General features: G+C 48.1%; 1 protein-coding gene and 1 long non-coding RNA gene across 2 annotated transcripts; one reads left to right on the forward strand and one right to left on the reverse strand.

Moving 5' to 3' along the window:
- On the reverse strand, nucleotides 6,844-50,383 carry IL2RA (interleukin 2 receptor subunit alpha). The gene is made up of 8 exons (XM_018056950.1): nucleotides 50,093-50,383; nucleotides 21,295-21,477; nucleotides 17,164-17,277; nucleotides 14,820-15,041; nucleotides 13,394-13,474; nucleotides 12,994-13,065; nucleotides 11,730-11,796; nucleotides 6,844-8,412 (listed from the first exon to the last, which is right to left on the reverse strand). The coding sequence occupies exons 1-8, from the start codon at nucleotides 50,184-50,186 to the stop codon at nucleotides 8,388-8,390; spliced, it is 858 nt and encodes a 285-aa protein (XP_017912439.1). The 5' UTR covers nucleotides 50,187-50,383; the 3' UTR covers nucleotides 6,844-8,387.
- On the forward strand, nucleotides 11,788-16,248 carry LOC102169883. Its single transcript, XR_001296394.2, has 4 exons — nucleotides 11,788-12,618; nucleotides 13,352-13,509; nucleotides 14,606-14,742; nucleotides 15,750-16,248. It is a non-coding gene; the product is annotated as an uncharacterized LOC102169883 (long non-coding RNA).

The following is a 71,249-nucleotide window of genomic DNA, read 5'->3' on the forward strand; positions in this document are numbered from 1 at the left end:
GAGCCCCCCACCCGCCCCAGCGCGGGGACTGTGGGCTCTGAGCTCGCCCCTCCCCTGCCCTCTCCTCTGCCCCATGGGCTGGGGAGGCGATGGGCATAGGGAAGGAAACCCGCTCTCCCGGTTGTCCCGAGATCCCCCTCCTGTTTTGTCCCACGCCGTTGGTGGAGTTTCCTTGAGCCAGATTAGGATCTGGGGACTTTGTTTTCATGAATCCCAGCATCGGTGCTTGCGGGGTGCAGAACAGTCTAGTCCTTTCATTTCTAACACAGTCAGAACGTCCTCCTTTATGTATGATCCTGTCATACCGGCTGTGAAGCTGTCTGCCTGGTTTTCCCTAAAGAGTGGTGCTCCATATTTGTAAAATGAATACACAGCAAGCTGAAACTCCAGAGGCCCTAGGAGAAGTTTCAGCACCGTGGTCCTGATCTCTGTGGACTGGATGTCCCGCTCCCTTGAGTTCACCAGTGAAATCCACCCCTCTCGGGGCATGCCTGCTGCACCTCCAGGGACAGTAAGCAGGAGTCTATTTGCAGTTTTGGAGGAGTGGGCCCCGGGGACAAGCCCATAGGGGAAGAGAGGACAGGCTAGTGCCTGTCTGAGGTTGTCCTGGTGGTCTGGCCCCCTGGCCGTGGATGAGAACCTGAAAAGCTGTTTAGGTGTGAGCTGAGAACTTGGGGTTCACAGAGACTCCAGGTGATTCCAGGGTGCACGGAACTTGCTTTAGTGCAAACGCAGTCCTGACAGCCAGATCCTGGGGATCCCCAAAGATGCCTAAGGGAGACAGTGTGTGTGTGTGTGTGTGTGCCGTGGGTGTGTGCGCCGTGGGTGTGTGCGGGGCTGAAGTCCAACACCAGCAGGTGGAGCAAGAACAAGGCATTACGGTTTATCCCTAGTAGCCTGGCTTCATCTGAGCCTGCAAGCTGGTGAGGCCAGAAGACATTTCATTCACACACCAGTCTCCCCTCAAACCCCCCAAACCCTGCCACCCCACCAGGAACTTCAAACAGAGGTGAATTTTTCAGAAAGCATGTTATTGGAGGGGGTTAATATTTGAAGCATACGGTCGGGTAGGTTTTGACGTGTCCGCACCTGTAAACCCACAATCACACAAAAGCCCTTTGTAACCCTTACTCTGCTCCTCCCTGCCCATCTTCCATATCTCCACTTAACATATATAATCTTTCCTCTAGCTTTTAAAAAATCTTTTAAAACTAGTTAATTACTTTTGACTGTGCTGGGTGTTTGCTGCTGTGGTTGGGCTTTTCTCTAGTTGCTTGCGGCGAGAGGGAGCTACTCTAGCTGCCGTGCACCGGCTTCTCATTGCGGCTGCTTCTCCTGTTGCCAAGCGCAGGCTCCAGGCACACAGCCTTTCGTTGCTCCACAGCATGTGGAATCTTCCAGATCAGGGATCGAACCCGTGTCCCTGCATTGGCAGGCAGATTCCTAGCCACTGGACCACGAGGGAAGTCCTCCTTTAGCTTTTTTAAACAGATGGAATGCGGTTACTGTTACCGTTTTAATGGGTCACTTGCTTTGGTTTTGATCAATTGACCTTTAATCATTGTGAGTCATGTACTCCCGCTTGCTGGAGTGGCCCGTACACCCTGACTGGTTTGTGGATTTTATCTCGTTGGCTGCTGGATGTTTTCCTGCATTCCTGCAAACAATCTCGAGCTTAGTTCCAGGGTGCAGTGAAATGCGTGGATAGCTTTGATCCCTTTGGATCTCGCTTTTAAGGTGTGTCAGGAAGGATTCACACAGCTTGTAGCCTGGAGGTTGCTGCTCCACAGTGCTGAGGTGCGGCCGCTCGAGCGTTCCTCCCAGCGCCTCGGGAGCTACGGGAAGCTTTAGGCTGGCTGGTGGGAGCGGGCGCTGCCCGTGACCTCCCCTGTGCTGAGTGTTGCCCCCAGGTCCCAGGCTGGTGGGAGCGGGCGCTGCCCGTGACCTCCCCTGTGCTGAGGGTTGCCCCCAGGTCTCAGGCTGGTGGGAGTGGGCGCCGCCCGTGACCTCCCGTGTGCTGAGTGTTGTCCCCCTGCTTCCTCAGGCGGCCCTTTTCCTGGCCTGAGCAGTTCCTCACTCACAGCCGATGGCCGGCACTCTCGTGAGAGGAAGGGCGCTAGTGCCGTCTCTCCAGAACCCGCCGGTCTCCGGGTCCTCTCAGTGCTGCTCTCTCCTGGATCCTCCTCCCTGTGAACCCTGAGGCCTGGCTCTCTCTGGACACTCAGCTGCATCTCGTCCCCACACCTGGCCTGAAATGTAACACGTAAGCTGGGCCAGCGTAGGCTCTCCTGTCTGTTTCTCACCCCTCGGGGATGGGAATCCTTCACTGCAGCACATCCAATGTCTTGAAAACCATTGTTGGGCTTCCCTGGTGGTCAGTGGTTAAGACTTTGCCTTCCAGAGCAGTGGGTGCAGGTCGACCCCTGGTCGGGAAGCTAAGATCCCACATGCCTCAGGGACAAAAAAGATAAACAAGAGACGCGGTATGATAACAAATTCAATAAACACTTTAAAATGATCCACATTAAAAAAAAAGTCTTAAAAAAATCTTGTTATCTCATTTTGTTGTTTCCCATTTTTGTTTGTTTCAGGCATGAGGGTAAATTCAGTTCCTATTTCCCCATCTTGGCCTGAAGTGGAAGCCTAGGCAGAGCTTATTTAATACAAGGATCTGGTTGCATTAAAACTAAAGGAGCAAAATAGGACAGGTTTTTATTTCAGAAAGCAAAGTGTTAGTCACTTAGTCCGTCATGTCCAACTCTTTGCAACCCCATGGACTGCAGCCCACCAGGCTCCTCCGTCCACGGAATTTTCCAGGCAAGAGTACTGGAGTGGGTTGCTATTCCCTTCTCCAGGGGATCTTCCTGACGCAGGTATTGAACCCAGGTCTCCCACATTGCAGGCAGGTTCTTTAAGGTCTGAGGCACTCTGGGGAAGCCATCAGGAAGCAAACCCTGGAGGAACACAGGGAAGAGGTGGGATTACGTAAGCAGACTTTTGGCTGATTCTGAAGGAGACTGTTGTTGCGGTTGAAATAAGTGCTGCTGTAATTGCAAAACTATTTTGGAGCCTGCAATGGCAGTCAACCGCTGCTGTCTCTACCGGGGCTGCCAAAGGCTGTTGGAGCCCACAGCCATCTCTCGCTGATGGAGAGGCCACGAGAAGCTGAAAGGAAGGATTATGGCTTCTCTTTCTTCATCGGCCTTCCAAACTCTTCTTTGGACTTCCCGATGGCCACCTAGCCCACAGCCAAGGCAGGAGCAAGTGGGAAGTTGCAAAGACACAGCCCCCACAGTAGAGACCAGGGCTTGCAAGGACAGGAAGTCATCACCTATCTGCGTCTACATCTTGTACTCCCTTGCTGATCAGTGGTGTTTACCTTCTCAATTAATCATGTGGCTGTGAAGCATCTACTCCACTGAAGATTTCAGGTAGTTTATAACTTCTCATATTGGGGTCTGTTCTTTCAAGGTGATCTAAAGGACTTAAGCCAGATTCTCTCTTCCGACTCTACTAATGGAAATTAGTAGCCGTCCATCTTCCCTGACTGCTTGAAGGTAGTTCTTAGCCTCGTTTTTTCCAGATGGTATTCTCTGTTATCCCACCCTCGTAGCATTAGGATAACTCATGTAAGTAGGATCACTTACTACTGTAGAAAGAAACTGTGGAAAGAAAAAGACGTACGTTTTGCACTGCACTCTTTCACAGGAGGAATGGAGTAATGAGGGGCCTGGCTCTGCACATCTCAGCCCTCCCTCTTCCTGATTCCTAGCTTAGCCGGAAAGGACCGTCCGCCAGGAACATCCCCATGTGAGCCCGCATTTTTGGAAAGCCTTCAGGGACACTGCAGGCTGCAGTCATTCTCTGAAGATGAATAAGCAAGTAGTCAAATGAGCACAGAGTGTCAATGCTGTTTCCTTGGATGTACTTGTTTACCTCCTGGAGGGAGACATTTTTTAGATAATATTTATGAACAGCAAACATGTACTTACTTGAAAGTCTGTTTAAATGTTGCATGATCATTCTTGTCTCATTTTTCCACTGAAAATATTTGGATACTGATAAGATCATATAAGCCAAATCTGGGGGAAGAGGCATGTCTGTCTCTGATATTGGTAGGGGTGGATGTTATGGGGTGTTGATATAGCTGTTCTAACAAGGGCAGACATCACAGTGGCCTAAAAAGGAGAGTATTCCTTTCTTTCTTTTTGGTAGTTATAACTGTTATAAGGGCTGCCCAGGTGGCTCAGTGGTAAAGAATCTCCCTACCAATGCAGAAGACACAAGAGAAACTGTTATAAATGTTACATCTGCATTTTATTTTTCAAAAATTTTATGTTTTCACATAATTGATTAACAATGTTGCATACGTTTCAGGTGTACAGAAAGTAATTCAGTTATACATATACATGTATCTATTCCTTTTCAAACTCTTTTCCCATTTAGGTTGTTACAGAGTATTGTGTCAGAGTATTGTGTCTCTATGCTATGTAGCAGGTCCTTGTTGATCGATTTTATATACAGTAGTGTGAACATGTCCATTCCAAACTCCCAATCTGCCCCCAGGGGAGGTTATTTCTGCCTCACGTCCAGTACAAGTATAAGCAGTCTGGGCATGGCCCCGCCATGTCAGACATCCTGGCTCCTTTGGTTTTATTTCAGTTTTGATCCCACTCCTGGTCTGACTCCCACCACCAAGGCTCACCTGCCGGCCAGCGGAGGAGGTGAAGGAGGGGCAGGACATACCCGTTCTCTTCAAGGGCACGTCCTAGAGACTGCTCGCTTTACTACACTCCCGTCTCCTGGGGCAGGACTCAGTCACGGGACCCACTGAACCCCAAGGGAGGCTGGCAAATGTAATCCTCAGCTGGGAGAGGACTGTGTCCACTAAAACCTGGGGCTAAGGGAAAGATGGGTTTAGGGAGTCGCACAGCACCACCCACTCCAGTGTTCTTGCCTGGAGAATCCCATGGACGGAGGAGCCTGGTGGACTACAGTTCATGGGGTCGCAAAGAGTCGGACACGACTGAGCGACTTAACTAACTTAACTAACTAACTAACAGCAATCTCTGTTAGAACGACTTATTTTCCACAGTGGTTTTAAATTCCCAGCCTGGTCATTCCAGCATCTCCGCCATGTCTGTATTTGGTTCTGATGCTGGCTCTGTCTCTTCAAACTGTACTTTCTGCCTTTTAGCTTGCCTTGTAATTTTTTTTCCCCCCCACTGCTTGTCTTGTGGGATCTTAGTTCCCTGACCAGGGATCGAACCAGGGCCCTTGGCAGTGGGTGAAACTGCCATGGTGTAGTTGTTTTTTCCCCTGATTTTCCCTGGGTTTTCTCTGGGTTTCCCTTCAGATTTTTTCTTAAATAGGATCCGAGACATGCCGGTCTTTGGGCTGTTTTGCTGTTGTTTAATCGCTCAGTCATGTCCGCATGCTGCCTGGAGCCCGCCAGGCTCCTCTGTCCATGGAGATTCTCCAGGCAAGAATGCTGGGGTGGGGAGCCATTCCCTTCTCTAGGGGATCGTCCCTGCAGTCTCTCCAGTCCTGCAGTGGCAGGCGGGTTCTTTAGCGCTGCATCCCCTGGGAAGATGCACTACCCTGCACCCGGCATGTAGCCATTCATGCCAGCCCTGCTGAGCAGTGGTGTGCTTCAGTCTCTTTGGAGCTGCCGCCTCTTCTGCACATTTTGTGTACAGGGAATCATACAGCACGTGGCATTTTATGTCTGGCCTCCTTCACTTAGCATAGTGTTCTTTAGGCTCATCTATGTAGCAGCCTTTTCTGAAGGCCTCATTCCTTTCTGTGACTGGGCTGAACTATTTTTATGGCTGAGTAATATTCCATTGCACACAGGTGTGTGCATGCACCTGTGTAGGTGTGCACATATACACCTGATTTGCCTTGCTGAAATGACCGGTGAGGATGTGCTTGTTAACTGTCTGCTAGGACCTCTGTATGTTATTAAAAGTATTGAGGGCTCCCAAAACTTTTTGTTTGTATAGTTACATCTCGTGATACTTAGCATACTTAGATGCTAAAACGCCAAGAAGTTTAAAAAATATTATTTATTAATTCTTCAATGCTAAGTTGCTTCAGTCGTGTCCAACTCTGTGCGACCCCATAGACAGCAGCCCACCAGGCTCCTCTGTCCCTGGGATTCTCCAGGCAAGAATACTGGAGTGGGTTGCCATTTCCTTCTCCAATGCATGAAAAGTGAAAAGTGAAAGGGAAGTCGCTCAGTCGTGTCTGACTCTTAGCGACCCCATGGACTGCAGCCTACCAGGCTCCTCTGTCCATGGGATGTTCCAGGCAAGAGTACTGGAGTGGGGTGCCCTTGAGTAATAAACTCATTTTATGTTAACACCAGAGCGATGACATCATCATATATCATGTAGCTTCTGGAAAACCCCACCAAGCGCTTGTAAGGGAGTGAGAGAGGAAAAGGCAAATCACATCTTACTCACAGTTGACCCTTGGACAACCTGGGAGTTGGGAGCAATGACCCACTCTGTGCAGTAAAAAACCCCACAAGTTATAGTTGGTTCCTCATACCCATGGTTTCTACACATCCCTGGTTCTGCATCTACAGATTCAACCAACCTCGGATTGAATAACACTGCAGGATTTACTGTTGACGAAAATCCACATGTAAGCGGACCCACGTGGTTCGAACCCATGTTCTTCAAGGGTCACCTGTATTATGAAAATATTTTGATCTCACAGACTCCCCACCCCCCCACCCCCGCACAGTGAATAATGATAATCCAGTTTTACTCAAGTCAGATAAATAAGGTTAAAAACTTTTTTTTTTTTTTCTGGTCTGAAATTCCAGATCCTAACCTTACTTTCCCAGAAAACATACATGTCAGGGAATGCTGACGATGGAGTCTGATTGTACTTGGTTGGTCACAGAAAGGACAGAAAACCACTTTTTAACCTGGATATAGACCTGCTGATACCTGTGCATTTTTTGGTAACACTTTCCTGCCTGCCCTCTCAGAAATGAAAACTGGCTGCTGATTTAAATTTTTCATTAATCTCCTTCATCATGTGATTTTGTTCAGCCAGGACATCTGTCAACTGATTGAGAATTGATATCTTGGGCAAGAGTCTGAACTTGCACTGAAATCTCAGCCCCCAAGGCTGGCTTTTCCACTGGGGGTTGAGGGTCGGCAGGTATGGAGAGGTTTAAACCCGGTGATTCTCAAAATGTGGTCCCCGGACCAGCATTGTCAGCATCCCCTGTAAACTATTAGACGTGGATTCTCGGTTCCTACCCCAGACCTGCTGACTCAGAAACTTTGGAGATGGGCCCAGGCTTCCAGGTCTCACCAAGTTCTCCAGGCAATTTTAATTTCCTCACAGTGTGAGGGTCACTGATGTGACCTCATCTGTAATTACATGCGCTCCCCGCCCCCATCCTTCTTTCTTTCTTTCCTCCCATAAACACTGAATGTACTGCCTCCTTATCAGTGTTTTTATGACACCTCTTTGCAAATGCACACATTTACACACTGTGTGTCTGTCTGTAAACATCAAATTTGTGGCAGCCGAATGCAGAGCATAATTTGTAGCAATCCCAGAGAAAAAGCTGTTAGAACAGCCAGTCACAAACAGCTGAAGCTAAATGTTAAGGATAACCCACTACCTGGGACCCAGCTTCTCCCCCTTCTCCTGTCATTAACTCCGGTGAAATCCTTTCAAACTCTGAAGCTCAACAGTTCCATGGGTATGCTTGCTGTCTTCGGCGGTCACCCAAAGACTAGCCCCGCCCAGGGAATCTGTTCTTTAGAAACTCAAACTGGAAGGTTCAGTAGAGGGCGCTAACTTGGAGGACTGGGCTAGGGTCAAAAGGATTCCTTTGGGGGCATATGAACAGGAGAGTGGGCTGGTCAACCAGAGGCTTGGAAAAGACTTATGTGGATCCGGGGACAAAGTCCACTCACCCGGGCAGAGATCACGTGTGTCTATTTACATCAGTGCTAGGGCTTTCCTTGGGATTTCTAACCTGGGAAGTTGGGATGCTCTTAGCATGAAACTACTCTTCTTTACACTCCACATGGTGTGGAGAGAGCTCCAGGCTACTTGTGGTCTAGTGATCACATATACATAAAAACAGGAGAAAGAGTTCTGGTTGCCTCTCCCTGTTCCTTCAGCGACCTTGGACTTGCTGCCTAGACACGGGTCAGCCTCAAGGGTTGATACTACAGAGCTGGCTTCACGATGGGGCTGCAGTTGCCCAGTGTTCTGTTACGTGACTTCAGAGCTTTCCAGAGCCCACCGGATCAGGAGATGCCTCTTGGATGAGTGTTTAGCTTCTTTGATTTTGATTGTGGTCCGTGACATCTGTGGGCTGTTCTTGACTTCTGCTGGCCCTTGGTTTTCTAGATTGTCCTTCTGTTCTTCTTCCTGTGGTGATACAAGGCATAGTCATGGGGGGAATGCTGCACCAAAACCAATATGATCTCACTAAACGGATGTGGGTTGAGCAGCCCACAAAAGCCCCACTGACCCGCTAGCTTTAAGGATACCCTGACCATCCCACTGATCATCCCTCTAGAGGTCAAGACCGGCAGCCCCGTGGGACTGAAGCCCCAGCTGACTGACTGAGCCCCGGCAGCTCATGGGGACGTGACCCAGTCGTTGCACAGCCTGCGGGGCTGAAGGTGAGCCCGAGGTCCGGCCGGTTACAGGTGGGGGAGCTGGTGGGTCTTGGGGAGGGGCCGAGAGATAGGCTGTGCTCAGGGGCTGCTCCTCACAGGGTGCACATCCTCACTTTGCATCTTGTCCTGTAGGTGGTGATGACAGTCCCTGGGGAGTGGGTACCTGCATCATCTCGAGTCAACCCTCCTCCTTCACACTCACTTCCAGTCAGCCACCAGACTCTGCTAACCTGACTCCTTTATGTGTCTCTCCATTCTTTTCCTCTGGTTTAGCTGATGCCCCCGACCTGGTCCATGCTCTCCTCGTCCCCTGGGTGGATTTATTCCAGCGTAACATATCAAACTGCCACCACTGTTACCACCCTCAATCCAGCCTTTCTGGTGGCCGGACCATTCAAAGGCCGATGCTACCATCTACGCCATACGCCAGCTTCTGTGGCTGCTGCTGCCCTCAGGATGGGGCTGAGTCCCCCAGTCTGGCCTGACCTTCCAGGATGTGGCCTCTGGCCATCACGCATCAGGGCACTGCGACCACTGTCCCGTGCATTGTACCCCTCAGTGCGGAGAACGGCCAGACCCTCGCAGACAGCCTCCTGCCCTTCAGGACGCTCCCCTTCCCCTCCTGTCCCTCTGCCTTGCAGCTGCTCCCGCTGCTCTTCGCCTGTCTGCCGCCACCGGCTCCGAAAGCCTGTTGGGCGCCCCCACGTAGGATGACGCGTGTCATTTGTCTCTTCATTCTCCGTAACACCTCAGTCTTAGGCTTTCACAAACTGCATTTCAAGTCTCTCTCTTTTATTTTCCCTTCTCCTTGACTGGTCTATAAGCTCCTGAGAGCAGGGGCCCTTCTTAATCATCCTGAGGCCCCTACCAAGTGCCTGGTACACAGGAGATAGTCTCTGAGTCCTTTTAAAATCAAGACATATTTGGCAATGAACACTGTGGAAGTTTAAGGTGTAGTGTGTTGATTTGATACAGTTATGTGTTGTGATGTAATAACCACCTTGCTGTTAAGCTAACACTTCCATCACATCGCGTGGTTGTCATTTCTTTTTTGGTGGTGAGAATATTCAAGAGCTAGTCTCTTAGCAACTCTAAAGTGTATAGATACACTGCTGTTGCCTGTAGTCACCTAAGCTGCTGCGTCAGATTCCCCAGAACTTGGCCATCTCCTAACTGCAATTGTGTGCCCTTTGACCCACATCTACACAGGAGCTGGTCTATAAAACTTTGGGGGAGTAGAAGACAATAGCTGCAGAAAAGGAAAAATCATAGCACAGCTAGCTGTGCCAAGGGGATTTCCTGAATTGAAAACTGCTAGTTTCTAGCCAGCACTATGCTGTAAGAACTTTCTGCGAAGATGGGAATGTTTCGTATCTGTGTTGTCCAACAAGGTGGCCACATGTGGCTATCAAACACCTGAAATGTGGCTACTGCCACGTGTAGATCGAACTTTTAATCATATTTCATTTATTTAAGTTTAAGCTGAAGTATCTGCATGTGGCTAGTGACAGCCCTGTCAGACAGCTCTCAGCAGCATCTGGTTACCTCCTACCTGGCTAAGAGCTCCCATGGAGTGAGGCTGCAAGAACTGGCCTGCAGGCAAATGCTTAACAACCAGCTCTCGGAAACAGTCTGCTCACCTCCATGGTGTAAAAACCCCACAACACCCAGTGTCAATATGTCCTTGATACAGAGCTGGGGAGAGAGGCACAGTGTAAAGTCATCATCTAGGCAGTGTTTCCTCAACACAGGTACACGGATGCAAACAACCCTGAGAATAAAGTAGTCAAATGCAATAAAATAATTAGAAAGTGATTAATTTTGAATATTGTCTTTGTACTGCTTAACTTATTTAATTGTAAGCTTAATACTTTAGTTTTTAATAATGACTAAACTTAAAAGCAGATTGCAAAACTCCAGAACACCAAACTTTTGGCTTTCAGGAGCCTTTGTAAGCCAGCTCCATCTCATCACTAGCTCCTAGTTCAGTTCAGTAGCTCAATTGTGTCCGATTCTTTGCAAACCCAAGGACTGCACCACACCAGGCTTCCCTGTCCATCACCAACTCTCAGAGCCTACTCAAACTCGTGTCTATTGCCTCAGTGATGCCATCCAACCATCTCATCCTCTGTCATCCCCTTCTCCTCCCCACCGTCAAACTTTCCCAGCATCAGGGTCTTTTCAAATGAGTCAGTTCTTTGCATCAGGTGGCCAAGGTATTTGAGTTTCAGCTTCAGCATCAGTCCTTACAATGAATATTCAGGACTGATTTCCTTTGGATTGACTGGTTGGATCTCCTTGTGGTCCAAGGGACTCTCAAGAGTCTAACACCACAGTTCAAAAGCATCAATTCTTCCGTGCTCACCTTTCTTTATACTCCAACTCTCACATCCATACATGACTACTGGAAAAACTACAGCCTTGACTAGACAGACCTTTGTTGGCAAAGTAATGTCTCTGCTTTTTAATGTGCTGTCTAGTTTGGTCATAGCTTTCCTTCCAAGGAACAAGCGTCTTTTACTTTCATGGTTGCAGTCACCATCTGCAGTGATTTTGGAGCTCCCCAAAATAAAGTCTGTTACTGTTTGCATTGTTTCCCCATCTATTTGCCATGAAGTGATGGGACTGGCTGCCACGATCTTACTTTTCTTAATGCTAGCAATTGCTTAAAAAAAAAAAAAAAAAAAAGGTAGTATTTCATCTGGCCACAAGAGGGCGCTCTCAGATGACACTGGATTTTAGGAAGGCTTTTGGTGGCTTAGTCGGTAAAGAATCTGACTGAAATGCAGGAGACCGGGGTCTGATCCCTGGGTCAGAAAGATCCCCTGAAGTAGGGAATGGCAACCCACTCCAGTATTCTTGCCTGGAGAATCCCATGGACAGAGGCGCCTGGCATGCTACAGTCCACGGGGTGGCAAAGAGCGGAACGCGACTGAGTGACTAACGCTTGGAACAGCTCTCTGGGCCAGGCTGCGGTGTCTGCTCCCGTCTCCGGAAGACTGCAGTTCTGGGCATCTGGGGGACTCACACGGCGTCAGGCAGTTCTTTTTCACAAGTACTCACCATCTCCGCTGCCACGTGAGGCAGCTCAGGAGGAGGACGCTGGAGAGCAGGAGGATGCAGCCGGCCACTGTGGACAGAGAAGCGGGTCAGGGAGGCGGCCCCGGGGGGCTGAGCGCCCTTTCCCGCGTGTCGGTCCCCCAGCCCTCCACACCCTCTTCCCGCGTGTCGGTCCCCCAGCCCTCCACACCCTCTTCCCTCGTGTCGGTCCCCCAGCCCTCCACACCGGCTCAGTGCTTCCGGGGAGGTGAGCGCAGCGGTCTCCACCGCCCCTTTTCAGAACGCAGCTCCCTCCTGCCCAGGCTCCCTGGAGGCTGCAAGACCAGGACCTGGGGTATGGACCAGAAGGGCCCAGCCTTTCCCAGGGGAGCTCCCCTCCTTCTCGGGGAGCAGCTGACAGGCACCCTCTTCAGAGAGGGTCAGAGGCCCAGCCTCAGTTAAAAAGACCTTGAGTGAGGCCCGCAGGGGGTGAAAGAAATGTTGAAATATCAAGATGAGTATAACAGTAAGTAATAAACACGTGGCGTCTCCTGAAAATATCTCTGTTTCCCACACACTCTTTCCTTTGCCCTGGAGCTGGCGGTCATCCATCCAGCCAGCCGTCTATGGTGCCTCAAAGCCTGTTTTTCTCCCTCCATCCACCCGTAAGATATAATTGACCCGTAACAGGCTGTAATTTTAAGGTGTGCACTTTTATTGCAAAATATATTGTAATTACTATTTCTTTTCTGTGCCAAGAACATTGAAGATTTGCTGTTAGCAGCTTTCAAGTCCGCAACACAGCATCGTTGGTGGTGATCCCCACACCCTGACCGTCCCCAGGCCGACTCCTCTGCTGACGAAGTCCCAGCCCTTTGTCACCGTCTTCTCTTTGCCTCACCCCCAGGCCCTGGTAACCAGCATTCTACTCTAAGAGCTCCGTTTGGTGTTTGAGCTTTTTTGTTTGTTTGTTTCCCTCAAAGCCTGTTTCTGGCTCCCACCAGAAGGCAGCTGGAGTGGTCTTGGCGTGTTTTTTCTCTTCTGCGCTGGGCACGCCACCTCCCTCCACTCACATCCAGGTGCTGGGTGTTTGTCCTCTGGGAGCTGGTTGAGGCTGGGCCTCACTGCTGACTCACCACAGCTGTGCCTGTGACTCTGAGTCAAGTTATGCTATGGATTCGTCTTTGAGTTTTATACACATCGTATAAAGAGTTCATTTAGACTAACTCACCGAGCAGCTCACCACCCACCAAGCAAATGTGTAGGCTTCCATTGGGTCACTACCCACCTGCGATCTGGTACTCAGTGGTAAATATGAACGTATCCAGCGTTGCAACCACGCGTGTGGGCTTCTGGAAATCTGCAAGAGAGGGGGAGGAGCTTGTGGATGCTGGCTGTGGGGCTGCATGGGGCTGCTTGGGGCTGGGAGAGTCCAGGCTTCTGGAGGTGGGGGCCTCGGAGGCTGCTGGAGCCCTGGCCTGACTTCTGAACATCTTCTGCCTCGAGCTGCTGCCCTCCAACTTGCCTAACCTGTGACACCAGTGACACTGCCCATGTCTGAGGCCTGGGAGGTCGTGTGCGGATGTGGACCGTCTCTAGCACCGGGGGCAGCTCCCAAGCCAGCTCTTCCCTCTCCTGCCCCACAGTTTAATAGCCAAGCTTTTATCCTCCAAGAATGCCAGCCGTACCTGTGGTCCCTGCCGTCCTGGTTGTTAAGAAAGTTCCACTCCCAGGTGGAGCTTCCGTGCTCTCCGGAGGCTCTGCTTCATCTGGAGGAGAGAAGAAGGATGTTTGTGGGGCAGAGGTGAGGAGTGGGGGTCTGGGGTCTCCCACCCACCCCCTCCGCCTCCTCAGCTGACCCCAGACATGGTAGCTGAGGTGTGTCTCGGCTCTGCGGTCCCCATCAGAGTCACGGTGAATTGGTCAGTGAGCCCAGTGGAGCGGGAGGGAGGGACCTGTGACCCTGACTCTGGCTCTCCTTGGAGCTCTGAGCAGCTTTCTCCCCAAACTTCCTACTCAGCTCTGGTTGCCGTCTGCAGCTTGGAATTGGGTCACCCTAATACAAATTCCATCAACCATTAAGCAAAGTGTGTGCGTGCTAAGTCACTTCAGTCGTGTCAGACTCTTTGCGACCCTATGGACTGTAGCCCAGCAGGCTCCTCTGTCCATGTGATTCTCCAGGGAAGAATCCTGGAGTGGGTTGCCATTTCCTTCTCCAGGGATCTTCCAATGCAGGGATTGAACCTCTTATATCTCCTGCATTGGCAGGTGGGTTCTTTACCGCTAGGGCCACCTGGGAATCCGATTAAAGTAGAAATGCACAAAAGGAGAGCTTTTCTCTGTGACAGATTCCCCATTGCTCATGGACACGCCTGGTGGGCAGCGTGACTCACGGGGGACGGGCTATGGGAAAGAAACACAGCACCACCCCCAGAAGATCCAAGAGGGAGGTGTGGGGCCTGGGCAATGGGGGCAAGCAAAGAAACCACTGACAGTTAGGGCCCAATGGGGGGCCTTTTGATTGTAGATATGGTAATATGATTTCAGTAGCAGAAGAATTCAATGTGGGTGGCTTGTCCATGTGCGTGAATGAGCATACAAGCGTGTGCATGTGTGTCTGTGCTTGAAAAGTCCCTGCCCTGCACGTCTGCACTTTGGCAAAGCTCAGGTGGGACTCACATAAGAAGGGGGGTGGCTTTCTCCTGGTACAGAAGGAGAATGGACTTAGGTTATGCATCAGCAAGTTGGAGGCGTATGCAAGGCAGGCGGACTTCCCCTTTGCAATGAGGAGGTCTTGGTAGCTTAGAGGCAGAGGGGGAATTTCAGGATCAGCTAGAAACGGGAGCAGCGCCATGTAGGGGTGGGGGGACCCCCGGCAGACACCTGTCTTCCTCTTTCAGATCCTGCTCTGTATCCCCATCAGGAAATGGGGGACCCCAGGGCGTGGAGACCTTCCAGTTCATCTCATCTGTTTTCTAGAGTGAGAACAAACCAAGGCCCCAGGAGAGGAAGGAGCTCGCCCAGGACCACGTGGCAGGTGTGTCAGGGAGCCCAGCTGGGCCTGCCTCAGGGAAGCCGCCAGGCGGCGGGCCCTGGGCTGGGGCACCTCTGTACCTGGAGCCTGACTGTTCGCCCCTTCACTTATGCACTTGAGCCTGGGCCTGGTCCACCTCATCTCCCCGTGGATAATCGTGCAGGTGCTTTCAGCAGGACCGGTGTGTAGGGCCCTGAATCCCTGGGCACACTGGTAGTGAACCGTCTGCCCCAGCGTGAAATGATAGACTCTCTTCAAAGGTTCACGTTCATGTTCCCATGGCGGTGGTTCCTCGCAGTGACCTGGACAAGGGGAAGGGAATTCCAGAGGCAAGTTGAGGAGATGCTGTGAGGCCAGACTGTCTCTTCCTAGAGACCAGACCGCAGTCCTTCTTTTCTTTGGCCCCCTCCTCCACCCCTCTCCCGCTTTCTTCCAATAAGTATTGGTAACATCTATTTGTTAGGGCCTTTGCTAGGCACTTTGTGAAAGGCATGAAGACCCAGTCCCCCTCCCCTGCAGTGAGCAGACAGTGGATCAGGGAGGGGAGCCTCTGCAGGGAGAACGTGGGGAGCATGACACTCGAGACACAGGTGCTCGCTCTGGGGACGCAGAGAAATGAGCTTCTGCTGACCGGGAGAGATTTGCCAAGTGGACAGGCGTGCGAACAGTGGTTTCAGCTAAGGGTTAAGGGCAGGCTCCAGCCAGTCTGGGCCGAGGAGATGTGGAGACCACCTAGATCTCGACGCTAAGTGAGGAAGAACATCCTCAAGTGGTTGTCTCGGAGCCATGGAGAAGTACCTGGGACAAATCCGAAGCTGGGAGGAGGGAAGCACCAAGCCGATCCTAGAGAAATTGGTCCCTGACCAAGCCATGCCTGAAGCTTGCCCTTTTAAGGCCTCTGAAAATTCCCATGTCCAGTAACTTTCCCCTCATCCAACTAAAACCAAAGCCTGGCTGACCTTTAACCCCACAGATCATGTCCTGTCCTGATTTAATCTCTTGCCCCCCAGATCTGGACACATGGAACCACAGATCCTTCTAAGCCCAGAACTGTGAAGCTGTGTGTATGCTCTGACCTTCCACAACCCCAAGGATCCAACATAACCCCTCCCACTGCCCTCATGACCCTTTGCAGCAGGAGGCCTAGCGGTCCCATCCTGAGGGGTCTGCTCAGTACAGCATCTTGCAGTCCATCCTTGAACGTGTATTCAAGTCTCAGAATCAAATTGCCTTTCCAGTCAGTAAAATTCATGACTGTCCAGACCTGTTGGAGTTAGTTTTGCTTCTTTCGAGTGAAAACCTCCAAATTAAGACAGTCTGCATCCCTTAGCCAGAGGCAGCTGGTTATCTCTTGAGTAAGGAGAGTAAACACTGACCTCTTGAGAAAACTTTCAGGAATTGTGGAATATGGGAGGCGAGAAGGAGAGGAAAGCAACTAATGTGTTCTGAATCCTCACTCCAGAACAAAGTCATAGTGACAAGGAGAGGAGACAGCGTATTGCAGCAGGTTCCCCAGATTAGTCGTTGTCTTTTTATTTTTTGTTAATTAATAAAAGCTGAAAATAAATTCAAAGTAGCTTAAATAATCGTACCAAGACCCCTGGTCTAGTTCAGGAGACCTGAGGCCTTATTTCAGTCCCTTTTGTGAGTTGTGCCATGTCTTTACTGGTCTCCGCATCTCAATTCCATCAGTAAATTGAAGAAATATTTCCTGCCCCCTGACTCACTGGCTTCTGAGGTTGGAATGAGATTATATACCAAGTCGTAAAGTTCTTTGTAAGGTTGTACAATCAGCGTAGGGCACAGGGTATTGAAAGGTCAGCTGCGCCCCCCAAAGCTCAGGTTTCCCTAACAGGCTCCTTTCTTCCTGATGTCAAGGCTGACTTCCACTGTATTAATTTTGGGAAGTCGGGGCAGCAGCTGGGTGACACAGCACTGGCTTGTCCACAGCCCATTAGCTCAAGTTCTGTCCGCAGCTTCCAGAAGCCAATGTGGCCCCACCGGCCTCAGAACCCTGTCCTGTTGGAAATAGAGATGTCTGGAAGTCAATTACTTGGCTCACAGTTCAGTGTCTCTTCCTTAAGGGAAACACAGAGCATCTTTTGAGGCCAAGGAGTACTGGCGACTCAGATTGCTATTCTCTGGCCACTGTGCTTGGGGCAGTTGGCCCCCAAATGCTATTTGAATGGAAGTGAGTTGAGTTGAACTGAATTGAGCCCTCTTGGGCCAGTTCCCAAGCCTGGTGGACGCTCAGAGCCCAGGCTGGCTGCTGTAGGAGGGGCTCGAGATGCTGAGCCGATAGCCTGCCACCACCGCACCGCGGCGCCGGTCCCCAGGGCGTCCTCGGGAGAGAGGACCACAGGCCGGACTCTCCTCCTCAGGGGCGCACTGAGCGTGTCTGTGAGAGAGCAGGTCCGCTCCTACCTGGAAGGTCAGCTTGCTCCGGAGGCTGCGTTTGGCTCTGTGCATCTGTGGGTTTTCTCTCCCTCTGTTCTTCGGATCCAGGAGTAACTGGTTTTACTGGGTTCTTAGCAGGGGCTAGAGAGTATGGAGGGAATGAAGAATATAACTTCACAGGTGTTTAAAAGAGAAAACCCTCAGAAAGAACATCTTTCTAGGGCCTGTGACGTGCCAAGCAATATTGGGGGATGCTGACGTTATAAAAATGAGCCCCACACACCCTGTCCTCAGGGGGCTCTCAGTGGGCCTGTTCATGGGCAGCAGAGCACCAGCCCGCCAGGCAGGCTTCCTGTACGTGACGATAGTAGCCTACAGTGTGTTTCCGAAGGACCCAAGCTTTTCTGGCTGAATGGTTTGTGCCTGTGTATCTCCCCAAAAGGGACCCCGTTCTGGCCATCAGCCTGTCAACGCCGTGCATGGAGGCGAGTGTGGCAGGCAGAGGAGTAACCTCAGCCACTCCTGCCTCCCGAAGGCAGGTCGTTTAAGAGTCAGAGGGCATCCTGAAGAGGGGCAATGTGTGCAGTCTCAGAAAAGACAGAATGGTCTCTGCTTCCAAGGCAAACCATTCAATATCACGGTAATCCAAGTCTACGCCCTAACCACTAAAGCTGAAGAAGCTGAAACTGAACGGTTCTATGATGACCTACAAGACCTAGAACTAACACCAAAAAAAAGATGTCCTTTTCATCATAGGGGACTGGAATGCAAAAGTAGGAAGTCAAGAGATACCTGGAGTAACAGTTGGGCAAGTTTGGCCTTGGAGTACAAAATGGAGCAGGGCAAAGGTGAACAGAGTTGTGCCAAGAGAACACACTGGTCATAGTAAACACCTCTTCCAACAACACAAGAGACGACTCTACACGTGGACAGCACCAGATGGTCAATACCAAAATCAGGTTGATTTTATTCTTTGCAGGTGATGATGGAGAAGCTCTATTCTGTCAGCAAAAACAAGACCAGGAGCTGATTGTGGCTCAGATCATGAACTCCTTATTGCAAAACTGAGACTTAAATCGAAGAAACTAGGAAAACCACTAGACCACTCAAGTATGACATAAGTCAAATCCTACTTCCCTGGTGGCTCAGATGGTACAGCGTCTGCCTACAATGTGGGAAACCCAGGTTCAGTCCCTGGGTCGGGAAGATCCTCTGGAGAAGGAAATAGCAACCCACTCCAGTACTCTTGCCTGGAAAATCCCATGGACGCAGGACTGTGGTAGGCTACGGTCCATGGGGTCGCAAAGAGTCGGACAGGACTGAGAGACTTCACTTTCACTTTCTATGATTATACAGTGGAAGTGAGAAATAGATTCAAGGGATTAAATCTCATAGGCAGAGTGCCAACTGTGGACGGAGGTTTGTGACACTGTACAGGAGGCAGTTGTCAAAACCATCCCGAAGAAGAAGAAATGCAAAAAGGCAAAATTGTTGTCTGAGGAGGCTTTACAAATAGCTGAGAAGAGAAGTGAAAGGAAGGGAGAAAAGGAAAGATATACCCATTTGAATGCATAGTTCCAAAGAATAGCAGGGAGAGATAAGAAAGCCTGCCTAAGTGATTAATGCAAAAAAAATAGAGGAAAACCATAGAATGGACATGTTTAGAGATGTCTTCAAGAAAATTAGAGAAACCAAGGGAACATTTCATGCAAAGATGAGCACAATAAAGGACAGAAACAGTATGGACCTAACAGAAGCAAAAGATATTAAGAAGAGGTGGCAAGAAAACACAGAAGAACTATACAGAAAAGATCTTCATGACCCAGACAACCACGATGATGTGATCACTCAACTAGAACAGACATCCTTGAATATGAAGTCAAGTGGGCCTTAGGAAGCATCACTATGAACAAAGCTAGTGGAGGTGATGGAATTCCAGCTGAGCTATTTCAAATCCTAAAAGATGCTGTTGCTAAAGTGCTGCACTCAATATGCTAGCAAATTTGGAAAACTCAGCAGTGGCCACAGGACTGGAAAAGGTCAGCTTTCATTCCAATCCCAAAGAAAAGCAATGCCAAAGAATGTTTAAACTACCACACAATTGCATTCATTTCACACATTAGTAAAATAATGCTCAAAATTCTCCAAGCTAGGCTTCAACAGTGCATGAACCAAGAACTTCCAGATGTTCAAGCTGGATTTAGAAAAGGCAGAGGAACCAGAGATCAAATTGCCAACATCCTATGATATTTGGATCATAGAAAAAGCAAGAGAATTCCAGACAAACATCTACTTCTGCTTTATTGACTACACTAAAACCTTTGACTGTGTGGATCACAACAAACTGGACAATTCTTAAAGAGATGGGAATACCAGACCACCTGACCTGCCTTCTGAGAAATCTGTATGCAGGTCAAGAAGCAACAGTTAGAATTGGACATGGAACAATGGACTGGTTCCAAACTGGGAAAGGAATACGTTAAGACTGTATGTTGTCACCCTGCTTATTTAACTTATATGCAGAGTACATCATGCGAAATGCTGGGCTGCATGAAGCACAAGCTGGAATCAAGATTGCCAGGAGAAATATCAATAACCTCAGATATGCAGATGACACCACCTTTATGGCAGAAAGTGAAGAACTAAAGAGCCTAGTGATGAAAATGAAAGAGGACAGTGAAAAAAATGGCTTAAAGCTCAATATTCAGAAAACTAAGATCATAGTATCCAGTCCCATCATGCATGGCAAATAGATGGGGAAACCATGGAAATAATGGCAGGATTTATTTTGGGGGTTCCAAAATCACTGCAGATGGTGACTGCAGCCATGAAATTAAAAGATGCTTGCTCCTTGGAAGAAAAGCTATGACCAACCTAGACAACCTATTAAAAAGCAGAGACATTACTAACAAAGAACTGTCTAATCAAAGCTATGGTTTTTCCAGGAGTCATGTATGGATGTGAGAGTTGGACTGTGAAGAAAGCTGAGCGCCAAAAAATTGATGCTTTTGAACTGTGGTGTTGGAGAAGACTCTTGAGAGTCCCTTGGACTGCAAGCAGATCCAACAAGTCAACCTTCAAGGAAATCAGTCCTGGGTGTTCATTGGAAAGACTGCTGCTAAAGCTGAAACTTCAATACTTTGGCCACCTGATGTAAAGAGCTGACTCTTTAAAAAAACACCCTGATGCTGGGAAAGATTGAAGGCAGGATGAGAAGGGGACGACAGAGGATGAAGTGGTTGGCTGGCACCACTAACTTGATGGACATGAATTTGAGTAGGCTCCGGGAGCTGGGAAAGGACAGGGAAGCCTGGCGGCTGCAGACCGTGAAGCTGCAAAGAGTTGGACACGACTGAGCAACTGAACTGAGCTGAAGAATGGCAGCTGCTGTGGAGAACAGCTCAGCTGCATGCGCTACGTTCACATCACTATGAACATTTATTTTCAGTTGTTTAGTGATTATTAGTGTAATATCTGCCCCCCCCACGCCCTCTTAAAGTGTGGTTTCCTTGACGGCTTGGTGTGGCAGACTCTAGGTCCACCCAAATCTCTACAAGTGACCCAATTTCATCCCTTTTTATGGCTGAGTAATATTCCCTTGTATATATGTAGCACATCTTCTTTATCCATTCCTCTGCGAATGGACGTTTAGTTTGCTTCCATGTCCTGGCTATTGTAAATAGTGCTGCTGTAAACACTGAGGCGCGTGTGTCTTTCTGAGCCATGGAAAAGCGGTACAGACGATCCTATTTGCAGGGCAGGAATAGAGACGCAGATGCAGAGAACGGGCGTGTGCACACAGCAGGGGAAGGGGAGGGTGGGACAAACTGAAGGAGTAGCAGTTACATATATACACGACTGTGTGTGAAACAGCTAGTGGGGAGCTGCTGTACAGCACACGGAGCTCAGCTCAGTGCCCTGTGGTGACCTGGAGGGGTAGGATGAGGGGTGGAGGGAGGCTCAGGAGGGAGGGGACATATGTATACTTGTAGCTGATTCACTTCCTTATCCAGCAGAAACTAACAACATTGTAAAGGAATTCTACTCCCCCCCGCCCCCCCCCAGCCCCACACCAGCCCCCAAGGAAAGTTGCAGCTCTGCCTCCTTCTTTGCTACAGTTTTTGTCCTTCCCTCAGGGTTACCAGTGGAAGCTCTTACAGGTGCTGTTGCAGAAGCATCTGTTGTTCCAGGCAGAGTGGCTGGAGTCCCCCACGCAGCGCATGACGGCCGACACCCTGCGGAAGCCGGCCTTGCAGTCGCAGTTTATCATGGTGCCCACCTCGTACCTGAGGGCCTTGAACATGGCGTTTCTGAGTCTCGGAGGGTCATCATAACAAGCCTCTGCCAAGACAAAAAGGCACCTTAGTAATCCAGGAGCTTCCAAACATGGGCACAGTCAACCATCAAAACGATCGAATCCCACTTTTCTTCCCTTGATTTAAGGGGTTGTCGTGTACCCCACTTTTTCCTGGAAAGAAACTCAGGCTGTTGAAGGTTCTGTAGAAATCTTTAGATCAGAGATGGTTCAAAATTTAACTTCACCCAAGTTCTTCTCCAAGCTACAGTGTCTTTCAAACTAAATGAATAGAAACAGCTGGGGTTTTATTCTGACGACTCCCACCGAGCAAGCATAGTTTACAAGGAATGTGAGGAAGGGCCTCCCTGGTGGCTCAGCTGGTAAAGAATCCGCCTGCAATGAGAGAGACCTGGGTTCAATTCCAGGGTTGGGAAGATCCCCTGGAGAAGGGAAAGGCTACCCACACTCCAGTAGTCTGGCCTGGAGAATTCCAGGGTATAGTCCATGGGGTCACAAAGCGTTGGACACGACTGAGTGACTTTCACTTCACTAACATGAGGAAAGTCGGGCAGCGGGGAAAGCCACACAGATTTAACTGAGGGATGAAATGTATCTGTTGAGAATTTGTTTCTTGGAGGAGAAATACTTGTTAAGTGTTCACTCAGTGTGTGGTGGGTAGGAAATGTGTTTCTCACCCATCTGCCCACCTCTGAGTTTACCAGATTTCTTCTCAGACCACAAAACCTGATCCACCCTTGGCCCAAAAAACCGTCACTGGTTTCCCACTAAAGACACCTGAAGGAGTGGCTGATCACACAGCTATCATGGGGAGGGAGACGTGCTGGTCTCATCAGAACAGGGATTCCACTGTGTGTCTCTCTAGACACGTTGCCCTGCTTCAAGAGATGAGATTTTTCAGGATAAAGTCATAGGCTGTGTGGAGGAGGTGGACAGGACGGCACAGGAAATGGGAGAAAGTGAGGCGGTCAGGGCTGCCCGCAGCTGGCCTCGCCACCCAGGAGAAGGGCATCGGCTCTGGGCAGGTGGCTGCACCCGCGGCCGCAGAGGCCCGTCTGCCAGTTGTGAGTTAGTCACTCGGCATGGAGTGGAGCTTCTCTGAGCCCTCACGCTCTGCCCAGCCACTCACCGACCTGGAGACCACCCCCTATCCCCATCCAGGATGCAGGACCCTCCTGACACCCCCAAGAGGATGAGGAGAATGTGAACAGCTTGCCCCACCTCTAACCCAGAAGGGACTGAACAACAGCAACTTGAATGGCCGAGTGGGCCAGCAGTTGTAGAGGAACCTGAGACATAACGTGCATGCTGAGTCACTTCAGTCGTGTCTGACTCTTTACGACCCCATGGACGGCAGCCCACCAGGCTCCTCTGTCCATGGGATTCTCCAGGCAAGAATACTGGGGTGGGTTGCCATGCCCTCCTCCAGGGGATCTTCCCGACCCAGGGATCGCACTCGCATCTCCTATCATCTCCTGCTTTGGCAGGCGGGTTCTTTACCATTAGCGCCCCCTGGGAAGCCCGTCACATAATTAAATTCTGGTAATTGTAATAATCATGATAAGGCAAGAAAAGGTGGAAAGGGAAGGGAGCTGGGTCTCTAAATTGTAGCTCCACCAGCTTACTAGCCACAGTGTTATTGTAGCTACTTATCTAAGACGCATCTTCCTTTTCTGTAACATTTGTATAATAATTATTATTTAACTGATTTGTTTTAAATATTATGTGAAATAACACATCAAGGTAACTTGCAGAGCACCCAGCACATAACAGTCATAGAATAGGTGCTAGTTCAGCTCCTTTTTACTCTGTCCAGAAAAAGCAGTCTTAGATGTCCCTCAGTAAGTGAGTGGACAAATAAACCGTGGTAAATTCAGACAATGGAATGTTATTCAGAGCTAAAAGAAACGAGCTATCAAGCCAGAAGAAGACATAGAGGAAACATTAATGAATATCACTAAGTGAAAGAAGAAAATCTTACAGACCACACATTGTATGATTCTGACTATAAGGCATTCTATAAAAGGAAAAACTATAAAGTCATTAAAAAAAAAAAATCAATGGTTGCCAAGGGTTACAGAGAAGGCAGTGGCAACCCACTCCAGTGTTCTTGCCTGGAGAATCCGTGGACCGAGAAGCCTGATAGGCTGTAGTCCATGGGATCGCTAAGAGTCAGACACGACTGAGCGACTTCACTTTCACTTTTCACTTTCCTGAACTGGAGAAGGAAATGGCAACCCACTCCAGTGTTCTTGCCTGGAGAATCCCAGGGATGGGGGAGCCTGGTGGGCTGCCATCTATGGGGTCGCACAGAGTCGGACACGACTGAAGCGACTTAGCTGTAGCAGGGAGGCTGGAGAGATGAATATGTAGAGCACAGAGGATTTTTAGGGAGTGATTTTTAGGGAAATTACTCCGTACGATACCATAGTGATGGATACAGTAAATAAGTGGGCAAAGACTGTTCAAGTCGCTTCTCCAAAGAAGATTTCTGATTATCAGTAATCACTTGAAAAGGTGCTCAAGACCATATTAGACATCATGGAAAAGCAAATCAGAAGCCACTGGTAAAAGAGTCCGTTAGAATGGGTAAAATAGATACAAGACTGATAATACCAAATGTTGGCAGGGAGCGACTGCAACTTGCTGACATTACTGGTGGGAGTGAAAATACCACTGTTACTTTGGAAAATTCAAAGTTTTTAAACATGAAGTTAGATATATAGCTGCCCTACGATCTAACCATCCCACTCCTGGGTATTTATCCAGGAGGAGTGAAATCTTGTGTCTATGAAAACACTTGTAGTAGCTTTAAGAAATCTCAAAAACGTTATGTTGAACAAAAGAAGATAAAGCCACACACACGCACGTTGACTCCACTTATGTAAAGTTTAAGAAAAGACAAACTAGTGTACAGAAAGGAATTAAACCAGGGTTGTGGTGGGCGGGTGACTGCAAGGAGTCGGTGGGGTGATGGAAATGATGGGTCCTTGGGTGTACATCTTCGTCCTGATGACAAATTGAAATTATAATGGACTCATCCCAGTTCAGGCAGACAAAAGTGGAGTCAGCAGCCATAGAAGACCTGCTCTCAGACACCTCCCTGCACCAAGAACTTGAATTTTCTCTGAATTGCACCGAACTTAAGGACACCACCAACCGTTTCCAAGCAATATCTGCCGGCAGCTGCAAACTGATGGCCTCAAGGTCCCCCCTTGAAACTGTGCACGCAGCCTTTTCAGATGTCAACCGATTGGTACTCAACAAGCACCCTTATGCTTGCCAGCTCCAGCTATAATTCTTGGTAAACAAGTCATGTCACTAAATGTAACCTTGTGGGTTTTCCCTTTATAAACCTCCCTTGTTTTATTGTTGGGGGTGGAGTGGGGAGACAATTCACCGGCTTCTTTTCTTAATTTTTATTGGCATCTAATTGCACTACAATACTGTGTCAGTTTCTATTGTACAACATAATGAATCAGGCGTAGATATACGTAGATCCCCTATTTTTTGGACTTCCTTCCCATTTAGGTCACCACGGAGGATGGGGTAGAGCTCCCTGTACAGTAGGTTCTCATTAGTTATCTATTTTATACAGAGTATCAATAGTGTCATTCCCAGTCTCCCAGTTCTCACCACCCTTGCCCTTCCCCCCTTGGTCAAGGGCTTCTCTGGGGTATTCCTACCAAACCCCAAATAAACACCTTTTTATTTCAATCAGGTCTCCATTTCTGACATTTTTGGTTAATGGCCAAAACTCATCAAAATCGTACACTTCAGATCTGTGCATTTCACTGCAAGTAATTTTACTTCCAAAAAATCAGTAAGAAGTATACCGAGCGACTCTCACGATTATCCACTAGCACAAAGAATCAAGGATTGACCTCAGATGCATTCAGAATCTGACAACTCAATCACAAACCAAGAAAGTTTCCAAACACAGAAACTGGAAAAGAACCAGGCAAATTGCCCTTGGGACAACTTTGTGTCCTTAAAAACTATTTACATGGTGATATGCTTTTTTTAATTAGGCCATGGAAATTTCCGGGATCATCATAAATTCGCCTGAGCATCGAGGAGGTCATGCGGGGACAAGGGAGAGTTCCAGAACTTCTTACTCCCACAGACTTGCTTTTTATCAAAGCATCTTTCCTGAAATCTGGAAGCAATGGAACTTCCCTGATCTATACCTAAGAACTAGTAAAGAACTTGACTATAACCCTTTGCCCAGAAACCATGCAAAGACTGATCCAGATGTCATCTAAAGAAGGTGGAATGGGAGGGTGTTCAGCAAAGGCAGACAGAGGGTGGGGTGTTCTTTTTAATAGGATTAAATCTGGGACTTTTTTAAAAGTCCTTCTCAGACTGGTCATAAAAGAAACAGCAGTACAGCATCTTAAAAAAAAAAAAAAAAGAATGGAAAATTCCTCTTCTCTCCTGAAATCTGGCAGAGGAGTGAGTGAGTGAAAGTTGCTCAGTCGTCTCCGACTCTTTGTGAACCCATGGACAGTAACCTGCCAGGCTCCTCTGTCCACGGAATTCTCCAGGCAAGTATACTGGAGTGCGTAGCCATTTTCTTCTCCAGGAGATCTTCCTGACCCAGGGATCAAACCCAGGTCTCCTGCATTGCAGGCGGATTCTTTATCATCTGAGCCACCAGGGAAGCAGAGGAGTATCGAAGGACAATTCTGTTTATGTGACTCAGCAAAATGTCTTTACATCCCCTTTCCTCATATTATCCTTACAAATTTTCTTCTCACACAGCATGGCAGCTGCCCTCATTCCCTAGTTTTACTCTAAAATTCTCTGAGTTCAGCCAAGGGGCTTTTTCCGTCTTTACTCTTGCACCCACATTTCCAAATATATTTCCTGTTTCCACCGGAGGCTCTGCCTTTCTAACAGAAGTCTTTCTCTGCTTTCTACTCTGCCCATTTTCCCAACTCAGGAGGTAAACACAGAAAAAGTTTTTGCAAGTGGGAAGGGAACTGCTTTTCTCTCTGTTGTTTTAAAGCATCAATACATTTCTAAATTGGATGTTATTTTGTCTTCAGAGAGGATTGAAAATGTGTGCTGCTTCTGGAGTGGAGGAGAACTGTGTACATTCCTAGACTGGTGCTGGGACTTGGGGTGAATGCTCAGAGCTTGGACCAGGGGTCCAGGCGGGGTCCTACCAGGGGCTCAGAGGAACACTGATGTGATCTGGCCACCTCCTACCTTTAGTGTGTGCAGAGGCAGAAAGAGAGCCAGTGATTATCACTAATCCTGCAAACCCCAAGAGCTTCCACTCTCACTTGGAGAGTAAAAATTGAGCTCTTCTGATGTCGAAAGTGTTTCCTGTCTCATTTCAGATTTTAGCTAAGACAGGTAACTGGAAAGACGCAGGAGGGACCCCGCACACGTGTCCCTCTGCCCTGCACCCACCCCACCTCCATCCGCACTGGCCCAGGGGCAGCTCCTCTTGGGACATTTGTAGGTTTGTCGCCTCCGGGAATTCCCTGTTCAACTAAAGTGCTGGAATCCGTGCACTTTCGACGTCTCCAGCTGACATTGGCGACAGTCACTGAGCGCTGCCTTGCTCTGGGCTGTGTCACCACGCAGGTCTGGGAGGAAGGTGGATGAGGGCGGGGGCCCCTGGGACACTCACTGCTTTTCATCTCCGTTGTTTTGTTTTCCCTCCAGTGGATCGCTGGAGCCTCACCTCCTCCATCTCACCACGTCCATGCAGGGGGAGAGACAGCTGAGGCATCCACTGGATGTCCAGGGATTCAGACCAGCTATTCTGTCTCCCAGGCGTCTGCTCTCTCCTCTCTTGCCTCTTCTTCTTGTTCTTTTCATTTTTTAGAGATTTATGGATTTGTTTTTGGCCGTGCTGGGTCTTCATTGCTTTGCGTGGACTTTTCTCTAGATGTGGCAAGTTGGGGTGCCCAGGCTGCTCATTGTGGCGTTGCCTAATGCAGAGCGCAGGCTCTAGGCACACAGGCTTCGGTAGCTGTGGCTCACCAGCTCTAGAGCAGGCGCTCCGTAGTTGTGGCGAACAGGCTTGGTTGCCCTGCAGCAGGTGGGATCTTTCTGGACCAGGGGTTGAACCGGTGTCCCTTGTGTTGGCAGATAGATTCTTTTCCACTGGGCCACCAGGGAGGTCCTGCTCTCTCCTTCTGGACGTTAGACCAGACCATCAACCATCTGCTGCTGTTTCCAGAGGACAGCTCCTGCTGCTTGGGTTTCCAATAAAAGGTGAGAAACTTGGTGATGCAGGGCAGTCACTTCCCTTCCTCTAAGTGACCGGCCACCCGGTAGGAGTGACAAGAGATGCAGACCCGGGCTTCCTAATTGGAGGTGGGGTCCTGACACCCTTTCTCTCGCTCTGCATGGGCTTTCAATGCCACTCCCCCCAACATAAAGCCACCCTTTGTGTTTCGCCGTTTTGTTTTTAGAAGAGAATAGAACTAAGATCTGGGCTTCCCCAGTGGCTTGGTAGTAAAGTGCCAATGCAGGAGACCCAGGTTCAATCCCTGGGTCAGGAAGATCCCCTGGAGAAGGAAATGACAGCCCACTCCAGCATTCTTGCCTGGGGAATCCCATGGACAGAGGAGCCTAGGGGGCTGTAGTCCTGGGGGTCACCAAGAGTCGGACACGATTTAGCGACTAAACAATGGCAACTGCAAAGAACTAAGATGAGTTTTGGGCTGAGGTGTTTTCGTGTCCCTCGAGTTACCCAGAAATACCAGCACCTGGAGGGAAGTTGGTCCTTCGAGCGGGAAGTCTGATTCTCTAGAGCCAGAAGGACTCTGCTTCACTTGTGCACAGCAGAGCCTCTCACACTTTGACATGCAGACATGTGGCCTGCGGGAGTGAAATGATAGGGGGAGTGTGAATGCTGGGACGATTTCTCACAAGTGCCTCGAAGCTGCTGGGGGCTGCAGCCGAGTTCAGCATCTAGCAGTGGATGCCCCCTCCCCAGGGGTCCACCTCCCCCAGGGGCCGACCAGCGGGGTCCTTAGGCACCGCTAAACCTGCTTCTGGAACACTTTGTTCCCAGGAAGAGCATCTGAGAGGGTGCACTGAGAACTCCTTTGGCTGGAGGAAAGGTGGATGGGTGAAAGCAGTTGTGGACTAGGTGATTTATTATTATTATTCTTTTCTGATGTTGCTGAAAACAAAAGAGCACTCATACGGCCCCTGTGGCCGGCGTGAGTGACGTGAAAGACAGGGAAAGGGAAGGGGCTTCCAAAGGATGTGGGCAAGGTCTGAGATAAGATTCTTCACTTTGTGAGTGAATCAAGGTCAAGTTGTGTTTGCCCGAACAGCCAGGCCAGCTCTGAGTGCCTGGCTTCATCTTTGTGCCCATCTGCCTGGCCATCCACATGCTCGAGACTGGGGGTAGACATCAGAAGAGCTCACCAAGCGCAGGAACTTCTAGGTGACGGTTCACTGAGCTTTACACAAGGGGGGTAGGAGCCATGAAAGTTTGGGGCAGCGGATAAGGAAATGCTGTGGTTCTTGACCTCAAAACACTCTCTGTGTCAAATCTAAGAAGAACCCCGAGATTTTCTGTTGTTGTTCAGTCGCCAAGTTGTCTCCAACTTTGTGACTCCGTGGACTGCAGCACGCCAGGCTTCCCTGGCCTTCACTGTCTCTCAGAGTTTGCTCAAACTCCTGCCCATCGAGTCAGTGATGCTGTCCAACCATGTCATCCTCTGTCACCCTCTTCTCCTCCTGCCCTCAGTCTTTCCCTGATGAGAGCACCTCATCAGGGCACCTGATGGTGGCCAAAGTATTGGAGCTTCAGCTTCAGCCTCAGTCCTTCCAATGAATATTCAGAGGTTTATCTAAATGTAAGAGACAGTCTCCAAATTCCTTGGGGAGCCCACCCAGCAGTCTGAGCCTCAGAAAAAGCAGGCGTTTCAGGTGCAAACTAAAATATTACAGGACATGTTTACCATTAATCTCAATAGGATCCCAGGATCTGAGAGCTGGGAGAAACTCCAGCGATAATTAAGCTTAACCTGCCCTTTTGTTGATTTAGGAAACAGGCCTTGTTCCATTCGACGAATAGCTGCAAACCTGGGACGCGACAGAGCCCCGACTTCTAGTTCAGTGCTTCCCCCCATAGCTAGCGTCAGGAGCAAGCGCGCTTGTCACCAGCGGTGGAAGCTCCTCTAGCTGGAGGCAGGGCTCTGCCTACACTATCTGGGTCACTGGGAAGTGTTTGTGAAGTGTTGTGGTTGAATTCAGATCATTATCTTTGAAGAATTCAGAGCTCACGTCCTCCATTTGGGGCTATTTATAAAACAGTAGCTGTGACACCTGAGCCCCGCCTGTGGCTGCTCCCTTGTAGAGATTACCTTCCATGCTCACTGCAACCCTCAAAGGGAGAGACTGTCACCCCACCTTACATGTAAGGGAACTGAGGTTCAGTCAGTTGCCTGAAGTCACACAGCTCAAGGCAATGGGACCAGAATCACAGGAAATCCCACTATTGCTGCCTCCATACCTACCTTTTTTTTTTTTTTAAAGGAACTACTTTTTTTTTTGGTATGGCAGATAATCTGCTTGCAATGCAAGAGACCTGAGTTCAATTCCTGGGTTGGGAAGATTCCCCTGGAGAAGGAAATGGCAACCCACTCCTCACCTGGAGAATCTCATGGACAGAGGAGCCTGGTAGGCAACAGTCCATGGGGTCGCAAAGAGTCTTGTATGACTGAGCAACTCACACTATTTCTTTTTTTTTTTTAATATCTATTTATTTTCGGCTGTGCCGGGTCTTCACTGCTGCTCAGGCTTTCTCTAGTTGTGGCGGGTGGGGGCTGCTCCCTAGCAATGCGCAGGCTTCTCTTGCAGAGAGCGGGCTCTAGGGCACAGACTTCAGTAGTTGCAGTTTCCCAGCTCTAGATTACAGGCTCAATAGTTGTGGAGTACGGGCTTAGTTGCTCCGCGGTATGTGGGATCTTCCTGGACAGGGACTGAACCCTTGTCTCCTGCATTGCCTGGAGGATTCTTTGTCACCGAGCCACCAAAGAAGTCCCCTCATGCCTACCTTTAAAAAAAGATCCCACTCTTACTTTCAGGAAATAATTTCAAATAGCAAACTTAAATGGGTCAGAAGAAGCAGGGATGAAGAAGACAGCAGGAGAAAAGGTTTTCATGGACCCCAGGTCACCACAAAAACACAGAGGGTGACGCAGTTGGTTTCTCTGTAGGCGTGAGATTCAAAGTGTTGAACAAGCGGGATAGAGGGGGTCGGGAATCAGCATGAGGGATGCCAGTGTAAGGGTGAAGCCAGCATCCCACAGCTCCCGTCTGCCGCAGGGTGACCCTTCAGTTGCTGATGTGTGGGAGAAGCCAGGGGAAGGAGCGCAGACGGATCATTTGAGACGTGCAAAGAGCAGGTATTGACCAACAAACTTGGACATATTTCAATTCTTTAAACAACCAGTATGACAAAGACAGTGGTTCTCAAACCTTTGGTGTTAGACCTCTTCACACTTTCAAAAATTACTGAGGGCCCCACCCCGAAGCTTTTGTTTTTGTAGATTATATCCATCATTGTTTGCCACATTAGGAATTAACACTGGGAGCATTTAAAAGTACATGTTAATAATTCATCTTCAAGTAACAATGACAAGCCCTCACAAATATGTCCTGATTTGATCCTGACAACTACACCATGAAGAAGATGTTATCATGATTCCTACGATTTTACAAATGAGACACTGAGGCACAGCGAGGTTTGGAGAATTGCCTGAGGTTGCCCAGCAAGGTCGCGCGGCTAGAGGACCCTCAGTGATGGGACTAGAGGCTTGTCTGGGCTTCTGAGCTGAGGTCTTGGCAAGGATGCTGTGCTGCTCCGTGCAGACGCCTACCTCTAGCCCTGAGCTTCGTCGAGACACAGTGCCTTCATCCTCTGGTGCTCCAGCTCTGCTCAAAACCTACTATTTCCTCTTCTACTTAACTCGCCACTGGGGTTTTAGTCAATGCAATCAGATGAAAGAACACGTAGCTGCCTAAATACTAGAAAGAAAAGAAGTAGGACTATCTCTACTTGCAGATTTTATGACAGTGTGTCCAGTAAACCCAAAAGAAGCAATGGTGGTAGTGATAAAATAATGAAATGATTTAAAAAGCTAGCAAACGGTCTGCGTGTGTTCCAGCTGCTCAGTCGTGTCTGACTCTTTGTGATCCCGTGGATTATAGCCTGCCAGGCTCCTCTGTCTATGGGGTTCTCCAGGTAAGAATACTGGAGTGGGTTGCCATCGATAGTGATACTGAAAAAGCATGGCATGGAGTGAGGAGGAGAGAAGCACTTTTTTGGGGATAATGTTTGGACAGTGCCAGCTAAGGAATGCAGAAAGATGGATTGGAAAAGGAATTATGTGCAGAAAGGTAGATCGCAAAGGAATTAGGTTGAGTGAAAAAAAAGCCAGTTTCAAAGGTTACATATCATGTGATTCCATTTATCTCATAGTCTTAAAACGACAAAAATCATAGAGATGGAGAGTGGCTCAGTGTCTGCCAGGGGTCGGGGAGGATGGTGGCCCGTGGCCATGGTCACAAAAAGGCAGTGGGAGGGATCTTGGGATAGGAACTTTTGTGTACATTGGCTCTGCTCACGGTCACAGAAATCTACGCACGTGGGAAAGTCGCATTGAAATAAAGACACACGTGCATGAATGAGAACGTGTAAGCTTGCTAGGTCAGCAAGACTGATAGACTGCAGTGAGGTCAACTTCCTGGTTGTGAGACCATGCTATAATTGTGGGGAGGACTGAATGAAGGCTGTACTGGATCTCTTGTTATTTGCAACTGCATGAAAATCTATAATTCTCCCAAAACAAAAAGCTAAAAACAAACATGCACTCAAACAACCTTCAGTCCTTCTTGTCCTTGGTTTCTTTTAACGGCCCTCTCGTGCCCATGAGGCAACACTTCAGTCCCTTCGGTTCCCCGCACCTTTGCCATCGGGTGGAATCCCTTCCCAGGAGTTGTTGCTTGGACCTCTCCAGGACCCTGGCATACGTAGCCCCCTCCATCTCCTGTATTGTCCACCCTCGCCTCCAGTCCTCCCGACTGCAGACCTGCCAGAGCATCTTATCATTTCCTTCCACCTCCCAACTTTCCCTGCTTCCAATATGTGTTTTTAAATGTCACCAGTTTTGCACAGTGGCAGTATCGTGGCCAATGAGGCTTATCCGAGCTAGCTGAAAAGGGAAAAAGACCATCAAGTCAGGGAGTTGACTGGCTGTCCGGTAGTTAAGAATCCTCCTTACAATGCCAGAGTTAGATTCCTGATCAGGGAACTAAGATCCCACATGCTGTGGGACAACTGGGCTCTCAAGGAGCATCCAAGCCTGTGTGCCACAGCTAGAGAGTCTGTGTGCTGCAACGGAAGATCCCGCATGCTGCAACTAAGACCCAACATGGTCAAATAAATAAATACCTTTTGAAAATTAAAAAACATTGAAAAGTCAAGCATCCTAGCATCCCAGAGCACAGAGTGACTACTAGCACCGTAGGCAATGGAGATTCTTTTGATTTTTATCTTCGAAGAACTATTTGTGAGAATTCTGGATCTGTTTCCTTCCTCTCACCTGCGTTCACAATGGCCTGCACATCTAATAAAAGTACGGTCAACTTCCTGACCCCTGCCCACTGGCTCACCACTGCTGAGTTTCAAAACTTCTGGTCATTTCTGATTGTTGCTGGCCGTCCATGTCACCTATTGTTTGTTTAAACTACTTCCTCAATGCGGGCAGCCATAGGCCCTGAGTGAATGCTTGAGTGTATTAGCAATCACATTGATAATATGGTCCATTAATTCATTCAGTCAACACAGATCCATCTTCACTCAGCGTAAATGCGGAGGCATGCACGCCCAGTCACTCAGTCATGTCCAACTCTTTGCAACCCCGTGGACTGTAGCCCGTCAGGCTCCTCTGTCCATGGGATTCTCCAGGCAAGAAATACTGGAGCGGGTTGCCATTTCCTTCTCCAGGGGATCTTCCCGACCCAGGGCTTGAACCTGCGTCTCTTAACGTCTCCTGCATTGCAGGTAGACAATGCTTTACCACTGCGCCACCTGGGAATCCCCCACATGCTGAGGGAAATGTGGCAAAACCAAGTTCAGGGTCACCAGGCTGTGGGCTGGGGGTGGGGATGGGGTTAAGGTAGGTTAACGGCATCAAAGAAAAGGTCGCCCGACTCCCCAGGTGGGAATAAAATAAGCGGGGGCGCTGTGTGCTCTGTGGGGGGAGAGGGGGCACTCAGTGCAGCTGAGCTGGTTCTCTGGTACTGAGCATCCTTCACGCGTGAGTTCTGTATCTGACCCACAGTTTCTGAGACCCCGGCTGGGCCTCTCAGACCAAAGAGTCAGAGTTTCCACAACTTAAGAATGAGAACGTCTTCTGCCTTAATCAACACTTGTTACCAAGAAAAACGGGGGGCTGGGTGGGAAAAGAGTACTTTTCTCTTTATGTTAGAAAGGAAGGAAGGAGACAGAAGCAGCAGTATTCCTGTCCCTAAGTCAAAGCCGTCGCGTTTGAGGGGTCTCAAATGCTCCTGCGAATGAAATGTTGAGGGGGGTGGTTTTGTCCCTGGGAGGCTTAGCTGATAACGAACTTCTGTATGTGAAAGAGTTAACCACACATTTACCGCAGAATGTCAACCCGATGAAAATTAAAACATTGTCAGATAAGAAAAACAAGAGGTGTAGAAATATACCCATGTTCTTTCTCTGAAATCGAAAATCAGTTTTCCTTCAAACCTTTGAAAGCTGTTTCTTGGGACGAAATAATGGTTTTAGCAGAAATGTGCTATGCTGGTGAATCCTACCCACCATCTTCCCCAAGGGGAGGCTTCAGAGAATTTAGACCACGGAGTCACGGAGATTTTCAACTCCGTAGCCAGTTTCCACTCTTTTAAAGAATGCCAGGCACATAGGTGCAATGCTGGGTAGAAACTCAAGACCCAGGGGGAAAGATAGGAAAGAAGAAAAAAGTCAAAGGAGAACATGGAGGCATCCAAAAGGAAGAGGCACTCGTCAGAACCGACACCCCATTCAGGCGGTGTGCAGGGGCTGGCCGCGCCAGCGTGGGCCCCGAGTGGGTCAGGTGCCCCAAATCCATGTGTCCTGGGAAGATGAGGGTCAGGTTTGCCAGTAGCCACCCCCACCTCCCTGGGTGCCTCCCATACCCCTCACTCTGGGCACGCTTCTCCCTGCCTGCTCTCAAGAATACACTCCATTTCAAACAAGTGTTTGGATTCACATTCATATGAAGAAACCTTCCTGCCGGGTGAAATGGTGTCAGGAGGTGGGGCATCAGGTGACTTGAGGCCGTGAGGTTGGACCCTCCTAGGTGGATCTGGGTCCCCTAGGAGAGTCACGAGAAATCCTCAGGGGGGGAACCATAGCCCTCGCCCAAACCCCATCGCGCCACCCCCCACCCCTGTCTCAGATCTCAGCCCCCAGCAATAAAGTGAGGGGTAAAATAAAGTGTGTTGTTCTAAGGCCTCCAGGCCGTGGTATTCTGCTAGGACAGCCTGCTCAGACGAAGACGTCATTGTGTGTCTTGGATGGCGACCAGCCTTTCCGTGGAGAACGTCAGTCCCACTACGGAAACGGAGGCACAGACCAGCTGGAGGGAAGGTACTGATTTAGGTTCTGAGGTTCTGGGTGCTTTGGAGGCAGCCCTGACTGCTTGTCTACTGTGACTAGCCTAAGACCGGTTCAGTGTAGACCAACAGCAGCCGGAACGTGTTCCCCAAATCCACACATCAGTAGGTGAGGCCCCACAGAGAAGGGGAGGGTAAGGCTGTGTCAGAGTGAACTGATGATGGGGGTGGCCACACAGTCGGGAGGAGGGTGTTTAAGATTGTCGCGTAGACGAGGCCCGGCGTAGACGAGGCCCGGGGCCCTCTCCAGTACTCCAGGAACTGGCCTCAGAAACTCAGCTTCAACTGAAAGGCTTTTGATGAGTTTTCTCTGTGGACTCAGTCTGGACTGTCCCCCACTAGGCCAGCACTGAAGGAAACAGACTCCAAGATCCCCAGAAAGTGAAGTGAATGTGTGATTCTCTATGACGCTATGGCCTGTAGCCCACAAAATTCCTCGGTCCATGGAATTTTCCAGGCAAGAATACTGGCATGGGTTGCCCATTCCCTTCTCCAGGGGGTCTTCCCATCCCAGGGATCGAACCTGCATCTCCTGCATTGGGAGGCAGGTTCTTTACTGTCTGAGCCAAGTTCCACAGAGCACTTTTTAAAGTATCAGCTCTAGGGACTTCTGGTCCAGTGGCTAAGACTCCAAACTGCCAGGGCAGGGGGTCCAGATTCAATCCCTGGGCAGGGAACTGGACCCCACAGGTCACAACTAAGAGTTTGTATGCTACAACTAAGAGTTTGTATGCTGCAACTAAGGCCCAGTATAGCAAAATAAATAAATACAAATATTTTTAAATTCCTGCCTTCCCTAAACTCGCATAGGCAGCACCTGCAAATCATGGTCTCTGATCAAAGCCATAGGCGAGTACTGTTCCTTTCAAGGGACACCCAACTTAGGAGGTTTGACCACAGGTGATGAATTTGTAAGGGGTTTTCATGTTGGGCTTCCTCTTATTGAATTTAAATCCAAGGTGGCAGCATTTTCTAAGGACATGGGCACTAAGACCTGCTTACCATGATTCAAGGGGAATTGTTTTGTGCTGAAAAGAACAGATGGGAGCCGTCAAGGATGTAGTCATTGCAGCGTGAACGGCATAGAGTTCCTCCCGCCGCGTGAGCAATGCCTTCAGTCCTGCTGGTGAACGGACGGGACGCAGTAGGGGAGAAGGCTGGCTGGCGGGGAGCCTGACCGGCTCGATCAGCACAGGGTGGAAGGGATGGGGTTTCACCCTGCTCTGGGGTGTTTATTAACCACAGAATGTCAGAACTGAAAGGGACTTAGAGAGCCTCTCTGTCATCTCCTCCGATGCACCGAGAAAGTGCCCACTCCATCCAAGACGCGGCAGTCACTGCATGCTGGCCACTGATCCAGGCACACAACTGGCTTCCCCGGTCCCCCCAGTAGTAGGCTGTTATGAACATTCATGACAATTAATACTACGACTACTTTATAGTCCATTGCTATGAGCAAGACATTGAATATACAATAAACTGACGCATACAGAATGCTACAGTGTTATTCTTATCTGTAAATAAGAAGCATTTCAGTGTGATTAATGACTGGATGGCCATCCCTGCTGCCCCGTGTTATGCACGATGCAGCGAGCCGGCAGCGTCAGTGCCCTGCCCAGCGTCACACAGCCAGTTCCACGAGGTCAGGATCCGCAGCCTCTCGGGGGGAGGCGCCCATGACTGCGTGCGCCCGCCTTTCCTCCCATGTCTCAGCTACTTCCTGTCCCTGTGGCCACGGTAGCCTCTGACCTCCTTCCGCCCCGTCCCCAGTGTGTCCTGTGAGGCAGGAAGGCCGTCTCGGGCACCTCGGGCTGGGGTTCGGGGGGCTGGAGCTTGGAGAGTGGAGAGTGGGTACTAATATGCAGAGATGGTTCAGACTGGACTCCCCAGGGACTGGGCCTTTGTAAGGAGTGTGGGGCCAGCGAGGCGAAAGGAGCCGGGATTCTGGGCACGTTCCCTGGGCAGCTGGAGGTGGTGGCGGTGGCAGCATCTTTCATTAAAACTGGAGATAATGGAGGACGAGCAGGCCGGCGGGGTGGGGGGCGGGGCGCCCAGCGCTGGCTGTACTGAACTTGAGAAGCCTGTGGAGAGGTGCTCTGGCTCTCGGCCGTGCAGATTGCAGGCCCAGCAAGCCATGCTGACTGAGCACCTACTGTATCCTGATTACCTTAGGCAGGCTGCCTCGTCCCACTACGGCTGAGGCCCCTGGAGGCTTGAAGGACCGGCCCACTCCTGGCTCACCCCCAGGTCACTCAGCACCCTCAGGGGCTACACCCCTTCCCCCGTGTCACCTGCCATCAGTCATACACACAGAAAACAGGGCTGATGCCCTCAAGCCCAGATGGCCCCCATCCCTCCAGCTGCTCTGTGGCGCCGGCTCCTCCCCAGGTACAGCCCATGCCCCTGCACTTGGCCCGGCTCCCCGGCCAGCTCACAACTCCACCCCACGGGTGCTCCCCAGCCTGCAGGACCGTGCTGTGTCCTCTGTCATTAACTCGCTCGAGACTTTGCCTCCCCCTTCCTGCCTGACCTGCAGGACCCTTCCCTGTCACTTTGCGCTGGGAAGCCTCCTTGCCCCTTTTCTCTGGGGCTGGGCATGACTCTGCCTTCCCTGATCACCTGCACTCGCCACACCTGTCCATCAGCTGTCCCCACCCTGCTAGTGCTGGCAGAGGATGGTACCCAGTGATGGTTTTACAGGAAAACAGGATTACGCAAGTTCAAGCCAGGTTCTGAATCCAAGCCCTGTGAAATCCCAAGTTCCTGAGCCCTTTCTACTCTCCCCAGATGCTTCCCAGTTGGGAATAATTCCAAGTAGGCAGATGAGATGCGGTAGATTATAAAAGGGGAGGTGTCCCTCGGTGCCAGGCTTTGAAATTGTAGGTGAGGAAGCTATGTTTGCACAACAGGAGCCCTGCCTGCTGGAGTGGGTGGAGCTGCGGGGGGTCCAATGTGCAGAGGACATTCAGATAGACCAGGTCAGAAGAAACAGGAGATGCCAGGCAGAGGACACATGCCCCACAGGTGGTGGGGGAACAACATGAGGTCTTTGATCAGGGAAGAGGCATTGTGAAAGTTGCTTTCAAGAGAATTAACTTGGGAGTGGATCAAAGAGTGACTTAAAATAAGAGACAGAAAACTTGCCTAGGAAGCCCAGGGGAATTGATGAGACCGGTTAACTGCCTTCTTCCTCTGTACAAGGATGGAGCAGATAGCCTGGCTCCGTCACTTTCTGGGGTGTGTGAATGAAAGCCTAACAACTTCAGTTTCCTCGTCTGTAAAATGGCAATGATCCCAGTGGTACCTGACTCCCAGGGTTGTTGTGAGACTTCGGTAAGATCACAGGTGTAGAAGGCACAGCCGGGTGCCTGGCTGGCCCACAGCTCCTCTCCCAGGAGGAACGGCAGGAGCAGGAGGGTGGGAGTCCCTCCGCAGGAGCCCACTGCAAACTCAGGCTGGAGGAGCGAGACAGGAAACCCTGGGAGAGGGAAAGTGAAACTTGATGGCCTGGTGAGTGAAAGGCGTTGAAAGTCAAAAGTGAAATAAAGGGCCTGTTAGCACATCTGAGCTGAAAACGCTCACCCTTTGCGGTGCCCCGCACTCTCCTGGGTGTCAGCAGGATGTCAGCGGAAACTGCCCTCGTATTGTTGAAAGGTGTTGGGGTTTGTAACTTTTTTGGTAGTTGTTTGTTTTGCTTTCCACTTGAAATAAGGAGTTTTCTCTTCACAAAGATCCTTTTATTCTAAATCAGACGCTGAGCAGAGGTGTCACTACCGCAGGGGCCGGAAACAGATACCACACTCAGCTGGGTCTGCAGGCGCTACTGGTTTCACCCACTGGGGAAGCCGCCAGCCTGCCACAGCCAGGACTGGCGCCCGCAGCACAGCCTCCCCGAAACTCCCGGGAAACTCACAGGGCCCCGGGCAGGAAGAGGCTGACGTCAGCCCAGGCCGCGGGGATTTCAAGCAAAACTTGTAAAAACGGCTCCTCTGCCCTTTAACTATGTCACAGTCTTTCTCTGAGGAGATAGACCGATTCACTCTAAGGCCCTCATTTCATGAAACTATGTATATATAGTTATACACATATATATGTACACATTGTATACATATGTACTAAGATCATGGCATCCGGTCCCATCACTTCATGGGAAATACATGGGGAAACAGTGTCAGGCTTTATTTTGGGGGGCTCCAAAATCACTGCAGATGGTGATTGCAGCATGAAATTAAAAGACGCTTACTCCTTGGAAGGAAAGTTATGACCAACCTAGATAGGATATTAGAAAGCAGAGACATTACTTTGCTAACAAAGGTCCATCTAATCAAGGCTATGGTTTTTCTAGTGGTCATGTATGGATGTGAGAGTTAGACTGTGAAGAAAGCTGACCGCCGAAGAATTGATGCTTTTTAACTGTGGTGCTGGAGAAGACTCTTGAGAGTCCCTTGGACTGCAAGGAGATCCAACCAGTCCATCCTAACGGAGACCAGTCCTGGGTGTTCATTGGAAGGATTGATGCTGAGGCTGAAACTCCAGTACTTTGGCCACCTCATGAGAACTGACTCATTGGAAAAGACCCTGATGCTGGGAGGGATTGGGGGCAGGAGGAGAAGGGGATGACAGAGGATGAGATGGCTGGATGGCATCACCAACTCTATGCACATGAGTTTGGGTGAACTCCAGGAGTTTGGGTGAACTTAGGGAGGCCTGGCGTGCTGCGATTCATGGGGTCGCAAAGAGTCAGACAGGACTGAGTGACTGAACTTAACTGAAATACACACATTGTATACATGTGTATAGTTAGACACACATATGTATACATGTATACAGCATGCACACACATGTACCTGTATATATCATGTGTGTATGTATATACACATAGTGTATATATGCATATTTGTGTATATGTATGTATACACACGGGCTTTCCCAGTGGCTCAGTGAAAAAGGCTCTGCCTGCCAATGCAGGAGATATGGACTTAATCCCTGGGTCAGGAAGATCCCCTGGAGAAGAAAATAGCAACCCACTCCAGGACTCTTGCCTGGAGAATTCTATAGACAGAGGAGCCTGGGGGGCTACAGTCCATGGGGTTGCAGAGTTGGTCACAACTTAGCGACTAAACAAACATAGATAGAGAGAGACACATATATGTACAGAAACACACACATACACGTATGTATCCATAGTACATATATGTATGTGTATACATGTATACACTATACATAGCATGTGTATACAACCTGTATATATCAGATTGGCCAAAAATTTCATTCAGGTTTTTCTGAAAGATGTTACAGAAAAACACAAACTTTTTTACGAACCCAATATGTATACGTGTGTGTCTATGTGTGTGTATGTGTATATATATATATACACATATATAGTTTAAAAAAACACTCTTCCTTTTAAATACCTAGCATAACCAGACTGACTGGGTTCCCTTCATCCCTTTCTTGGAGAGGCAGGTCCTTCCTGGGTGTTTGAAACTGGAAAGTGGCTCACACCCTGGTGAGGAGGTGCCGTCTGTCAGGCTCTGCATGTTAACGGTGTGTCTACAACACCCGTGGGCTGTGGGAGCCATCTGTTTCTCCTTTAAGGAAAGGAACTGCTCCCACCAAAACTGTTCCTATTTTCTTGCTCAGGGAGTTTCTCGAGCAAAGGAAAGCTTCCACACATTTTCTCACTATGCTGTTCTAAACTCAAAATCCACAGTGTTTGATTTCAGTAGCTTTAGTCATTAGTAATGACAGAGCAATGCTTTCAGCCCTTGGTTCTGTCCCAGGTATTAGGACAGTGAGGCAGTTCTTGAGTGACAATGTCAAGGACTTGCATAGGAACAAATGCCTGTCTGTGTGGCCATCCACTCTTTCTTTGTATTTGCATTCTGAGTCTCAGCTCAGTTGGCACTGTCTGTGTGATATATTTTTTCTCCTGCTGGATGGAGGGTTCCTGGAGATGCAGGGCTGGGCTGCACCCATCTCCCGACCCTGTATCTGATACATAGTATTTGCTTAATAAATGTTTGCCAAGTAAATGGATGAACAAAGGAATGGCCGTCCCCAGCCGCCCTCCTGCGTCCCCCCTCCACCTGCCACACCTGTCCCGCGTGTCCGGCTCAGTGGCAGTGTTTTCACTCCAGAGAACTTCACAGCAGAGAGAACTTCCTCCATCATGCCTCGGACGCACACCTACCCTTGCCTTTGTTTTCTTATTGCTAAGGCTACAGAAGCAGGGAGGCTTCTGAAGGAGGTATCTATTTTGGGCCCAAACAGAAGAGTGGGTGATTCTGTGGGCAGAGATTCCTGAACACGGTGATGTTGACTCATGCCTGAAGGTGCTCAGAATTTCCTTGCTTCGTGGGTGGCTGGGGCAGACGTGGCTTGACTCGAGTGCTTTCTTTGAAGCCCAGTCAAATGCAGGAAAGACAGCCCGAGCTACTGTTTGGCAGGTAGGAGGAGGGGCGAGCAGGATTTAGAGAATTTAAACTTCAGGGATTTTATGGGACTGAAAAGCCAGCCCCTCAAGCAGACAGCAGGGAGCTACTGGGTGTCTGGGGTTGGATGTGGTCGGAACAGGCTTTTCATTTATTGACAACCACAGGGGCAGTGGGGCCTACTCAGAGCAGACTTTCAAAAGGAGAAACTAAACTTCTTTATTAACAGCAGTTTACGAGAATCATCAACAATGCAGGCCCTGCATGGAGCCAGCCTTGCTCCCATCCGGCACCCCAGCACTCCCGGTTGTATTCCATGCGATAAGCGATTCACCTCCATGAGCCTCAGTTTACTGGGTACGAGAAGGGGGTGAGAACAAAGTGGACCTGATTTTGAGGATTAACAGAGGCAACACAATGTTTTCACGTAGTGCCTGTGAGAGAGCTGTAAGTATGAGCTCCTCTCGTTATCACTTGTGTTTCCGATGTTTCTTGGGGACGTTCCTGGGGATCAGGGGTTAGAACTTGGTGCTTCTACTGCCCGGACCCAGGTTCAGTCCCTGTTTGGGGAACTAAGATTACACAAGCCTTTGTAGTGCAGCACCCTCCAAAAGTGTTTCCTGGCACAAGGCTGAAGTCAAAATAAACCTCAAAGGGAAAAGTGGGTGCTGGGATCAGGGTTTGTGCGGGGCCTGTCCCAACCAGCCAGCCTTTCTGCAGTTCACAGCTCTGCCCACCTTCCTCCTCTCCCTCTCTCCCAAGGGCCTCCTGGAGCCCAGTGGGCTTTCCATGCTCTTTAGAGTGAAGGGACCCATCACCTCCTTAGCATGCATTTTGTGTTCTTTAAAAACCTGCTTCTCTTTCTTCTTTTCAGAAAGAAGCATTTCACTCTTCCTAGTCTCCTGATCCACCCGGCCCTTTCGCTGTGTCCGGAGTGGTGGGTGGGGAAGAGGGCAGCCGGAGGCCTGACTCCACTGGCCTGCGCCAGCCACCCCGCTCATTCTCAGTGGCCTTCTGGTCACCCCACCTAGGGGCAGCCACACCTTGGTGCCTTAAAGTTTCTGCTGCCTGAAATCCTCCTGGGTCCCTGGCCCTGGGCTGAGTTGTTGCAGGCACCATGGCTGATGGAAAGCTGTGTGGACAGGATGGGTTAGGGGCAGAAGGTCACATGGGCAGTCAGGATGGAAGCCCTGGCGCTCGACAGAGGTCGGGGCAAAATTTGAATGTGGGGAAATAAGACCCCGGACTTCTTGACTGTTACCCAGAGGTGTCATGAGGTCCTAGTGATGCTGACTTGGTGGCCCATTGTGGGAGTGCAGACTCCAGACCCAATGACGTGTGTTACTAGAGGATCAAAGCGAGAGGGCAAGAACCCAGATGCCTCTTGTCAGAACAGAAGTACTAGTTTTTATAGGATCACTAGGCATTTGAGCTTCATTTTTGTTCAGCAAGCGACCAATATGGAGTAGGAAATATTTGAAACGTGGGGCATTTGTTTCTTTGCCCTCATGAACGCCTCAATTTTCAGTTTGTTGCTCAAGGATCATGACTCACATACACAACGTTAGCCACCTCATTGGGAAACACCACCCCTCAGCCAGCTCCTGAGGTTTTCAAGTGCAAGCTCAGAGCCACCTTCTCCAAGAAGGCTTTCTGAATGGCCCGGGAAGCACCTCTGGATGCCACGGTGTCATCCACTCTGACACCTACCACCCGCTATGTTCAATCTTGTGTCTTTCCCAGACTGGTTTTCCCATTTTTGTTGGAAGTTCTTGTGGGGTGGACAGATCACACGCTTCTTCTCTCCCATGACAGCTTTGCTACTCAAAATGGGGTTCAGGCACCAGGCACTTATTTGCACCAGAACCTCCTCCCTCACCCCAGATATCCTGAATCAGAATCTGTCTCACAACAAGGCCCCTGCCTCACCTGTATTACAGGTGATCTGTAGTACATTGAACTTTGGGAAGTACTATGCTAGGGCATCTATTCCCAGTGACTAGGAATAAAACAATCGACTCGGAACAACCATGGAATCACTATTCTGTGGATTTCAATCCTAACTGCATCTTGAATCATTTGAGAAGCTTAAAAATAATGCTGGCCTATGTTCAGTTCTAATCCCCAGAGAGTCTGACCTAACTGGTCTTGGGTGGACTTGGACATCATTTGTGAAAGTTTCCCAGATGCACATTTAATGTGTAATTCATGCCAGAAAGCACTGCTCTAAATACATTTCCCAGTTAGACTTGTGTTTTCTCACTGATGGAAGCAAATCCCAGAGTAAGCTCCAAACAAGTCAAAAGCTGGAAAATTCCTGAGTAATCTTAGAGTGGAAAATACCTAAAAGACCCAGAGATGATTCTAGTATTGTTTTCCCCTAAATGGGTGACTTATTTGAAAGCCTGGGGAAAGGGGGGATTCAGTGATGGCTATTGAGTCATTGTCAAATACTGCTGTCTCCCTTGGCAAGTCTTCAAGGTGGGAGTTGCTCAGCAGATGTCTTATCTCCAGTCTTAGGCCAGGAGCAGTTTGAGAGCAAAGACCTTTTTCTTCTCAGTAATCCTGATGCATGGATAGATTGCTGGATGGATGGATGGATGGATGGATGGATGGATGGATGGATGATGGATAGATAGATGGAAGAAAGGAAGGATGAATGAAAGGAGAGATGGATGGATGAATGGATGGAAGAAGGAAGGAGGGAGGGATGGATGGGTGGGTGGAAGAAGGAAGGATGGGCGGATGGATGGAAAGTGGATGGATGGAAAGTAGGTGGATGGATGTCACTGAGAGTTGATGTGAAGACATATGGGGAATATTGTGCTGGAATAGGAGAGGCCAGGATTCTAGTCCTAGATCTCCACTTCTCTTGCTTCCCTGGTGTCTTTGGTTTTTCCTTGGCAACCTTTGCTTCCAATCTTGTCCAGGCACCCAAGCCTTTTAGGTTACTTTAGCCAAGCCAGCTACATCTCCCTTACTAGTGAGGGTAACATCCTGTGTCTCATTCTCTGTGCTCGGAGTATGGCTGTTCAGATATTAAAGAACCTGATGGGAGGTCTTACCTGGAGACCCTGGTTGACAGGGAGGTTATTACCCCAAATATTACTCTCAAAATTTTGTGCATAAGAAAGTTTTCTAAGGAAACAAGTAGCAGCACTCCCCAGATTTGCTCAAGGACTCACTACTCAAGAAAGATGGAGCTAGATAGAGTGTGTCTATCACATTGCTCTTCCTGTTGGGAGTTTCAGGACGTGTACAGAAGTAACAAATGAGGGCCATCTTTACATGGTAAGGCCATCTCTGGGCTGTTTCCCACCACCACCTCCTCCCCAGCCCCCGCCCTTGATAATACCTGGGGCAGCAGCTGACTCCACCTAAGCAGAACTTCCTGAAGAACTTACTAGAAAAGGTAGCAAAAGAGGCGGATGAGGATGCTCATTAGTGGCCTCCAATCTCTCCTCCCCTGATACATGCCTGGATGAAGAGCAACAGACAGCAGGGTCGCAGGAAGTTTAGGGAACCCCGCAGCTATAGCTTCAGGGGCTTCTCTGGCGGCTCAGATGGTGAAAGAATCTACCTGCAATGCAAGAGATGTGGGTTTGATCCCTGAGTCAGGAAGATCCCTTGGAGGAGGGCATGGCAACCCACTGCAGTGTTTTTGCCCGGAGAATCCCACGGACAGAGGACCCTGGTGGACTGCAGTCCACAGGGTCACACAGAGTCGGATACAACTGAGCAGCTAGCAATACTGTGACTTCAGAGGGCCCCGCTGGGCTGCGGTGATGCACACTGTTAGCCTGGAGACAGGAATCCTAGGTCCTGAGTCGAAAGGGCTCAGAGGCCATCCCTTGAGCCCCCCTGCCCAGCTCTTCATACCACTTGTGACCAATGTTCTTCTAGGCTCTGCTCAGATACTTCCGGAGAAAGGGCGCCCAGGACTGTCTGGGGAGGAAAGGGTGGAGGGGCCCTTTCCTCTGACTGTTGAGCTCCAGGGCGCTCACCAGAGAAAATCCACGGCCCAGGTCTTACCTCTTCAGTGCCAACCTCCCCCATCCAGCCTCAACCCCCTTCCTGCTCAAGTCTCCTTCCTTCTCGGTTTCTCGCTGCCACCCAAAGACTGGGGCAGGGAGCAGACGAGGAACGAAAGTCGAGAATCGCTCGTAAGGCCGAGGACCCACGGGTACGCGCTTGGGTGCTCTGACGTGCGAAAAGTACGAATATCATCCCATATGCATATGTTCATTCTCTCAGAGGGGAAGTTAAAAAACAGGAATTGGAGGGGCTTCCCTGGTGGCCCAGTAGCTATGACTGCATGCTCCCCGTGCCGGGGGCCCAGGTTCCCTCCCAGGTCAGGACTAAGCTCCCACGTGCCGCAGGTAACCATCTCACATGCTGCAGCTGAGACTTCACAGCCACAGCCAAAGACGCCACGGAACTCAGCACGGATCAAAGGGCCCACGTGCCACGACTAAGCCCTGTGCAGCCAAACGCGCGAACGAAAATCAGTATTAAGAGAAACAGAGGCTGGAGGGGAGCAGAGAAGAGCCAAAATTCTGCCTGACTGCCTTCCTGGTCAGCACGCGTGCCCCTCTGCGGCTCCCCCGAAGTGATTAGGAAGCCTCAATTTAACCGCTTTCAAGGATGCAAGGGCTTATAGCTTTTTGAAGCAATTGACTGAATGAAGATCCTCTTTCCTCTCCTCCCAGGGAATGGCCTGGGATGAAGAGAAGAGAAAAAAGTTCCCGCTCACGTAAGCCCTCCCTTACGAGAAGCAAGGACATTGACTGAGGGCAAAAAGGCCCCAAGAGCAAACAGCAGAAGCCTCCCCAGCAGGGAGCGGTATTATAGCCGTCACCCTCCCTGAAGCCGTGGTCCCGGCCTGAGCACAGGGTGGAACCTCCCAGAGGCTGGAAATAACCCAGATGACACGTCAGCCTTGGCACTTGGGCCTCCGAAGTCCTCTCAACCTGGACCCTGCTGTATATGTCTTCGGTTTGGAAACTTTTTCATCTGAAAGTACCCCAGCTTGCAAAGGCTTTTTGACAGAGCTTATTTTATTTCCTGTTCAGAATTCTTGACATACAGCAAGAGAACCAGAAGGCAGTCTCAGGATCAGCCCCATCAACCTTTTCATTTTACAGAGAAACTGAGGCCCACGGAGACCCAGCAGTTTGCCCCCAAATCACGCCCTTCACCCCTCCGCAAAATTCAGCTTCCTCCTAACATTTCTCTGCCCTGGCCTCGGGGGACATGGCCCCACTTCCCAAAGGAACTCTCTGCTGCTCATGAGGCGGTGAGGGGGGCAGGGAGTGAGGAAGGGCTGGGGGGAGGGCTAGCCCTACTTGAGGGTGACTGTCGCTCTGATGAGAACGATCTCAGCAAGAGAGAGGCACAGGCGCCTCCAGACCACCCAAGGCTTTGCTCAAAGAAGCTTCTCTTTGCACATCAGCCATTCTTTACAGCAGCTGACTGTCAGCGAAGCCAGCTCTTCCTGGTGCCTCAATGCTCTCAGATCTCAACAGGAGCAGAGGTACAGGTGGTAAGCAGCACTGCCTATTTAAGAAATGCTGTTTTTAAAGAAAGCAGCAGCTGTTTTATGAGGTACTCCCTCAGTTTACCAAATACACACACACACACACACACACACACACACACACACACACACACAGAGAGTTATGATCTATCCATCTATCTGTATACGCTACCTTCTCCAAGGCATATCTTAAAGATAAGCAAGGAACATGTCGTAATAACACTTTGGGATCTAGAGAAACTGCATGATTGAATGTGAAGGGTTAAGCGTTTGTGTTTTAATGACAAATGTGAAGATGGAAATTCCAGTGTGGGCAGTCATCTTTACAAGAAGGGATAATTAGACGAAAATAGCATCTTCATGGGTTTCCACACTGTGTGTGTGTGTTTTTGAGACTAGGGCATGCAGATTTGATCACAGAATTCCTAGAATGAAAGAAAGATGATGAAGGCACAGATAAACTCTCAGAATTTCCACAGTGCTGAGAAAGGCACCATCAATAACGTGCCTGTTGGCAACATCAGGAGAAGTCTCTTTTCAACCACATCCCAAGACCCAGTAATACAGAGACTAAAAACACCCACGTTGACCAATACACTCCCTGTCAGCAGCCCTCACAGTTTTAAATGGTGGCTTTGGAAATTTTCAGAATGAAAATCAGCCTTATGAATCAGCTAGAAATTGCATCTGTTGACAGTCTGATAGATTTTGTTAGTGACCTCTCCCTTCCTAGGAATAAGATTTGTTTATTTTAAGACTGGGCTCCTCTGAGAGGAAAAAGTCTGAGAGGAGAGTATTTCTGACCCTGGAGAGGTTCCTAAGCCATGCGTGGATCCCAGAAATTGAGCCCTTGTCATTCTCTTTGGCTGCTGAGTCCTACTGGTCTCTGGAAGAGGCCGTTGCATGCCCTGTCTGCCCACCTTTCTCTGTGGAGTCACCTCCATAGAGCTTGGGCCCTGTCCCACAGTGAACAGAAAGAGCACTCAGCTGAAAGAACCGGGTTTGAGTCCCGGCCACGTCACTGGCTCTGTGGCCTCTGAGTCTTGGGGTCTTCTTCACCTCGTGGGTTGGTGACATCCACTCTGCAAAAGGACTATGAAGGTGGAAGGAAGACATGTGTCTGGCCTATACAAGGTGCTTTGTGCTCAGTCGCTCCGCTGTGTCCAATTCTTTGGGACCCCATGGCCTGTAGCCCGCCAGGCTCCTCTGTCCATGGGGATTCTCCAGGCAAGAATACTGGAGTGGGTTGCCATTTTCTCCTCTGCGGATCTTTCCAACCTGGGGATCGAATGCATGTCTCTTGTGTCTCCTGCATTGGCTGATAGCTTCCTTACCACTGCTCCACCTGGGAAGCCCCATAAGGTACCCTATAAATGGTAAATTTTACTTTCTCATTGTCTTTGATTGACTCTCAAATGAAATTTAAAATCCTCAACTTGGGGCCATCCAGTCTGAATCCCCAGTAGCCCCATATCTCCACCCGAGGCTGAGGGCTTTCCCTGGCGCTCTGCCGCGCCTCTGCGCCCGTGGTCTCTCTCTCTGGAATCCCCATGGAGGGAAATTCACTGACCCCTTGGGGCTCTTTGTGCTGCCGCTTTTGTGAAGCCTTCCCAGACGGCACCCCCTCCCATAGATCTTATCCCACCCCACCCACACTGGTGTCATAACTCTCTTCTCCTCACCAGGTTATATCCCTTTTAAGGTGAGGCTACGTTTTGTTCACGTTTGTATTTCCTGTACTGTTGAAAAGGGGAACAAGAGGCATTGGATAGATTTTTGAAGATGTGAGTGTATGGCAGAGCACTGCGATCAGACCATTCACATTCTCAGATAAGTCACCAACACCCGTCAGTAACACGCGCTTACTCGAAATGTGCTCCCTAGAGATGAGGCCCAGTCAACTGTAAAGACTTTTCTGTTCCCTTGGCCTGCCTCTCACTTTGCAAAGACTCGGCGGAGGCAGAAGTCACATTATAAGTCTTCCTAAAATCATGTCCACTTTTCACTTTAAAGTAATGAAGATTCTACCCCTGGGTCAGTTCATAGCCCAGTGACTGGTCACTTCCCCTCAAAAGGCCAAAAAGACCCCTTAGGCATCATTGTATTTCACTTCTTAGCACATCTTCCTGTGGCCACTTGGCATTGTTATATGTCTAGAAATGAAGGATATTAAATTGTAGATGCTGATATGTTTTCCTGCATAAGCAAGGGAGGACATTTTTAGAAAATTCACATGCCATTAGGAAGGAGGTTTGAGGCTGAAATTGGTGGTTTCTTATTTCTTAAAAAAAAAAAAAAAAAAAGAAACTGACAATATCTTTCAGAAAGGGTGAATGAAATGCAAAACTTTCATATATATACACATACACACACATATATATACATGCATAGTAGCAGCAGCAGACACATAAGATAAGAATTAATGTTCTGAAAATGATATGCTTATATTTTTTAAAAAACTTCTATAAAGTTGCACATACCAGGAGCTTCCTAGGTATCATTTCCTTAGGCAGTAAATAACAAAGTACGCATCCTTGAAGCTTAACTTTTCTGAGATCCTAAATGATCCCAGTGCTTCATATACGAGTTACTGACATCTGAGACACATTCACCTGGTGTTAGAGAGATTTCTATCAGATTTCTAGTATTATCCTTATGGCCAGTGGATGCAGTGGAAAACTAAATTCACTGGAAAATAAAATCTCTTGAGGAATCTGCTCATTAGTATCCGGTTAACAGTCAAATATCACACCGCTATGTTCTTCCCAGAATCAACTGTCAAAGACCTTGAGTGGCAAGAACTCCCCATTCCGAGTTCTCTTTATAAGGCGGTGATGATTGAAGCAAAGAATGGGGCCCCGGTGGGCCATGGACACAGGGGCAGAACCCAGGGTCCCGTCCCCTCCCCGTACTTTCTACTTAGATGCCCGTCGTATTGTGTGATTGGGAAGGGTCTACATCCTTAGCCTTCCCAGGACTCCAGAGGCACCAGCGACCCCTTACCTGTCACGCAGCCAGGTACCACGATGAATACGAAGAACCTCCACATCAGCAAGCTTGGCTCCATCCTCCTGGCCCCTGGGACCACTGCCGACATCGGGGCCGGGAAGAGAGAGTGTCGCTCTGCAGAGCGCCGGGTTTCCTTTCAGCCTCTTGCTGGCATCGCACCGGGAGACTGGGGAATGAAGGGTGAGTCCGCTCAGGTTGCCATCCTTGCCGGTCCGTCAGCCTCTAGGGCAGTCAGTGCTTGCTCTGTATAAGTATTAGCCTGGGTTCCTCAGCCAGGAAATTGTGCGTACCACTCTCTTCTCTAGTCTCAAATATAGGAAGTGGTTTTAACCAGGTTTTTTTAATTTCTTTCTCAAGTTCAGTTGCTGGGAGGTGTGGGCTGGGGTTGGTGAGAAGGATTGGGCTTCTTTTATGAATCCGTTCTTCGGCTTACCCCTGAAAAGGAGAGGGAGATTCCCACTGCCGTTAAAGCAGGGTGAGCAAGTGCTTCTTGGCAGTGGTCTCAACTAGAGTTTCATAAGCTGATGTCACTGTGAAACTGAGGTCCTAGACTCACAGCTCCCTGGGGAGTCGGCAGGTGCCACTCGAGATGGAGAGGCGCAAGGTCATGCCAAGCAATCTTGGCCCTAGATGGGAATTTCCTAAAGCTGTCTGACCACGGAGCCCTTGAAGAAGTTCCCTGAGTCTCCGGGTAGGGTCTCCAATACTCAGATAATTGAAGACGAAGCACAGACTGCCCCATGCTCAGAACTCCTGAATACTCTCCCAAGACTTACAATCAGTACTAGCCATAATTCTCTCACCATGATGCCCTGGGTCCTGAATATGAGTTGTCATTTTACAAGACATTTTGCCACCAGGTGTGTTTTCCTCTTGAAAGATCATTACTAAAAGTAGATTTTGGTTTTCAACGTTGGACTTTTTCTTTTCTTTTTTTCCGGAAAATTGAATCTTGCTTTCCTGTTTAATGATCAGAGCTATCTTCTGATTTTCACAGAATAGTTGACTATATTTTGCCCTCTATAAATTCATGTCATCATGTATTTATAGTAAAATAAAATTTAAAAAATATTAGCAAGTTAGCAAAAACATTGACAAAAGGAAGACTATCCAGGCATGCCAAAGCAGTTCATAGTTCCAATATGTGTTATTGATAAGCGCTAAGAATATTGTGACATTCTCTAAGGAAGACAATTACTGGGACTTCCCTGGCTAAGACTTCACCTTCCAATGCAGAGGGTGGAGATTCAATCACTCGTCCAAGGACCAAACACCCAAAACATGAAACAGAGGCAACATTGTAACAAATACAATAAAGACTTTTAAAAAAGGTGTGTGTATCTTAGTAGCTCAGTCCTGTCTGACTCTTTGCAACCCCATGGACTGTACTCTCCAGGTTCCTCCTTGTGTGGAATTCATGGAAAAAAATGCTGGAGTGGTTTGCCATTCCTTTCTCCAGGGGATCTTCTGAACCCAGAGATCAAACCCAGGTCTCCCTCATTGCAGGCAGATTCTTTACCGTCTGAGCCCCAGGGAAGAAGAAAGAAAGAAAAGGAAAGGAAGGAAAGAAGGAGGGAGGGAAGAAAGAAAAGCAATTACCGTCTCTGAAAAGAGCCTTGTGCATGAGTGTGTGAGTGTGCGCTCCTGTCCAACTCTGTGACCCCATGGGCTGTAGGCCACCAGGCTCCCTGGAATTTTCCAGGCAAGAATACTGGAGTGGGTTGCCATTTCCTACTCCAGGGGATCCTCCTGACCCAGGCAGGGATCAAACCCGCTTCTTTTGCGTTTCCTACTTTGGCAGGCAGATTCTGTACCACTGAGCCGCAGCCACCTGCAGATGAACTAAAAATGGTTTCCAGACTAAATACCAGAGTTTGCAGAGAAAAGCATGAGCTGCTCTCTTTCTGGGAGTGTAATACTTGTCAGAATGTGACAGGATCGCCTGTCCTGGAAACATTCTCACCCCGCAGAACGAGAGCAGCAGTTCCTGTTGTCTGTAGGGCTGTCCCAGTTATTAAGCTGGAGATTTTTCCTGGCTACAGATGTCAAAGTATAATTTTGAAACAAACACAGAAAAATTGGAAATATAATCCAAATAACACCCCCTCCCCCAAAGCATTGAAGAGTGGCTGCCAATGTGATTTTTAGGGCTGAATTATTCAGAAAGGGAAGGAGCAGAGAATGGTTAGTGCCTGACATTCAAGAGTAAAGCAATGAAAGGAAAATGAGGCCAAAATGTGAAATCCAGCCAGGCTCAGTGAGCACATTGGTAATGAAGAAGCAAACAAACCAGAATGACCTCCACGCTTTTTTAAAATTAATTTCTTTATTTGGCTGTGCCAGGTCTTAGCTATGGCACATAGGACCTTCCATTTTCATTGCAACATATAGGATCTTTAGTTCGGCATGTGGATCAGGAATTGGGCCTGGATCCCCTGAATTGGGAGTGTGGAGTCTCAGCCACTGGATCACCAGGAAAGTCCTGACGTGCAAGCTTTGAAGGCGTTTCGTATTTTTTTTAACTCTAGAGGGTCTTTGGAATTAATATTTCTCCTTGGAAAGTAACAATTACCTAAAGTTTACTAATACCTTCAGTTTTATATCAGTTTTCTTCTGTGAATTTAAAATTAAATTTAATGATATTTATTTGCAAAATTTTTGAGGACCAAGGAAATATTAACCAGGATTTGAAAGATATACTTGGACTGAAGTAGGTAGGCAACATTAATTTCACAGATTAATTCACTGTTATATAAAATAATCAAAATTGGAATTGTCATTTTTATAATTTTACTAGTGCATAGTTAATTTATAATGCTGTGTTAAGTTTCAGCTGTGCAGCAAAGTTATGTATATATCTATTCTTTTTCATATTCTTTTCCATTGTGGTTTATCACAGGATTTGAAATATAGTTTCCTGTGCTGTACAGTAGGACCTTATTGTTTATCCACCCTGTACATATTAGTTTACATCTGATAATGCCAAGCTCCCAATCCTTCCCTCCCCCGTAAAAACCCCAAGTCTGTTCTCTATGTCTGTGAACCTATTTCTGTTTCATAGATAGGTTCATTTGTGTTATATTTTAGCGAGTTGTAATTTTTTTTTTTTGCTTTACAACAGAACTTCCCTCAACCCCTTCTCATAATTATTAAAAAAGTTAAATCCATTTTATTTTATTAGCAACACAATAAGAAAATAATAGCAAAATAGTTAAACATCTTTTTAAAATTAATTTATTTTTAAATAAATTTTTATTTTTACTTTATTTTACTTTACAATTCTGTATTGATTTTGCCATACATTCACATGAATCCGCCACGGGTGTACATGAGTTCCAAACCATGAACCCCCCTCCCCCCTCCCACCCCATGTCATCTCTCTGGATCATCCCCGTGCAACAGCCCCAAGCATCCTGTATCCTGCATTGAACCTAGACTGGCGATTCGTTTCTTACATGATAGTATACATGTTTCAGTGCCATTCTCCCAAATCATCCCACCCTCTCCCTCTCCCACAGAGTCCAAAAGTCTGCTCTACACATATGTGTCTCTTTTGCTGTCTCTCATACAGGGTCATCATTGCCATCTTTCTAAATTCCATATATATGTGTTAGTATACTGTATTGGTGTTTTTCTTTCTGGCTTACTTCACTCTGTATAATCGGCTCCAGTTTCATCCATCTCCTTAGAACTGATTCAGATGTATTCTTTTTAATGGCTGAGTAATACTCCATTGTGTATATGTACCACAGCTTTCTTATCCATTCATCTGCTGACGGACATCTAGGTTGCTTCCATGTCCTGACTATTATAAACAGTGCTGCGATGAACACTGGGGTACACGTGTCGCTTTCAATTCTGGTTTCCTCAGTGTGTATGCCCAGCAGTGGGATTGCTGGGTCATAAGGCAGTTCTATTTGCAATTTTTTTAAGGAATCTCCACATTGTTCTCCATAGTGGCTGTTATCTTGTTTATTATTTAAAATAATGTATAAACATTATATATTATTGTGGAAACAGAAATAGTGAAATGGGGCTTTTTAAAAATAATGTAAAAGCTTTATTTCACCCCACAATTAGCAGGTGGGTTTTATTTTAGTTCAACTAGAAGTTTTCTTCCTACAGTTGCCTGGTTGGGGATTCTTTTTAATCAAATAACTGTATTTTTTATGAGTGGTGTTGCTGAATTAGAGCCGTGAAAGAAAGCCACGTTTAACATTCTAGTCCGCACTGGAATGTTAGGGAAAAGGTAGGGTGTAGAAATTGCACACTGCTCCCCAAAACATCAGGTGGTTTACCTTGGGACGCTCACGTCTCCATTTGTAAGAAATTTCAGGTTGGAATTTTTCATTTTCACTTTGAAATGTTAGGATGTGTTGTTTGTTTAAGTCAATCAAAGTTGGAAAACCATGAAAAATTCTTTTTAAGTCAGTCTTCTTGGGACAACCATGTAAAACTCTTTTAAGTCACAGAGCTTAGTCAACATGATATACGTGTGGGGGTTCATTAAAATGAATAATATCATAAACACATGATGAAATTATGAACAGGGACCAGAGACCAGTAGGCTGACAACCGCATCATGACTGTTGTCATGGAGACGATATGCCATGGTAGGGTGGAGACAGCCAGCAGGTCCCCCGGGCCACCCTTCCCTTCTTCTCGGGTGAATGGTCAGAGCGTGTTCCCTAGCCCCTGGAGTTAAGTGTGATTCTGTGGTGATGTTCTTGCCAAGAAACGTTAGCAGAAGTGGCCTGTAGCCTCCCTGCCTGTTTCCCTTCTTTCCCTTCGTTCCGTGGCTGGAAAGCAGTGACCAGAGTCATCCTGGAAGCTGAGTGCTCACCCCGGGTTCCTGAATGCCCAGAGCACAGCTACCCATGAATTGTCATTTAGGAAACCAGTGGATTTTCTGGTATACTAAGTCGCATTCTTGTTGGGTTTTGTTTCAGCAACTTAGCTTACCCTGACTGATAGCGTTGGTTCCCACAGATGGATCAATCATGTGCTCCTGGATCAATGATTTCCCTTGGGACGACAGGTTGGCTTAGGGAGGACTCAACCATTCTCAAATCCCATAAGAGCTGTCATAATAGTCTCAATCTGACTCACTATAAATGGAAAAAAAAAACCCCAGCATTTTGTGAGCTTCTAACCAAAAATGTTTTCCCTTACCCTTTCAAAATGTGGGACTCTAAATATTAAATCTAGGTAAATGATTCATTTATTTGACATGTTATTTAATCGAGGTTTCTTCCTAACATTAATGTTTCACATAAACACACCTTGACCTTCAATCCAAGACTTTGGTGAAGTTCAGGTAGCTAAGCAGCACCTAGTCCACTAGTAAAGCAGCAGGGGAAAAAAAAACGTCTCGAAGTACTTAATGGATTGTGATGATAAAATATCTACATTCATATGAGTAAAAGTCACAAAGTCCACAGACTTTTTCTGACAAGGTAAGGAGACCAGCTCCTGCGCTAAGGTGGACTCATACAAGACAAATAACTTGGTCAAGTTTCACAGTTTGCACTGAGCTGAACTTTCAGTATTAGTCTCCTGACCTTGACAGCACCGGCTGGAGGCAGAGATAGAGAAGAGTGCAGACCCCTGTTGTCATGAGTTGTGTATATATTGTACCGAGGCTCCATAGAGCAAAGCTGCTCCCCATAGTGGATTCATGACTGCAAAGGAAAGACACTAGACTATCACTTTCTAATCCTCAGACTCAAAACCCTGTGTTGAATTTCATTTTACCTGCCTTCACTCATCAAGGTCATTTTAAGACTTGCGTGTCATCTAAGGGGCATGTAGCCTGAACAATAAGATGTTTGCCCAAGTTGTCGGCTAGGAATTTTGAGTTTGCTGCGCCCAGTTCAAGCTGATGTGGTTAAGACTGGATGGAACCAATGACCCTTCAACTGGGCAGGCGTGAGTGTCTGAGTGGTGACCTTTTGAAGGTAACGTAGTCACTCCTGCATAGAAAGATAATCATGGCACCTTTTTCCAATTGTCTTTCCCCACAATCCCCATGCCTCAGACCAGCCTGCTCCTTCAGTCTTCATCCCAGAAATGCTCCAGCCCCTTGCCGTTGCCGTCGGGGAGTCTAACTTGAGATCTGCTTTTCTGTCTCCTCACCAGGCTGCCTTGTGAATAACCCCTCTCTGCTTCAAACCTCAGTGTCCTAGCATTTGGTCTTGCTGTGTTGAGCAAGATGAACTTTTAACTTTTGATCGTTTTATGTTGCATTGAGGTGTAGCTGCTTAACAATCTTGTGATAGTTTCAGATAACAGCAAAGGGACTCAGCCATACATATACATGTATTTATTCTCCTCCAAAGCCCCCTCCCATCCAGGCTGCCACGTAACATTTAGCAGAATTCCATGTGTTGTACAACAGGTCCTTGTGGTTATCCATTTTAAATATAACAGTGTCCGTCCCAAACTCCCTAACTATCCCTTTCCCCTCATCCTTCCCCCAGCCACCATAAGTTCTCTAAGTCTGTGAGTCTCTTCCTGCTTTGTAAGTTCATCTGGATCCTGTCATTTTAGATTCCCCGTAGAAAGGATGTCATATGACATTTCTCCTTCTCTGTCTGACTTACTTCACTCAGTAAGACACTCTCTGGGTCCATGCGTGTTGCTGCAGATGGCATTAATTCATTCTTTTTAATGGCTGAGTAATATCCTGTGGCATATATGTACCCCATCTCCTTTATCCGCTCCTCTGCTGATGGGCATTTAGGTTGCTTGCATGTCTTAGCTCTTGTAAACAGTGCCGCAATGAACACTGGGGTGCATATATCCTTTTGAATCATGTTTTTCTCCATCTGCCCAGGAGTGGGATTGCAGGGTCCTATGGTGTCTCTATTATTAGCTTTTAAGGACCCTCCACACCGTTCTCCACAGTGGCTGTGCCAATTTACGTTCCTGCCAACAGTGTGGGAGGTGTCCCTTCTCTCCACACCCTCTCCAGCATTTATTGTTTGTGATTTTTTTCTATGATAGCCATGCTGGCTGTGGTGAGGTGATATCTCATTGTAGTTTTGATGTGCATATCTATAATAATGAGTGATGTTGAGCATCTTTTCATGTGCCTCTTGGCCATCTGCATGTCTTCTTTGGAGAAATGTCTTTTTAGGTCTTGTGCCCATTTCTTCAGTGGGTTGTTTGTTTTGATGCTGTTAAGTGTCGTGAGCTATTTGTAAATTTTGGAGACTAGTCGCTTATTGGTCACATCATTTGCAGATATTTCCTCCCAACCTGTGGGTTGTCGTCATTCTGTCTGTTGTTTCGTTTGCTGTGTTTAAGCAGGTCCTGTTTATTCATTTTTGTTTTTATTTCCATTACTCTGGGAGACGGTGTCATCCCCCCCTTCATATGCCTTTTCTTCCTCTGGTCTGGTGGTTAATCTTTGTTTTGGGGGGATGTGGTTACACTTTTGAGAATTTGATAGAATCTCTAATTTCTTCCCTTGGAAAAAAATATACATCAACACATCCCCAGGAAGTTAGGAGTCCATTTCAGAAGAGTCTCCGTCACTTTGAGGACTTAGATGAAAAGATTTTCATGCCAAGTTACGGGCCTCTGGGCAGCTGAATTCACACGACCCAACCCAGAGTGTGACACGTGGGTATCCAATGGCTATTTGTTAAAACACATACCTATAAGAATACAACTGGCATCTATTAAAGCAACTTCAGACACATTCTTCATGAGCATACATTGAAGGTTTGTTTCAAGCCTACTGACAGATCATTTCCAATCAGTCCAAGTCAAAGATCTCCTTCCTGGTGGAGATTCTCTTTGGAAGAAAAGATTACACAGACAGATTATGTTCAAGAAAGGAAAGTTTGGTTAAAGGTAACTAAGTTCCTCCCAGGAGAGGCGGTCAACTGTTCAAGTTGAATCTTAATTTTTCAGGAAGTTGCTCAATTCTGTTATCAGAAACACTTAGTACTTCTCAGAAGAGACCATTCATTGCATCAGACAACACATTTCTGACCCAGACTGCCTTTTTTGAGGTTTGTGACAATCTTGTAGCAGTAAAGGTGATAAACACTAGTGATAAGGATAAGAGACATAGAAGTTCAGGAAGAGAAAAATTCAGGAAGACTGATATGATCAGGAATGTCTCAGAACTGTCCTTGAAGGATGAATGGTAGGTGGATACTGGGGTAAGAAGGCGTGGTCTATGGTCGAATAGAAATAGAGGTAGGTAGACAGAGGATGGACTTCCCTAGTGGCTCAGATGCTAAAGAATCTGCCCCGATGTGTGAGACCTGGGTTCAATCCCTGGGTTGGGAAGATCCCCTAGAAAACAGAATGGTACCCACCCCAGTATTCTTTTTTTTTTTTTCACCCCAGTATTCTTGCCTGAGGAATTCCATTGACAGGGGAGTTTGGCGGGCTACAGTCCACGGGGTTGCAAAGAGTCAGACATGACTGAGAAACTAACACACAACAACACAGACCAGGGGGTGGGAGCCAAGAGTGGAAATGTCATCTGGATTTAGACTGAGGTGGACCTCAAAGGACAGAATGAGATGTATGAACTTCAGCCACTGACAAAGTCTAAACAGAGGGGGACATGTTCAAGTGACATCATAGTTAGCCTGAGCTGGTGCAGCGGAAAGTAAATGTACGGGGACAGAGTCCTGAGATGCTCTTTAGGCAGGAAATAACAGGACCTGAATGAGGGGATGATGCAAATTGGAATGGCAGAAGGGTTACTGTCAGAATATATGACCGCAGCTTGTAACACCTGGTATTTGGAGGCAAGAGGTAGGGGATGGACACTGTGAACTTTGGCAGAGGTGAAATTCATTGATTTGAGTTTCTCCTTTTCCTTCCCTTGAACATTCCCAGGCAAAGATGCTAATAAGTGTGTAATGAAGAGACCAGTGGGAAGCGGTGCAGCAAGGGAGGAGGTGGAAGAAGACAGAGGATGTTCAGACCCTGGTGCATGAGGCTGAGGTTAGGTGAGTGGCAGACAGGTGGGTTAATGCAGGGGTCCCCAGGCTCCAGGATCTAGTACCTGATGGTCAGAGGTGGAGCTGATGTAATGACAAGGAAATAAAGTGCACAATAAATGTAATGCGCTTGAATCATCCCCAAACCATCTCCCCCCCAGAGCCAGTCCGTGGAAACATTGCGTTCCTTGAAACCAGCCCCTGGTGCCAAAAAGGTTGAGTTCTGCTGGGTCAATAGGGAGGAGCTGGTTGTTCGCTCGTGGTTGTCTGTCACCCTTGCTCTCTTGTTCCATCCTTGAAGACACGAACTTCGTCATTTATCACCCAGACTATCCTAAGCCTTGGCTCTCCAATCTTTCCCTGCACCCCTTATAATGAACGCATTACAACAAGCTGCTTCTGTTTATCAGAATCTAGACTGGGGAGGGAGGGTAAAAGAGCAGCAGGCCAAAGAAGAAGAGATGGTGAGAAATCAACCCTTCTCTTTTACTTTTCCTTCACTTGCTGTTACGGCTTTGTCAAAGGTCATTTCAACAGTGCCCCTAGTCCCAAGTTGCACAGAGTCTCCTATGAAAGGCAAGTGATCATGCCTTTCATAAGAAAGAAGTGGATCATGAAAGACTGAACGCAGAAATAAAAGGATGAAGTAAGAGAAAGGGTAGGACAAGGAAGAGAGAGAGAAGAAAGAAGTGACTGCAGTGAGGCCGAGTCCCACCTGGGGAGGCCGACCCCTGATCCCTGGAGTTGTTGTCCTCCCGCAGATGAAAGGTTGCTAAGGTGAGCTCTCTACTGAGTCCACCTACTACTGTTTTCAGGTATGAAAATGCTGCTTCTCTAAGGTGTGCTTGCAAAATGGGCATGAGCATCCGCGTTAGAGAAGTCAAGGCCCAGAAAAAGTGCTCCATTAAAAAAAAGAAATGCTGGACAAAGAGGAAGTAGGGTTGAGAGAAAGTGGCAGAGAAGGGATGGGATAAAGTGAAAAATTAAGGGGAGTTTAAAATCACTGGAAGATTTTGCAATTCGCTTTGCAATATTAACCCTTTTCCCCCAACATTCTATGAAAATCTTGGTTCTGGTGCCCATTTCTTGCTTATGCCTTTTGGAGTTGATTTTGCTTGGAGAATGGGTGCAAAGGCCGAGCACAGATGCCGAGCTTTCTTCGACAGATTGGGACAAGACAGACAGCTGTTTAGCTCAGAGCTTCATGATTTCTCTCTGATCTTTCCTGCCTCTGCCTTTGTTTTGTTTTGTTTTTAACCATTTTATTCTTTTCTAGCATCTTCAAGGGAAGTTCAAGAAAGAGAAAAGGTGAGACTTGGATAAAAAGGATTTCACCTTTGTCAAGTCCTGAGTCAACAGAAGTTGACAGCACCTACAGTTTAACATGCACTGTGCCAAGACCTGGGTGAGGGGGGGGATCTGAGAAATGAGGGCACAACCCTGCTCAGGGGATGCTCAGGGTCTCCTCAAAGGTGAAAGAGATGCGCCCTCCACAAGGGGAATGACTTGAGTTGCAGGGCGGCTTAGCCACCAGGGCTGCCCTGCCTCACCCAGTCATACCACATAAAAGCAGCCTTGCTCTCTCATCTTGTACCTCCTTTCTCTAGCAGAGCAATGTGCTGAGCTGTGGTCTCAGAGTCAGAATCCAAGAGAAGAGAAACTTTGCTCTCCTGGATAGAGGCAGAGCAGAGGTCATGCAGGGAGCCTGCTGTTTAGATAGCAGATATAGGTTTCCCAGGTAGGGCTGGTGGTAAAGAACCTGCCTGCCAATGACAATGAGACATGAAAGACTTGGGTTCGATTCCTGGGTCGGGAAGATCCCCTGGAGGAGGAAATGGCAACCTACTCCAGTATTCTTCCCTGGGAAATCCCATGGACAGAGAGGCCTGGAGGTCTACAGACTATGGGGCCTCATAGTCAGACACAACTAAGCAACTGAGCACACACAGGCCTTATCCAGTTGAAAAAACAGGTGGTTTTCCCAGGTCTGTGGCGTGGTGTCCCAGGTATTTCTGCCTTTGACCTCTTAGTTATGGACTTGAAATCTCCAGTAGAAGTCCCACAATTTACTCTCTCCTGTAGTTCGTGCACTCTGGCGAGCATTCTTCAGCGTAATTCAATTCGGTGAGGACTGGGAGAGGCAAAAGGAATTTTACAAGGGCTCCTGCTCTCAAAGAGCCCACAGTCTAATCATGGGAATTGCTATTAGAAAAGCCCCAGCTAACTGCAGACACATCTGTCATCTTGATAATCCCCCAAACTGAATCAATCCACGCAAGAGAGGCTGGAGTGTGGAGGTCTTCAAACCACGCTTGTTAGACGGTGGATGGTATCTGCCATGGCTGATGCCTGCTGTCACTGAGAGGGACATAACAGAACCTCAGATTTCGCCCCAGTTGTTACTATGAAAACAGTCTTATTTCTCTCAAACTCATGTTGAGAGAATTCTGCTGCAAATTCTACGAAATCTGCAGGTGCATCCTGTTATTGACACGCTGAGTTGAATTTCTGCAGTTTATAATTTCCACCAGATCTCACTAGTCAAAGGGTACCATGGAAAAAACAAAACCCACTATGCATCAGATTCCTCTCCCCAACTCACACATATGGTATCCAAGGAGCTGTGACTTGCCCCACCCATAAAGTACAGGGAGTGAATAGCTGGTTTGCATGAACCGAAAACCAAATCCTCCATTTCAAATGGTTAAAAAGGGACTTTGCTGTCATTTTGCAGCTATTGAGGACTTTTCCAGTGGGATTCCACCAAGGTTGTCCAAAAGTGAGGTTCCTTTTCTCCCTTTCTGTTTGAGAGCAGGATGTGTTTGCTATACAGAGTTCAGTGAAAGCCCCCTCACCTCTTCCACTGTGGCTCTAGTTCAGGGATGGATAATAACGCATTTTCTCTCTCAAGCCAGTGATGATCAATTAGCAATAGTTGCCTGGAGCAGGTTCTGGGCTGCGTCTGGGCTTGGGGCTGGGGGTATTCGGGGGGTGCGTAGACATGTATCATTTTTTTGTCTAGACCTTTACCCAGCTTCCCACGCAGGCTTCCCTGGCTCAGATGTGCCTCTCATTCCTCAACAACTCTCACTCATTGGATTCGGCTTAATCTTTCTAAAGAACATTGTAATTTTTTTCTCTTCTTTTATCCAAAACTTAGAATCTTAGGAATGTCCTTAATGTCCTTGAAATTAAGCCCAGGTTCCTTGGCCTGGTACTCAGGGTCCTTTATAATCTGCCCTAGCCTCTCTTTTCAACATGAAATTCTCCACCTCTCTGTTTCATGACAGCTCTGCTACAGAAAAAAAACAAGAGAAAACAAAAGTCATCACCTTCTCATTAATCCTCCTAGGTTCTCTCTGCCAGATCTTCAAGGCCAAATCTAAGTCACTCTTTAAGATCCAGTTCGGATGCTCCTTCCTAAAGGGAATCTCACCTAATCTCTCCTTCCTGTGCCTCAGAAAAACCGATGACAATCACTAACAGTGATGAAATGTGTGCAACAGGACAGGCCCTGTGCTAAGCATGCCATATGTATCATCCCCCCAACCTCTTGTAAAAATGGATGAGGTCAGTGTAACCATCACAATTTCCATTTTACCAATACTGAATCTCTTCGAGGTTGTGAAACGCCCACACTCCCCGTTACCTGGGGGTGGAGACCTGTCTGGGTCCGCAGGTCTACCTGCCACATCCCCTCACTCTCAGGACCCTTCCCAACTTCTAACTGTGTCCTGGGTCTCTGGAGACACGTCTGATCATTCCTACTCGACTCCACGAGTCTTAGAGGCAGGGAGTGCCTCTATGTCCCCTTTCTATGTGCGGTACCTGGCACAGAACAGACACTCAGTAAGCATCTGCTGAAGAGTGATCACATGGGGAACCCATTCCGAGCTCTGCTTTTGAGAGCCAAGTCATATGCTGTCAGTCTTCACTAGTTTTCAGCAGGCTCTTTCTTTGCGGAATTGGGTTTCAGGAGAAGTCATTTGATGATGGCACGTCTGAGTCCACACATACACCAAGAGTTTGGTTTATACTCACGCCTGCAGTGTCAAGAGGCAGGATGGTCAAGATTTTCAGCCAAGAATCCAGAGACTTAGGTGCAGTCGGCCAGCTGGGGTGAGGAGCTGAGAGTGTCCTCTCAGGCTCTGGACTTGCCTCTTTTTAAAAGAGCAGTTGAGCCTCCAGGAACTGAGCTGAGGAGCCTTGTCTTCTGAGTAAGGGGCCAGGAGGCGGGCAGGGCGGGGGAGCAGTGAGGAGAGAAAATAACATTCCCCTCACTTTAGATTCCGGGCAGCTGTGACCCTCTGTTAAAAGCTCCCACTTCATCCCACAAATCTTTCTGGAAACCTCTAGCTTCAGAGCTTGAGGAAACAAAAACAAAGCAAAAATAAAAAATAAAAACAAAGCAGGGACTTTTGGGGGTCATGAGGCCAGAATATTATCTCATAATAGGCAAAATTTTTTTATGACACCCGGAGGGTGAAAATAGAACAAAGGAATTCATTTGAAGACTCTAGAAGTGACATTAGCAAGTGGTTAGATTCATGGAATCCAAATATCTGTTTCATCAGTTGTGGCCAGATGGAGTATTAACAATACCTCGAACTGATGAAATTATTTCTTTCTTAGAACTTCAAAACTTTTTGAGTAACCTCATATTTATCCTCCTGAAACTACTCTGATGTATTCTGTTTCTTGTTTGAGAAATTACACGATTGAGATCTGTAGAGACGAGATTGATTTCATCCAGGGTAGAGACAGGACTAATTTCTAATTTACTCACCTATCTGTTTTTTTTCTTTTTCTGAAAAACAAAAACAAAAAACTCTATCTTGCCTATTGATGGCATATTTCCCACCTTGGTGACCTGCCTGTTTTATGCAAAGAAGGAAATTCTTCATTCTCTGCTGAGCTCATTTATGAGCTCATTTGCTGTTACCACTGCTATTTATTGAGTATCTACCATTTGCCCACTCCAGTATTCTTGCCTGGAGAATTCTACGGTGGCTCAGATGGTAAAGAATCCACCCGCAATATGGGAGACCTGGGTTCGATCCCTGGGTTGGGGAGATCCCCTGGAGAGCACGGCAACACACTCCAGTATTCTTGCCTGGAGAATTCCTATGGCTGGAGGTGCCTGGCAGGCTATGCCCATGGGGTCACAAACAGTCAGACACGACTGAGTGACTTTGGGCTTGCCTGGTGGCTCCGTCAGTAAAGAATCTGCCTGCAGTGCAGAAGACCTGGGTTCAATCCCTTGGTTGGGAAGATACCTTGGAGAAGGAAACGGCAAACCATTCCAGTATCCTTGCCTGGAAAATGCCATGGACTGAGGAGGCTGGTGGGCTGTAGTCCATGGGATCACAAAAAGTCGGGCATGACTGAGCAGCTGACTCTTGTACAATTTTACTTTATACACTATTTACTTACACTGTTTGCCAGGCACAGTGAGCCAGCTATTATATTTAGCAAGAACAAAACAGACAAAATCCTTGCCGTTGTTATGGTGCTTCAGTCCTAGTGAGGCAGACAGACAATAAGCGAATAAAGGAAGGGAAACCTACGGTGTAATGCACCGTTGTTTTACAAAGAAAAACAATTCAGGTGAGTAAAGCGGGCCAGGGGAGGGGACGCAGAGGGTGCTTCTAAAGGTCAGGGTCCACAAAGAGCCCTGCAGGGACTTCCCTGGAGGCCCAGCGGTTAAGGCTCTGCTTCTGCGGCAGAGGGTTGGTGGATCCCTGCTCAGGGAACTAAGATCCCCCACATGAAGCATGGGCAAAAGAAAAGTCAGAGAACAAAGCATGTAACTGTCAACCACAAATTGGCACTTGCCAAGAGCATCTGCCAGCAGCTGAACAGCAGCAGCAGCGCTCGCTATCTGCCTCTGTGGAGACCGAACCCTCTGCTTCTGCAGGGTCCTGAGCTGTGAACCTCCAACACCCGGCGTGGGAGCTCAGGGTGGACCGAGGCACTCTGTGCTCTAGGGAATCTGGTAGAGCAGGTCTTTAGGTTTAGATGTTTTCAGGAACTGATTTCATGGTCCCAATCCTCGCATCTCTTCATCTCTAGAAAAGCACTGAAGTCCTTTCATGGTGACAGCCGCTCCTCGTGACTAGCAGCAAACCTCCGGTAAAGTAAGCCCTGGATGGCACTAAACCCCCCCTTCAGCAAAATTTTCTATATTGATTGACCTTCCCCAACTGCCTCTTTGGAGCAGTCTCTCAGAGATATATCTGAGGTGCTGTCTCCCGGGCTGCAGTCCTCATTTTGCCCCCAATAAAATTGAACTTGCAACTCTAACATTGTGCATCTTTTTAGTCGACATAACGACTTGGGGGAAAATCGGGGATGAGCTCACCATCTAGGAACAGAAAACAGAGAACATCTCCAGGACGGAGCAGTGTCTGAGCCAGAAGACACAGGCGAGACGCATCTGGAAACGTTCAGAGGGGTGGTCTGTTTCAGTGCCTGTAGACACAGGTCAGGAGTTGACGATTTTGTTCTGATTTGACCGGAAGCCAAGGGAAGGCTGCATGTCCACCGAGGACTGTCCGAGCCCGGCCATGGCTGCGGCTCTGCTCCAGGCTGGACGTGTGCTAACTTGCTTCAGTTGTGTCTGACTCTGTGCGACCCCATGGACTGTAGCCCGCCAGGCTCCTCTGTCCATGGGATTCTCCAGACAAGAATACTGGAGTGGGTTGCCATTTCCTTCTCCAGGGGATCTTCCTGATCCAGGGATCGAACCCATATCTCTTATGTCTCCTACACTGGCCGGCAGGTTCTTTACCACTAGGGCCACCTGGGAAGCTCCAGGCAGAGGTTAATCTAACTTTTTTCTCTGTCCTGACCTTGTCATTCTCAGCTCTCAGCTTAGAAATCAGCCCCTGTTGGCCCTTGCCCGTGCTGTGACCCAGGAGAGCTTGTGGGAGCATGCAATAGCTCTCAGAGCATTTAGGGTGCAGGGTACACTACATGCATGCATGCTCAGTTGCGTCCAACTCATTGTGACCCCATGGGCTGTAGCCCGCCAGGCCCCTCCATCCATGGGATTTCCCAGGCAAGAATACTGGAGTGGGTCTCCCTTTCCTCCTCCAGGGCATCTTCCCAACCCAGGGGTCGAACCCACGTCTCCTCGGGCTCTTGCATTGCCAGGCAGATTCTTTACCACTGAGCCTCCTGGGAAGCCCACACATCACACCACTGGCCAAAGCGAGTGGCATGGCCCAGAAAGATGCCAGTGGGTGGGGAGGCATTGTAACTCACAAGAGAGAGCACCAGCAGGGACACAGAAGCTCTGAGAAGGGGGGGGGGCATGTTTCCCTTCTCAGTCTGTCTAGCCATAGCTTTAGTTACTTTGATCTTGGGAATCTATATTCAGCCCAAATTTCCCCTGTTGGTTACAGAGTGATACATTCATCAGACTGCCTCGGAGAGACTTATACCCAGGTGCCTGTCACCTCTCAAAGGTAACATTTCCCAAACTGAGCTTACCATCCTTCCCCCCCAGTTGTTCTCCCAGGCTCCCTGGCTCCTTCAGGGTCGCTGCAGCCGTTCAGCCATCCAGCCTAGAGACTGGGGCTCTTGCACTCCTCCCTTTCCTCCCCTGCTTCCTCCGCCTCCAGCTGATGGTCAAGTCCTTTGGATTCTAACTCTTCTCCATTCATCATCTCTTTTTCCCGCTCAGAGGATTTATCTCAGGTCCTCAGCATCCCTCTCCTTGACCTTGTCTTGCCCTCCAGCACCTGCCCCATCACCTGACATACACATCTGATTGTATCAGGTTCTCTATTTAGTGGAAGTCAATTCCAGAATCCTGGCCAGAGCCTGTGGTGCGTTTGTAAACAGCCTCTTCTTTCCACACTCCTCTGAACAACTAGCTATGCCAACTAGCTACTCCCCAAACTGTGTCAGGCCACACTTCATACCTCCTCAGCTTTTCTCAAGCTCCTCTGCCCAGGAAAGTCCCTCCACTCCTCATCTGTTAAAATCAGCCCATCTTTCTCCTTTTTTCTTGTGAGTTTTTATGACCTTCATCCTCAAGTACACCATTCTTTTCTGCACTGAGTATAAATGTGAACATTGACAAAGCATTTTGGACTTGCTTGTCTGTCCGTCTCCCTGTTTTTGTGGGTGGCTGGCCCTTCCTCAAGTTTTCATGGGGGGAGGGTCTCCAGCTGGAGGAAGCTGTTGGCTTCTCCTCCCACCCCAGCTTCCTCCTCTCCATGGAGAACTGACATCCACCTGACCTCTGTTCCTCAGTTGGGCAGAGCTTATCTACTGAAACTTCGGGAGTACTCAAGATTCGCTCTTGTTTTCTTCCATTAACATTCGCCAAGCCAGTAGTTTTAGGAAGTGGGTCTAATCTGCCACAACTTTAAGCTAGAAATCCTTTCCCCTATATTAAACGAAAACCTTCCATCAGGATAGGATTGGTAGGAATTCTCTGGTGGTACAGTGGTTAGAACTCTGAGTTCCCAACGTAAGGAGCGCGGTTTTGACTCCTAGTTGGGGAAGTTTAAGATCCCACCTGCCGTGAGGCAACTAAGGCTGTGGGCTACCACTAGAGGAGCCCGAGGGCCACAACGAAGGCCCAGTGCAGCCCCAAAATTAAAAACAAATAATTTTTTAAAGATATAATTGGCACATACATTGAGTAGGTTTAAGGTGTGCTTATTCGAAACACGAATATATTGCAAAACCATCACAGCAGCTGCGTTAGCTAACACCCCCGATCACGTCTCATAGTTATCATTTCTTTCTTTGTGGAAAGAACATTTTAAAATTTACTCACTTAGCAACCTTAAAGGATATGATGAAGCGCTCTTAACCATAATTACCATCCTGCTCATCAGATTCCCAGAACTTATTCAGCTTCTGACCGGAAGTTTGTACCCTCTGACCAATTTCTTCCCATTTTTCCCCACCACCCCCCTGCCCCTGGGAGCCACTATGCTGCCGATTCTCGCAGTTCAGTTTTTTCAGGGGTCACTGAGATCAAATTGTGGTTGCTTTTCTCTGTCTGACTTATCTCACTTACCATAATGCCCTCAAGGTTCATCCATGTTGTCACCAGCGTCAGGATGAGAAGCCAGAAGTCTTAGAAAGTAGGTCTGCTCTGCAGACCAGTCTCCGTGGGTGGACTCTCAGGAGCCCAAGGTCTGTCTAGATTTGGCTGATAAATCTAAAGCTATGTTCTCCAAACCTTATGTCAGTAATAATGCTGGTATTCTGATTCCTTGTACGTCCCTTTGCTTTCTATTTTTCTAAGTTATTAGTATTAACTGTAAACCAAGGAGAGAAAGAGAAGATTATAAGGTAATTATCTATGCTGCTGCTGCTGATGCTAAGTCACTTCAGTCGTGTCCGACTCTGTGCGACCCCATAGACGGCAGCCCACCAGGCTCCGCCGTCCCTGGGATTCTCCAGGCAAGAACACTGGAGTGGGTTGCCATTTCCTTCTCCAATGCATAAAAGAGAAAAGTGAAAGTGAAGTCGCTCAGTCGTGTCCGACTTTTAGTGACCTCATGGACTGCAGCCCACCAGGCTCCTCCGTCCATGGATTTTCCAGGCAAGAGTACTGGAGTGGGGTGCCATTGCCTTCTCCGGTAATTATCTATAGATTGTCTAAAACTTCAACAACTCCCTTTTAGATGGAAATTTCCTTGAGATTTTATTCATATTTAAATCCAAAAATGCTTAGCACAGATCATGGCACATAACAGAGGCTCTGAAATATTTATTAAAAAGGTTTTTTCTGAAGTATGATCTTAGTGTCTGTAACACTAAAATGCACACATCTTAAATGTACAGGCTGATGAACGCACCCTTGTAACCACAATCCCAACCAAGTTACAGAACGTCCCCCCCCCCACTTAGGAAGTGCCCCCATCCTTCTTCCAATCAGTATTCCCTTCCTGCCAGAGATAACCACTTTTCTGATTTCTATCACGATGCACTCGTTTTTCTTCTTCTTTGACTTCATATAACTGGAATCACGTGTGTATTTTTTTTCCAGAGGGCTTGCTTCTTTCACTCAGCATAATCATTTTAAGATTTATTTATGTCATTCCACGTATCAGTAAGTTTTTCTCTTTTTTCTATTACTGTATAGTATTCCACTGTATAAACAGACCAAAATTGTTTATTCTTCTACCAATAGGCGTTTCGAATATTTGCAGTTTTTGATTATTATAAATAAATCTCCTGTGGGTGTTCTCTTTTTTTAATTTAATTCTTTAAATTGAAGTATTTTGGGGCTTCTCTGGTGGTGCAGAGGTTAAAGTGTCTGCCTGCAATGTGGGAGACCTGGGTTCAGTCCCTGGGTCGGGAAGATCCCCTGGAGAAGGAAATGGCAACCCACTCCAGTGTTCTTGCCTGGAGAATCCCATGGATGGAGGAGCTTGATGGGCTACAGTGCATGGGTCGCAAAGAGTTGGACACGACTGAGCGACTTCACCTCACTTCACTTCATAGTTGATTTACAGTGTTGCGCCCATCTCTGCTCTACAGCACAATGGCTGACTTATACACATTCTTTGCTTTAATATTCTTTTCCATTTTGGTTTGTCAGAGGATATTGAGTATGAGTCCCTGTGGTATATGTCAGGGCCTCGTTGTTTATCCATCCTACACATATCAGCTCACAGCTGCTAATCCCAGATTCCCAGACCGTGCCCCCCCCCCGACCCCCGCCGCTTAGTAACCACTAGTCTAGTCTATTACATCTTTGAGTCTGCTTCTGTTTTGTAAGCAGGTTTGTTCGTGCCATATTTTAGGTTCCACATGCAAATGATATCATATGGTGCTTGTCTTTTCCTGTCTGACTTTCTTCGCTTAGTATGAAAGTCTCTAGGTCCATCCATGTTTGCTGCAAACGGCATGATCCCATTCTTTCCATGGCCGTAGTATTCCAGGGAACACACCCAGCACATCTTCTTTAGCCATCCATCTGCTGTCGCACATGTACGTTGTCTCCGTGTTTTGGCTGTTGTGGTAGTGCTTCAACGAACGTAGGGGCACACGGATCTTTTTGAGTTATAGTTTGCTTGGGGTGTATGCCCGGAAGTGGGATTGCTGGGTCATATGGAAGTTCTATTTCCAGTTTTCTGAGGGACCTCCACACTGTTTCCCGTAGTGACTGCACCAACTTACAGTCCTACCACCAAAAGTGTAGGAGGATTCCCCTGTGAACGTTCCTTTTTTAAAAAATTAAGTTATTTATTTAATTGGAGGCTAATTGCTTTACAATATTGTGGTGGTTTTCGCCACACATTGACATGAATCAGCCATGGGTGTGCATGTGTCCCCCCCACCCCGTCCCGAACCCCCCTCCACCTCCCTCCCCATTCCCTCCCTCAGGGTCGACCCAGAGCACCAGCTTTGAGTGCCCTGCTTCCTGCATCAAACGTGAACTGGTGATCTATTTCACATATGGTAATATACATGTTTCAATGCTATTCTCTCAAATCATCCCACCCTCGCCTTCTCCCACAGAGTCCAAAAGTCTGTTCTTTATATCTGTGTCTCTTTTGCCGTCTCGCATATAGGGTCATCATTACCATCTTTCTAAATTCCATATATATGTGTTAAGATACTGTGTTGGTGTTTTTCTTTCTGACTTACTTCATTCTCTATAATAGGCTCCAGTTTCACCCACCTCATTAGAACTGATTCAAATGTGTGTTTTTTTTAATAGCTGAGTAATATTCCATGGTGTCTATGTACCACAGCTTTCTTATCCATTCATCTGCCAATGGACATCTAGGTTGCTTCCATGTCCTGGCTATTATAAACAGTGATGTAATGAATATTGGGGTACATGTGTCTCTTTCAATTCTGGTTTCCTCAGTGTGTATGCCCAGCAGTTCTATTTCCAGTTTTTTAAGGAATCTCCACACTGTTCTCCATAGTGGCTGTACTAGTTTGCATCCCCACCAACAGTGTAAGAGGGTTCCCTTTTCTCCACACCCTCTCCAGCGTTTATTGCTTGTAGACATGAGAGGTCATGAGATGGTACGTGATGTGGTTTTGATTTGCATTTCTCTGATAATGAGTGATGTTGAGCATCTTTTCATGTGTTTGCTAGCCATCTGTATGTCTTCTTTGGAGAAATGTCTGTTTAGTTCTTTGGCCCATGTTTTGATTGGGTCGTTTATTTTTCTGAAATTGAGCTGCATGAG

This window comes from Capra hircus, chromosome 13 (genome assembly GCF_001704415.2).
Source record: "Capra hircus breed San Clemente chromosome 13, ASM170441v1, whole genome shotgun sequence".
Classification (NCBI taxonomy): domain Eukaryota; kingdom Metazoa; phylum Chordata; class Mammalia; order Artiodactyla; family Bovidae; genus Capra; species Capra hircus.

Excerpts from the sequence above, each read along its gene's own strand:
- IL2RA (XM_018056950.1), bottom strand. The coding sequence starts at position 50,186 with ATGTCGGCAGTGGTCCCAGGGGCCAGGAGGATGGAGCCAAGCTTGCTG. Across the intron at positions 21,478-50,092 it reads GGTACCTGGCTGCGTGACAG|AGGCTTGTTATGATGACCCT; the intron begins GTAAGGGGTCGC and ends TTGTCTTGGCAG. Across the intron at positions 11,797-12,993 it reads CACTGAGTACCAGATCGCAG|TGGCCGGCTGCATCCTCCTG; the intron begins GTGGGTAGTGAC and ends CTCTGTCCACAG.